We start from the raw sequence: 69,908 nt of genomic DNA, 5'->3' as shown, positions 1-69,908 counted from the left end.
AAGAAATCTTCACGTACCCCTGCTGATTCCATGTCCTCTTATTCTCTACCACTCACAGCCCTCTGAAGTGTGGTCCAGCTTCGTGCCTCTATTTCCTCACCACCACACTAACCCCTCCATTACCTGCACTTTGGCTGCCCTATGTAGTGTTAGAGATCTGCAAAGCTCGAAGGTCACCAAGAGCTTTGTACTCCTGTTTTCTGTATCAGTTAAGAATGACTTCAACTGCAGTAAACATATGGCCCAGCCAGTGATAGCTTATGTAACACAGATGTATCTCATTATCTCATCGAAAAGAAGACAGAGCTCTGGGTTAGTTTTTCTGATTCCTTTGGCCTTTCATGATGACAATCTGGCTACCATGGCAACTCCAAGCATTATATCCTGATACAACTGCATTTGAAGGCCGGAAGCAGTGAGCAACACAGGACAGAGGTTTTCTGTTTGCATGCTTCCCTCACCAGGGAAGACAATCTTTTCCAAGAGCTCCCCAGCATCTCATTGGCTAGATTCATCTACGTGGCTACCCCTAGCTGCAAAGAAGCTGCTTCCCGGAGGTGGTGGCTTGGGGGTAGGCAACCAGCAGGGAGTATCATACACAATCCCTTCCTGGGAGCTCGCTTTTTCTTTGGCTTCTGAGAGATCTTCCTGCCTTTCCTCTCACTGTTTCTTTGAGTTCTTTTACGGTGTCTCATCCTCTTTTCACTCCCTAAATGTAAATATTCCCAAACTTCTCTCTATAATATGTCGCCTGGGCAATTTTATCTTTTTTCCTAGCTTTAACTATCACCCCTTGGCAAATTACTTGTTTCAGCTTTACAAATTAAACAAAAAACTTGGGCACATACATATTTGTCACCCAACTATTGACAAGACCTGTCCGTTCTTCCTTGGATATTATCTTGGATTTGTCCCTTCCTCTCTGTCTCTAAGAATTCATCATCTTACACCCTCCCACACCCTCCCTCACCCTCCCTTCCTGAAATCTCTTCTGTGATAAAATGCTTCCTATCCACAAAAGGATTGTGAATTTAGAGGTGCCTTCATCACCTTCGGCTTGGGAGTCTGGTGGTAGATGAATAGGCTTAAGTATTTTTGAAAAGTTTCCAAAGAATTAAAGATGGCTCCTTAACGCAGGGCACTGGGAGTCAAGGAGGCAGCTATGGTACGGGAAAGTGTGCCAGAGCAGTTTGTATGGAACTAGAGGGCACATTTAGGAAATTATGGGAGAAAAAGGCCAGATGAGACAAGGGAAAGAGAGGAATCCAGGAAGAGAGAGAACTGAGCTGCATAAAGAAGCATAACAGGAAGTTAAGCTTTAATCCAGGGGCATTAAAGGGTCAACCCAGAGCAGGGTCAGGCCAGAGAGAGAATAGTAACAATAGTGCTGCTTTCTAACAATGAAGTGCCCTGTGTACAATGACAACGATCTTCCCATGACCCTGCAGAGAAGGCTTAGTTTTTTCAGTTAAGGAGAAACCTCTCGATCCCGTTCCTCCTCCAGCTACTGCCTCGTTTCTCTAGTGCCTCATACAGCAAAACGCCTCAGAAGAGCTGTTTATACTCACTGTCTCCAGTTCCTCCCCTCTCATTCCCTCTTGAACCCAATCCAGTTAGGATTTTGACCCCACACCCTAACAATACTTCTCTTCAGGATCCTCAGTGACCTTCACAGTATCACATCCCATGCCTGATTCTCAATTCCCAACTCCCTTGGCTTTTCTGCAGCATTTCACACACTTGGGCACTCTTTCCGCCTTGAAGCCCTTCCTCCACGTGGCTTCCAGGGTGCCACATTCTCTTGGTTCTCCTCCTTACCTCACTGGCTCTTTCTCAGGCTCTTTGGTGGTTCCTCATTTCCCAGGCCCACTCCCTGGACCTCACCTCTTTTCCTACTCTTTGGTGTCCTCATCCGCCCTCATACCTTTAATATCACCTCTGTGCTGACCTCTTGCCTGGACCTCTCCCCTGGAATCCAGACTCCTATGTACAACGGCTCGCACTACACCTCCACTGAGATATCTAATGGGTGCCAGAAACTTAAATACCACCTCCAAAACTAAATCCCCAAAAGCTGCTTCTCCCACAGCCTCCCCCTTTTCAGTTAATGGCAATTCCATCCTATGGTTGCTGTTCAGGCCAAAAAACTTGAGTCATCTTTGACACCCCTCCCATCCTTCACTTCCTATCCATCAGCAAGTGCTTTAAATACAGCTGGGATCCAAGCACTGCTCTGCTCCTACCCTGGGTCCATGCCCGCAGTGGACTATTACAACAGCACACTTACTGCTCACCTTTTCCATCTGTTTTCAACACAGCAATAGCAGTGTTGAAAACATAAGTCAGATCACGTTAGTCCTCTGTGCAAAGCCCTCGTGACCTTCTCTCTTACTCCTGTATTCTCAGATGCCCCACAAGGCGCTGCCCTGTCAGGCCCACAGTTATTTCTCTGAGCTCAACTCTTCCTTTCACTTGCTTGGCCCCAGCCCCACTGGGCTCGTTCCTGTCTTTGAATTTACTGTTTCCTCTACCTGGAATGCTCTTCCCCCAGCCAGCCACACTGATTGCTCACTCACCTTGTTCAGGTCTTTACTCAAATCACGTTCCTGCAGAAGTTTGTCCTCATTCACTCTTATTGACATCTGCAACCCTGCTTTATTTTTCTCCATAGACCATCGCACTATCTATCGTACCATATTTTTTTCTTTTTAGAAACGATTTTATTTGGAACTAAATGCAAGATTACAGAAGAGTTGCAAGAATAAGGACAGTACAAAGAACACCCACGGGTCCCTTACCCAGATTCACCCGTTGTTGACATTTCATCACATTTGCTTCGTTTGCTGCCTTCCCCTGCCTCCCGTGACACACTCACATACACATAACATTTTTTTCCTGAACCATTCGGGAATAAGTTATATACACTGCAGCCCTTTATCCCTGTGTACTTCAGTGTGTATTTCCTAAGGATAGGGATATTCTCTTACATAACCACAGTCCAGTTATAAACTAGTAAATTTAACATTGATAACAATACTTCAGTCTACCATCTGTCTCCAATTTTGTCAGTTGACCCAATAATGTTCTTTATAGCATTTTTCTCCCTCTGGTACAGGATTGTGTCTAGCATCGGATATTACATTTGGGTCGTCTTTTTTTTTTTTTTCTCTTTTCATCTGAAGCATTTCCACAGCTTTTTTTTGTCTTATGACATTGACTTTTTGAAGATATAGTGCCCCCCACCACATCCAGTTTAATTTAATAGAGGGTCGTCTGATGTTTCGTTATGATTAGATTCAGGTTATGCATTCCTGGCTGGGATATTATGTATGAGATATGTCCTTCTCAGGGTGTCCTATTTGAGCTACATGATGTCCTTCTGCCCCTCACTGGTGATGTTAATTTTCTTTTTTTTCTTTTTTTTCCTTTTTGGTGATGTTAATTTTGATCTCCTGGTAAGGCATTGTTGGATTTTGCCATGTATCATGTTATGGTTTGAATGTGTCCCATCCCAAATTCAGGTGATGAAACTTAATGGCCAATGTGGTAGCATTAAGAGGTGGGGCCTGTAATAGGTGATCATACCATGAGGGCTCTTCCCTCATAAATGGGATTAAGACCCTTATAAAAGAGGCTTCACACAGAGTTTGGTTCTCTTGCCCTTCTGCCATGTGAGGACACAGCAAGAGGGTGGCATCTATTAGAAAGTGGGCCTATACCAGATACTAAATCTGCTGGCACCTTGATCTTGGACTTGCCAGCCTTTAGAACCATGAGAAATAAATTTCTGCTTTTTATAGGGTTGTTGTTATAGTAGCCCAAACAGACTAAGACATATTGTTTGTTATTTTTTCCCCTTGTATTTAATAAGCAGTCTGTAGGTAGATACCTGAAGACCATACAAGTATCCTGCCCCTCATCAAACTCTCACCCTAGATTTTGCAACTAATGATGATTCTTACCTGAATTAATCATTACTATGATGGTTGCAAAATGATGTTTTTGAAACTCCTGTACTCCTTCTACATCTACCAGTTGTGTTCAGAACTCTTCTGTAAGCAAGAACCCTCCCTTCTCATCCATCCATCCACTCACTTACTATCTGTGTGCACTTGTGCCATTCTTATTTTTTCCAGTGGGTTATACTTATTATTTTAGTGCTTGACTTGTGCCACATTTGGCCAGTGGGAGTCCCTTTAAGCAGGCTTTGTGTCCTTTGACATACTCCATTGCTTTATCGAGCACTTTCTTACTTTCTACATAACAAGCTCTTCCAGACTCATTTTGTACTTATCCTGCTATATCCCTGGGATTTCTCTTAGGAGTCTTGTTTCCTTTTTATTTACAAATCAAGATCTGGGTGCTGGGTATACTTATTGTTCCGGACTTTCTTTGCTTCTAGGCCTTTTGGGCAGGAAAACATATGCATGCAAATATATACATACATACATATACTTACAAAAATACATATACACCTACATAAATATACATACACAAAGCATCCCATATAGTTTACTTATTTATTTTATTGTTTCTCCATACACTAAAATGTAAATTCTATGAGAGAAGAAATTTTTCTGTTTTATTTGCTGCTGATTTTCTAGTGCATAGCAAGTGGGAAGTGTTCAATAAACAGTGGATTAAAAGAAAAGAAAGAAATAGCCCTGGTAGGCTAAAAAACTTGTCAAATCGTCACAGCTGACAAACAGCAGAACTCTCTTTTTACCAGTCTTTGAAGATACCAAATAGAAACTAAAGTTTGTCTAGGATGGTAGACGTCTTCACTGTCATTTTCCCACACTAACAATTGATTTTCTGCCCTTTTCTACCTCCAAAATGCTGTAATTTGTATTCTCTCTTTCTACCCTCTGAGATTCAGAACCTCAGGTGGTCAGTAGGTGGAAATTGAAGGCAGAGTCTAGGTGGCTAGGCCTGAGGGTAGGAGAAGAGGACCCTGAGCCCACATTACCTGGCGGTGATGGCTGAGCCCTTTCCCCAGACTGGGGTGTGGTCTAATGTGGGAATGGGTGGTGGTACCTGCGGCCAGCATTGTTACTGCTAGGTAACTGCTCTGTTCTCACTAGCAGCAGCCCTGATGCTACCCAAGGAATGACCACATGGAAGCAGACTGTTGGAGGTAATAGGAGAAAAGACAGACCCAGAGGGAATGGGTGGGGACCCAGCAGAGAGGAAGCCACCCTCTAGGAGCCCTGCCATCATGGAAAGTGGTCCCGCCACTCTGTCTGTCCTTAAATTCTATAAATAGTCAGCTTCGGTATCAGCTATGGCCAGACCAGGCCAGCAGCAGAGACAAACCCTAAGAGGAAATGGATTGGTGGGGGAGGATGGAGAGAGAGAGAGAGAGAGAGAGAGAGAGAGAGAGAGAGAGAGAGAGAGAGAGAGAGAGAGAGAGAGGGAGGGAGGGAGAGAAAGCATGAGTGGAATGAGATGGGGCTAAAGGAAAGCCTTGCCTGTTCCTGACTGCACACTACACCAGATCACCAGCGTTCAGAGCCCTTCCCACCAAATTTCTCAGCCTGTCCATCATCCAATAATGTTGTTACCAGACCATCCCCCGCCCCTCCCACTACCTTGTTCCTTCTATCTCTGCTGTCTGGCATGGTCTTTCTGCATCCATATATGCTCATACTTTTAAAGCTTATCTCAAACTCCACCTCCTCCAAGGAGGCAATCCAAAAGGCCATCCCTGAAGGGATCTAGTCTAGTTGAGTTGCTGACTCTTGGGCTGTGGGTGTCCCTGCTAGTGGAGATCTGGCCCTGGGGACCTTCATGAATTGTGGAACCGAGGGGTCTTCTGGGAAAAGGAACCTCTGGATAACCTCCTGCCCCTCCCTCCCTCTGGGTATAAAGCCTCCAGACCTTGTAGCTCTTCCCCTGCCTCTCCAGCCCAGAGTTTGCCCTGTTCTTTTGTTATTGAGTGATTTTAGGAAAGTCTCTGAATCTCTCTGGGCCTGTTGCAGGCTGGGTTCCCTGGTCCCAGAGACAGTTTACAGTTGCAGGATGTTTATTAAGGTAGGCCCTTGGGCTCAACACCTGCGGGAGGGAGCAGGGAGGAGGATGCAAGATTGGGCAGAAGAAGAGCTGCCAATCAGCCCAACTGCCCCAACTTATCCCACGCAGAGGTCTGGAGCCAAAATGTCTCATCAGAGTTGTCCCATGTTAGCTCAAATGGCCAGCCTTTTACCCCCACCTAGATTAGTCACCCCATGCAGGCAGTCTGGGGAAGGTGTGCCCTTGGCCAAGGCTGCTCTCTGCAGCAGAGGCAGTTCCTGAAGGGGCTAGACACTGAAGGCTGTCCACCTCCCAGCAGCTCGGATGAGTCCTGCCATGAAGGGCGATCTGCGCAGGGCCTCAGTGCCCCAGCCTCCTCCTTCTGAAGAGGGCACCATGATACTTCACTGGGCTTTTGTCATGATAAAATGCAACAATATGTGGAAAGTATCGAGCACATAATCTGACTCATAGTCACTGTTTAGTAAATGAGGACAATGTTTATTATCGGGGTATTGGGCTAGGGCCTGCTGGGTAAACCTAACCCTTAGCCACTTTTCCTCTCTCATGGAGATGGTTAGGGGTGGCTCCATATGAGCTAAAGTCTCAAATTTAGACTTAAAATTTCTCTAGATGGAGCTGTATATAATGCCACAGATATACAATAACAGAAATGAACGATGTTAATGGGACCTTTAAATTCAGGTCCCATTAGCAGATAAATTACATTTTTATTAATTCATTAATTATCTTATGAGCAACACTATTATATTACCTTGTCTTTGTGTCTTAACTTCTTCAATGTAAACATTTAATATGAGCCACCCTATCTATGATCTTAGTTTGGAATTTCTTCTTCTTTTGACATTCAGGGAAGCTTGAGAAAAGCCTCTCTACCTTCGAGAACATTGGTGCCACCTATCCAGGTGGGATGGGAGCCAGGATGCAGGTGGGCGACGTAGCTGTGGACCTTTGGCTTGCCCCTCTTTTCTTTGTCTAGTAGGCACAGGGCGGATCTTGGAGCTGCCAGCTCATCTGTTCACATCCTCACCAGCCCCAAGGGAGCGCCAACCAGGTCTGGTGCCCAGGTGTTATGGCCAGAAGCACCACGGACCATGCTCTGTGCAACCGGAATCTGAGAGATGCCCAATCCCAAGTGGCCACTTCAAGATTTCCCTTGAGCTAGAGCAGGAAGCGGGTGAAAAGAAGAATTGGGAGCCCAATTCTCCGCCCAGTCGTTGGCGCAGCCAGTCGAGGGTCCCGGTCCCGCAGCCAGCTGGCTTGGAGTGGCACTGGGAGGAGCAGCACATGGGGACCCAGCAAAAGAAGTGTAGACCCTAGGAGAAGAGTTGGTACAGGAGGGATAGGACCAGGTGGGCAAAGACGTCTTTGTTTGGTGAACCTCTGAGCTTGGGTTCCGGTTCTTTTTACAGAAAAGAGAAGCAAATCACTAGGATGTCATCTGACCAGGGCACTCTGGAGAGGCAGTTGCACCGGTTTGGGGACTTGGGAGGTGTTGTGTGCGCCCACACTCAGCTATGGTGAGACCAGAGCTTCTGGCTGCTCTCTTGCTGGCTGGGCTGAGCTGGGTCTCACTCAGATCCCAGAGTGGACTCCCAGTCTGGAGTCACATAGCCTTCCTCTCTGTTTCACGATCTCCAGGAATGGGAGCTCTGCAGCTATTCCTGGCTATTCACAAGCAGTATGGCATTGGCCAAGTTACCTGGCAAGTCCAGGGCTTGTCCTGGAGAGTGAATAAGATCATATGTAAAGCCTAGCACAATCCTAGACTCACTGTCTTCAAGAAGTGGGGCTGTTATTCCAGGAAGCAAAGTCTTCACACAGTGGCTCTGGAAGGTCCTGGCCATAGCACTCTGGGTGTGGGTGTTGCCAGCTCTGCAGAGGCCAGACTGGGGGAACCCAGCCAGCAACTCGCTTCCCACCCAGTTCACATTGTAAAACTGGACTGAGAGCTGGAGAGACCCCTTGTCCACCCTGACTCCCTAGACCACTGTTCCTCTGGCCTTTTCCTTTCCACCTTGCCTCCATTTCTTCTGCATTCTCCCTGCCCCCCACGGCAATACCCAGATGTTTAATGGAGGCTGTTTAGGTCAACAAACTTTCACGGAATGCATTATAATAATAATAAGGCAAACTGAAATTCAGAAAGGTTGCTTAAAACCCTTCGTCTAGTACTGGGCAGAAGTCAAGGGTCTGAGGGAAAATACAGACAAGTAGGTGTTTAAGGGAAGAGAAGATTGCTTGTGTTTTGGGGTGAGAGCTGGGTATTTTCTGAGTATATGCTGTGTGCCCAGCTCAGAGCTAGCTGCTGGAGGATGGAAGGGGAGATCAAAAAGACAGACGATGAGGTCCCCATCCTGAGAAAGACTAGCATTTAGTCTCCATCCAAGGAGCTGAGACCGTTTTATTGATGTTCATTTTGAAAGCTTTACATCATTACAGAAAATTATTTTAAAAAATTCTCCCCAATTCCTTCGCCCAATACAAAGCTAGTTTTTGTACTTTCTCCTTTTCATCAATAGGTAGATATAGCTTTTATTTTTTAACACGGTTTACAAATAATTTTGTTCCACTCTTTTCACATACTTTGAAAGCACATTTCCCTGTCTCATAGTCTTCATGATTATTATTTTCATCCCGCATACTATTTCTTCACGTGGCCATACCATATTCAGCTACTTTTCTGTTACTGGTTGATTCCCATTTTTTTGTCTTATAAATAAGGAGGCTAGCGGGAGAGGGGATAGGGAGTAATTGGGTAAGGGACACGAAAAGTAATTATGATTTGTATGATGAACATGCTACTAATATTGATTTGATCATCACATACTGTGCACCAATGCTGATAGTCAACACTGTACCACATAAATATGCATAAATAAAAAAACTCTAGGGCCGGCCGGTGGCTCACTCGGGAGAGTGTGGTGCTGATAACACCAAGGCCCCGGGTTCAGATCCCATATAGGGAGGGATGGCCGGTTCGCTCACTGGCTGAGCGTGGTGCTGACAACACCAAGTCAAGGGTTAAGATCCCCTTACCGGTCATCTTAAAAATAAAAAAAAAAAAAAAAAAAAAACCTCTAAAAAAAATAAATAATGAGGCTATAAATATCTGTGTACATGTAGCTTTTTTTTTTCTTTTAAATTATGTCCTTGGAATCAGTGCCCAGAAAGGAGATGACTGACTGGGTCAAAGCTTTGACTGTTTTATAGCTCTTGCTATGTAGAGCCAGACAACCAAGAACATCTAACAACGGCGCTGTGTAGCCTCGAGCAAGTCTTCTAACGTTGGGCAGACTCAGTTACTTCATCTGTAAAATGGGACTAACTGCCCCAGCTGCCTCATGCAGCACCAAATGAGATCATTCGAAAGCGCTTTTTAAACATCACTATCACTTACCAAAAACAAACGTGAAGATGGTGCTGACCTTAGAGCTGACTTTAGCACTTTTGAACTCGTTTGCCAAAGCGCCCAGCACGTGTTTGTGTCTGCCGCGGTCTGTCGGGACCCGCTTCCCTCTCACCTAGCGCCCGCCGCGGGGCAGGGAGCGGCGGTGCAGTGGCGGGGCGGGCGGCGGTGGCGCGGGGGTCCTGGGCGGAGCTGCTGGGGACCCCGGTCCCCCGATCTGCCCCGGGCTCTGTGGGAGGGCCTCTCGGCCGGGGCCCTCCGCCGGCGCGAAGGGTGGGGAGCGGCTGCGGGCTGCGGGCCGCGGGCGAGAGGGCGGGCGGTGGCAACGCGGCCTGGGCGGAGCAGCCCCCGCCATCGCTCCCGCCCGCCCCAGGCTCCCGGGGCCAGCGCCGCGCGCTCTTTCTCCGACAGCTGCCCGCGGAGCCCAGCGCGCCGCGCCGTGTCCTGGCCGTCTGTCCCGCGGGTCAACACCCGCCGCCGCCGCGCCATGACTACCCAGCAGATAGTCCTCCAGGGCCCGGGACCGTGGGGCTTCCGCCTCGTGGGCGGCAAGGACTTCGAGCAGCCTCTCGCCATTTCCCGGGTAAGAGCAGCCAGGGACGCGCGTGGGAGCCGGCGCGCCCGGTAAGGGAACTGGGGCGGCTGGGGCCCCGCCGGCGCTGTCGGGGAGCGAGCCCGGGCCGCGGCGGGGCGGGGCGCGCCCAGGTGCGCAGGGCGCTGAGCGCTCTCCGCGCGCCGGGGTCCGCCACCCCTTCCCGGCTCTGCGCTCTGGGAGCAGCCGGGCGGCCGGCGGGCGCGCTTCCAGTGTCCGCTAAGAAGAGGGCAGTTTTCGGTCCTTGGCCCGGGAAGCGCGGCCCGGCGTGTGGACGCGCTTTGTCGACCGGCGAGGGTCCCCGCAAATCCCGCGCGCTGGGAGACCCCACTTCCCCCCCCGCTCTTCACAAATCGCAGAGTAGCAGAAAGCCGTATGGAAACAGCCAGAAAGACCTGGAAAGTGAGGTGGAGTGGGTGAGAAGTTTACTAGGGGGATTGAGGGGGATGGAAGGCGAGTGGGGTTAATCTAATCACCACCGAAACAACTAGTTTTCTGCAATTTGCGCTTGATCCTTTGCCGGGTCTCACTTCCCAAATACCTTTCGGAGAAAAGGCGAGATTTTGGAAGGAAGCAAGCAAACCAACCAACCCAAATAGACCCTCTTGGCTCTTCGTCTGTGGGCGGTGGCCAGGCCATCATTCTGCTTGGCTTTCCCAGATTATCCGCTGAGCAGCCCTTTTTCCTCAGCGGAAGAGTGGTTCCTGGGGTGGGGTTCCTAGCCGGTATGTGGTGGAGGTGCTGGTGCTTGAAAACTTAGAGGGGCCTCGTGTCTCTGGAAGGGCCGCGTTCTTTAGGGGGACCCCAGGCCCAAATAACGTGGAACCCCCAGGGAGACCCAGGCTTTGGGCCCAGCACAAGGTCGTTGTCCCAGTGAAAGTCGCCACATTGAGTGCCTGCACCTGGAAGGGGGGGTGTCAATAAAATATCTTTTGATTGAAAGGAGAAGGAGCAAAAGCGCGCTCCCCATGACCACGCCTTGCCTAGAGGCCGCACATTCCATTCTTGGGCCTATCTGCCTGCTGAAGCTCACCTTAAACTTGTCTCCCTAGACTCTAAACATCCTTTTTTTTTTTCTTGCGGGGGGGGGGGGGGGGGATGGAGAGGGAAGGGGAAGACCCTTATGTGTCCTTTTGACTTAAGCCTCTGCCTCCAGCCGCTGAAAGAGTTTGGTGGGAGGTGCAGGAGAAGAATTGGGGGCTTCCTCTTGGCTTCTCACCCAGCCACAGCCCTACCCACACTTTCTTCCAGGTGGGCCTGGTCCAGTGAGGAGGTCTTCTCTGACCATCCCACTCCCAGAAGGAGCAGGCAGCCCAGTTGTCAGGCCCTGTCTTCCACCTGCCTGCCTTTTCCCACAGAGACCTCTTGAATTATTCCCAAAGTTACACCCCCCCCCCCCTGGTCTGTCCAGCCACCAGCCGAGTTCCTTAAGCTTAGGAACTCTGCCTTCCTCAAATCCGGACCACTGCCCCCAATCCTGGCAGAGAGCTGCACCTGGCTGTTCTGGGTAAATCCTTGCAGGATTATTAATAAATGCTTGTTCAGGGAGGGCATTGCCTCCACACATTCAGACTCACTTACCTCATAGTCCATTTGTCCTTGCTCTTTGTGTCTATAATTAACCTGTCAGCCCTCTCCACTTCTAAGATTTATATATGACGTGGAACCTTTTTCAATCAGTGGAGGATGTATGGGCAATCTGTTAAAAGGGCAGTTACTGCCTGTCATTTTAACTACTTTTAAAACTCAATGCAAGTGGCACTGTGCAGGAATGATAGAATGGGGCGGAAAAACACCACACTGTGAATTCATTAGTTTGTACTTTCATATATTTATTTATTTATTATTAATGTGTACATGTTTAATGACCACATATCATATCCAGAAACTGCAAACTCCTCAGAAATGAGAGAGCTCCATTCTCAAGGTGTTCATGGTCTTGTGAGGGAAGCTAATCTTTATAATGCCCTTGGCAGACGCTTTAATTGAAAAGTGAAAGTGACTCAGGAGGTGACATTGTCATGCTGACAGTGATATACTTGTTTCTTCATCCCATTATTCCACATGGAAAAAATGTGAGCCTGTTCATCTCTTGGGAATGGGAAAACCATTGTTATAAAGGGATCCTGGGGTGGTAATCTGAAAATTGGTCCTGGTCTGGTGTCTGTTCCTTACTTGAGCTGTACCTGGGGTGAGCCTTCTATTGTCCGAGGCTGTCTTTTTATCTCTGCAATGGGGATTTGGCTGTGAGTTAAGGTATGGAAAAGTACCCCGTAAACGGTGAATAATAGTGTGGAGATATGAGCATTGACAAAGAGTTATATACACCTTCTGGTTGGTAGGTGTGCTACATTTATCATCCTGGGCAGATGGTTTGCTAGTATAGTTTTGTAAATGTAGACTTTGAGTCTCCACACAGAAGCCAACCATAAAATTAGACTGGGAGGGGAGTGCCTTTTATTCAAACAACCATGTTTGTTTTCTCTTGCATGAATTATTCTGGTATTGGCTCCAATCTTTTGTTAAACTGCTAATGCTTCTAAGTATAACTTTATAATCTTATGTACTTGAAATATTTTTCTTTGTCTTTTTTAACTTATTTATTGTGATGTAAAAACTTCATAAAATATAAATACATAGCAAATGATGATGATGATTATTTATTTATTTATTTTTTAAAGATGACCGGTAAGGGGATCTCAACCCTTGACTTGGTGTTGTCAGCACCACGCTCTCCGCAGTGAGCAACCGGCCATCCCTATATAGGATCCGAACCCGTGGCCTTGGTGTTATCAGCACCGCACTCTCCCGAGTGAGCCACGGGCCGGCCCTCATAGCAAATGATTATAAAGCAAACACCTATATAATCACCACTCAGGTCAAGAAATACAACATTACCACCACCCAGGAGCTCACTAAATGTAACCCCGTCCTGACTTAGGTAGTCACTTCCTTGCTTTTCTTCATAGTTTTACCACCTAAATATGCATCCTGCACATCATTGCTTAATTTTGCCTGTTTTTGAACAGATTCATACAGAACACATTTTTTTGTGTGCGGATAGCTTCTTTCACTCTTTCATGTTTTCATCTATGTTATGTGATACACTTAAAATTTCAGTACAGATTTCCAACTTGAAATAGGTATAAACTAGCTTTTTTTTTTTTTTTTAAAACATAGTTTCTCATTTAAGTCCTTGGGCTCCCTGATGATCCAGCCACACATTTGCCACTGTTCCCAGAGATTTCTGTCAGTTCCTGCTCCAAACCTACAGTTGTTCATCTCCTTTTTTTTGTTTTTTGGGTTTTTTTCCATGTCAATTTCTTACTTCCTCTAGTTGCTTTCAAGGGAAGCCTTTGAGAATCCACACCCAGGCCAAAATTGCTGCTCAGTTTATGGTGACTGTTTTTCTCTCCCAGCAACTGACAAAAGACAGGAAGGGGTGGGGCCAGAGATAAGGGGATGCTCTTAGTTGGAGGAACCGATCTTTTGCCTCTGAGTCCTGGAGAACCCTTTGCTGAGAGCTGCATGTTTATGGTGAATGCTTGTGCCCTTTGCTGAAGTATACCAAGGGGTGCTTAATAGTGAATACTCTAGCCAGAGGGTGGTTTCTGATTTTTAAGAGTGTTTTTTTCCAGATTCAAGTAGATTTTACATCATGTCCTAAAGGTCAAAAGAGTAGGACTTGTCTATCAGATGGTGAAAAGCAAGAAATGTCCAAAAAGGCTCATTGTGTATTAACGGCTTTTGTGCTTTACTTCCTCATTCTGTGGAATTGATCACCTGGGAAATGTTAGCCGCTCCAGCGGATCACAGCTGACCTAAGGAGAGAGAAGGGAGAGGTTGAATCAAAGGGAATGGTATGTAAGTGAATGCTTGAGCCCTCTGGCATGAAATTTTACCCGGCCATGCTATCATCATCTGACCAGATACCTTTCCCTGCCCAGCCTCCTGGATCCCAACCTTGTTATTTTTTCTCTGAGGAGGAGACAGGAGAGAAGAATGGCACATGACTGAGAGGAGAGTGTCATCTGACCACTGGGGTCACACTGTCCTAGGCTGATCAGGACTGGGCAAAGTACCAATGAATTGCCCTGTGCTAGGACCAGGCTGGGACTGGCTTCCAAGCTGTGCACATTCCCTTGACCATGCTTCACTGTTGCTTCATAGAGGAGGGGACAGCTGGTATGCTGTGCCTTTTACAGGTGGGGAAGCTCAAGTGCTCACAGGTTAGGTAATTAGTTTGAATTTACATCAATTTTCATTGACCTACTTAACTTCCTTGTGAAGAAGAGGGTAGCGACTGGTAAAAAATGAGCAAAAGTGTTTGTGTCAGCCTACTAACTTTTAAAGGATGATTTGACTTCCAGGAGGTCTCAGGGGAAAGACTGGAGGAAGCTGCCAGGACTTCTGTATGATGCCTGGTAAAATGTCCAGGGCAGAGACTCAAGCTGAACTCTGTTCCTGGGCACCTCACTGGGTGGCCCTGGGCAAGTTTCATGACTTCTCTAGTGATTAATTCTCTGTAAAGATAAAATAAAATAATAAGCAAGCAATTGCAGTGGTTTTCTTTGAATATGAGAGCCCACATTTTTATTGTTAAAATGTCCCAGCCTCTCATGGCATTAGTTGTACCTTCAACCAAAAGTTGATTGAGAAAACATACTATGAATTCAGAAATACTTTCAGATGAATTTGTGTTGTTAATGACAAGAGCATCTATTTACACTTGAAAGATTTGTTTGAGAAATATTTATTGGATCTGCTTGTAATAATAACCCTAGTTAAAACATATATAGGAATAAAAGGAGGGGGGGCTAGACTGTTTGCTGGTGGGAGAGCATGGTGCTGATAAAACCGAGGTCAAGGGTTCCGATCCCTGCACCAGACAACTGTCAAAAAACAAAAATGTATATAGGACTTTTTATATGCCAGGAACTATGTTAAGTGTTTAACATATTCTTTCTGTGATCCTCACAAATATCTTGTGAGGTACAGTTAAGATCTCTATTTTACAGATGAGGGAACTGAGGCATGGAAACATTAAGTGCTTTGCCTGCGTCATACAGCAGGGAGTGGTAGAGCTAGAATTTGGCTGAGCAGTGTGGCTTCAGTGCCTGCAGTCTTAAGCTCTATGCCATAATAATATTTTAATAGCAGCTAACATTTTTTGAGTGCCTGCTCTGTGCTAAGCATGCACTTGCATTATCTTCCGTACTCCCCAAAGCCCACGATGGAGGGACACAGGACACAAAGTTAGTACACTGCAGAGCTGGCATGTGAAGCCCGGACTGACTCCCGGGCCACCTTTAGCCACTATATTCTGCCTTCTAATAAACCATAGCTATCAATATTTTATTGCTAACAATATTACCCAGCACACAGCTCTGAAAAGTGCTAGGTGTTGCAGGCATCAGCTCCTCATGCCAGGGCCTCTTGCACCCCTGAGGGTTGGCTGGCAACCAACCAGTTGCCTTGTGGCCTCAGCTCAGAGCATCCTAGACAGCAGTACCTCTCCTCCCTGTCCTTCTTGAAAAGCCAGGAGCCATGGCCCCACTTGGGAGAATTTACAGTTCACTTATAGGATTCTGTGCCCAAGTGGACAGTGAAGAACAGAAGAGTAGAGGAGTTGAAGGATTGGCTGGAGAAAGGCCTGCTTGGGTGTCTAGGAGGAGATCTGGAGACAATTTGTAGTAAATGAAAGTGACCAGGGGGCCGAGCCCGTGGTGCACTTGGTAGAGTGCTGCGCTGGGAGCGCGGCGACGCTCCCGCCGCGGGTTCGGATCCTATATAGGACTGACCGGTGCACTCACTGGCTGAGTGCCGGTCACGAAAAAACGACAAAAAAAAAAAAAAAAGAAAGTGACCAGGTACTGAACAGGTTTACCTTGTGGCAGCCAAGTCAAGTCCAAAACAAAATATACTCCAAAAACCTAAGACAAAAAAGGTAATTCTTAAGTGGCTTTTAGCACCCTGTGTGACAATCGAGATTGTTATTAGCCTCATCATGTGTGAATTGGAATGCTCATTCATAGCTGAGGTCTGTGGTGTACTTTCCCACTTGTAATACACTGCCTCCTTGGTAAATATCATAAACATTAAAAATGCTTTTCTAAAGAGCACAGTAGTTTTATAGAAGGCCATGTTCCTGACCAAGGACTCAGCCTAATTTTATAGATATGACCACTCCTATAATATCAAGTAAGACAATGAAGTCATAGGTATGACCTGCATAAGGTAAAGATGTCAAGGGCTGGTTGGTTCCAGTGTGGTGCTGATAACACCAAGCTCCGGGGTTTGATCCCTGTACCAGCCAGCTGCAAAAAAAAAAAAAAAAAAAGAAAGAAAAGATGTCTAAAATATGTACAGATAGGTTAAATTCAGATGATGCAGTGACAATTAGCATCTATTTCTTTTTAAAAAATTATAAAAATATTCATGCTTCTAAGGCTGAACATACCCATACCCTATAACCCAACAGTTCTAATTAAATACTCTATAGAAATGTGTCCACATGAGCACCAGAGGACATGTTTGAGAATTTTATGAATTTTCTCAATAGTCACACATGATAGCCCCATTTTGAAATGATTCGAATGTCTAGCAACAATAGAATGGATAAATAAATGGTGGTGTAGTTATATGATATAAAATACCACAGCAGTGAGAATAAAGGAACTACAGCTACACACAGTGACATGGATCTCTCTCTCTCTCTCTCTCACACACACACACACACACACACACACACACACACACACACACACACACACACACACACACACACACACACACACACACACACACACACACACACGATGTTGAGATAAAGAAGCCAGACATAAAGAAGTATAAATACTGTGTAATTCCAACTGTGTAAAATTAATGAGGAAAAATTAATCTACAGAATTAAAAGTCAGGATCATGGCAAACCTTTGCGAGGAGGTTTCTAAAAGAAAGGATGCAAAAAGGGGGCTTAGAAGTTCAGGTGCTGTTAACATGGGTGCTGTTAACATGGGTGTGCTGTTATCTGGTGCTGTTAACGTGGGTGTGCTCTCTTTGTGAGAATTCATTCAGCTGTGTAGTTATGACGTGCATTTTTCTGTATGTGTGTTATATGTTAATAAAAAGCTTACATAGAAACCCTTGTGCTTGTTCTAAAAGATCAAAAGATATAATGGAAAGCAAAAGGTAAAAGCCTTCCCCACTCTTACTTCCCAGAGATTAACACTGTTAACAGTTGGCTGCAAAACATTCCAGACTTTTTTCTATTCACATAGGATTTTTAAAACCAAATTACCATATCATGGTAATGACTATTAGACTATTAGACAATTTGGACTTCATTGATTTATGCTCACTGCCTTATTTTTACTGCAACAAATCAAGAATTAAAGACATCTTGATGATGTTGGAAAATGCATTTTTGGTATCAGCTGGATTGGGGTTCAAACCCTATCTTGTCCCTTTATAAGCATGTGTGTCCTTTGGCAGATTAGCTCCTGAAAGCAGTATCCTCATTTGTAAAGTGGTAATAATAGTATTTGTCTTCAGAGGTTGTGGCAAAGATGAAGATGATGTGTAAAGAGAGCCTAGTACTACAGTAACACATACAAAGCATCAGGATACAGTGGTACTATTAAAAAAATATATTAATGGTAGTAGCTACTATTTATTGAGTACTTATTGTATGCTAGACATTGTTTTAAACTCTTTACAAATGTAATCTCATTTAATCCTTCCAACAAGCTAATGAGGCTGATACCATTATAAATGTCATTTGATAAATGAAGAAACTGAGTCATAGAGAGTAACTTCCTCAAGGTTTAGTAAATGTTTAGGCTTTTGGTTGTGGGTGGTAGTTGGAGCTATTTATTTAAAAGCATCTGTGGTTCAAAGGGGCTTGTTTGAGAAACTCGATGACTTTTTGAGAAATTGGTCAGGGTATTCTGTTTTGATTCCTGCTTTATTATATTTCTATCTGAGAAATGAGCAATAAATCTCTTTGAATGGCCACCCTTTAGCACTAATAACTTGCACTGGGCGTGAAGTGAAGCTGGATTAAGGCCCAACTCATCTACAAGCACATACCCTACTTTATTGCCTCATTTCCCTGAGAAAATGGTTATAGACTAACCAGAACATTTTGAAACAGTCCTGGAGTTTTCAAGCCAACCTGTATAAGCTCATACAGCTTCTGTGGCTATAATGTGGCTTCAGAGTCTGTGCCATAGCTTGGGCCCACAAACAAAGTGAGTCAGAAGAGTGTGACTGAAAGAGAGTTCAAATTCCACATCTTAATGGCATATTGCAGGGCTGGGTCCTGCTTTGTCCCCCAGCTTAGAATCTATTAAATTTATACCTGAATATGTTGACACAGCCATTAGATCAACAGAGGTTGTGCATAAAGGCACATGGCATTGAGATTTAACTTGAATTTCACATTTCTTTATTCCAGTCATGTTTTGTATAAATGCTGAATTATAACTGTCAATATTTATGCTTTCTTTCTCACTTACTTGTAGATTTAAGGTGCTTTGCAATACAAAAACATATTTATAATATTTAAAACACAACATTTTAATATAGAAGAGGAAAGAGAGAGATGTGCCAGGAACTTTAAATCAGTTGGTTTCTGTAATCACTTACTACATTTAGCTGTGAGTTTTCTGGCCAAGGCAAAATAAGAACCATGTTGAGTTATTTAGACATCTGGATTGAAATTACTTCTATAATGTTCCATTTGCAGAGCACCTTTATGGACATGATCAACATTATAGGGGCTGTATTTTTTTTTTTTTAACTCTATTTTGGCAAGAGATAGAGAAGTATTATTCTAATGGACATTTCTTTCAAGGGCCTTCTATATACTTTAGTAAGAGTATTACCCCTTGATATTGTTTTTGAAGGAATGGAGATTTTTAAGGTTTAAGTATTTTTTGTCTACCTGGTGACTTAACTTTGTATCTCCTTGATGTTTCCAAACCTGGTGAGCATTAGAAATTTCTGGAAAGCTTTAAAAAATATAGATTCCTGGGTTCCACTGTGTAGACTTTCTTTGGTAGATATGAGGTGGGCTGTGGAGCTCTATCTACCTTTTTAACCGTCTCCCTCCAGGGATCTGATGACTAACTGGGAACAATTGCCTCACCTTTGCAGATATCACAGTTCTTCCCTGAATTATCGGTGAGCTGAATTGATTTTTGGACTGAGGGTTAGATGCCAACTCCAGAGGCAAGATTAACAATGTTCTGTGAACATTCGGAAAATTGACCTGTGGTCCTGTCCGCAAGTAAAAGTCATAGAACCTTCTGAATAAAGACAGTTTTTCCCTTAGGAAAACGAAAACAAAACCTCTGCATCAGAACTGTTTAAACTATTTGACAAATATTTGGTTAAAACCCCTATCTCTCTGAAAAGGGCAAGAATACAATTTCTCATCCAGGCTAGAACACTTTTGAGAATGAAATGAAGAAATTTTGATAGTTAACCTGGGAAAATATGTTACTGTCTTGGGCAAACCAAACTGTCTGATAATCCTAATCATAATGTGTTTCTGTATATAATTGTGCTTTACATAACTTTTATTTATTTATTTTTGTGACCGGTAAGGGGATCGCAACCCTTGGCTTGGTGTCGTCCGCACCACGCTCAGCCAGTGAGCACACTGGCCAGTCCTATATCGGATCCGAACCCGCGGCCCTGGCGCTCCTAGCGCCGCACTCTCCTGACTGAGCCACGGGGCCGGCCCTACATAACTTAAATTAAGCCACTGGTGACAAAATCATTTATATGAAGGGGCCAGGAGGAACATAAATGAGTTTTCACTCAGGGGTGAGGCAGTAAGAAAGTGAATGGCTGCAAGGATGATGATAAATGGCAACAGATACTGGGGGTCTGTGCTGGGGCAGTAGCGCATGGTGGCGCCTGGGGCCAAGTGGAGAGCATATGCCTCATCTAGAAGGGCAGAGGCTTCTCAGTTGGTGCTGATTGTTCCCATATGGAAATCTAGGCCCAGAACTGGCGGATTTTCTGATTTTTCACGAGAAGCTGAGAATCTAGGGGTTTGTGTAAAATTTACCAATATATATAAATATTGGCAAGTAATTTAAATTAAAAAAAAAAAGATTGTGGGCTGGATTCATTTTATGGGCCTCCAGTTTTCAATCTTGAGCCTGGGAGTTAAGGAACCCCATCTAGCTGTCAATAGAACATGTGATTTTTATTTTTATTTTTATTTTTGTGATGACCGGTAATGGGATCTTAACCCTTGACCGCACCACACTCTCCCAAGTGAGCTAACCGGCCATCCCTATATAGGGATCCGAACCCATGGCCTCGGTGTTATCAGCACCACACTCTCTTCCAAGTGAGCCACGGGCCAGCCTAGAACATGTGATTTTAAGTAGGACTGCTTTCTAAAAGGTCCACTAGGGGAAGCCAGCCTCAGACTGGCTGGTGTAGAGGCTTAATGGGCAATGCTTTGAATGGATCTGCTTCTCTGAACTGCCATTAGAGAATATTTGTCAAATGTAGTTCCCTTAATCTCAGCTGAGCTAAGGATCAGTGGTTGTTTCTTGGCAATAACTGGGCAGTTGATGTTTGATGCTGTGTTTAAATATTTAAATTCCTTTGTTGGTTCCCATCATTTTCCAGATAAAGTTCAATCTTCTTAGCAGGAAAAGAGCAAGGCCCTTATAGCCTGGTCTGTGTTTACATCTCCAGCCTCATCCTCTTCCTCTCCCTTTACTTCCTGTATTTCATCCATCTAGTCCACATACTGTTCCTGTAACTTGAAATTGTGGCTTTGCACAATTTCGATCAGCACCTCCTCCAGGAAGTCTTTCCTGATTCCACCTTTAGGTCCTGTTGCCTTGTTGCTTCTAGCACAACACTCCTCAGCTGTTGTTCATGCCTGTTGATGGCAGGCACCATCATTTTCACAGCTGTATTCCAGTGCCTTGTGTGGTTCTTGGAATCTACAACAATAACTCACATTTTTAGAGCTCTGACAGTGTGCTTTGACTGAAGGGTCTCCTGTAATCCTTACAACAACCTTCTGATGTCAGGACTGTTATTTTCATACCTGTTGTGTAGATGAGAAGAGTGAGGCACATAGAGGTAACATATCTCACCCGAATACACTTAGCTCACTAGTCACAGAGATAGGACTTGAACCCTGACCATCTGACTCCAGAAGCCACATCTTAACCAGCAAGTTACTCTGCCTTTCAGAATGTACCTGAGGATGCCTGATGAGTGAATGAACGAGAGAGAGAGCGGGAACAGGGGAGGGATGAAATAGAAACATGGCATTATCAGGGAGGAGGAGGGTTTTATCTTTTTGTCATAGCCAGTGGGTATGCATCCAGCTCTGTGTAATAGCAATATCATTTAGATGTTTAGTTATTTAGGGCAGGGCCCGTGGCGCACTCGGGAGAGTACGGCTCTGGGAGCGCAGCGACGCTACTGCCACGGGTTCGGATCCCATATAGGACTGGCCGGTACACTCACTGGCTGAGTGCCGGTCACGAAAAAGACAAAAAAAATAAAAAATAGATGTTTAGTTATTTAGATGTAAGTTGAAGAAAAGTGAGAGAGCTACATCATAGTCCTAGTTTGCACCATTTAGAAGTGGAATTAAATTCCTCAAAAATCTTAAGTGCTCAGGACTCTGGCGGTAGTGCACAGGTTTAAAAGGTTTTTACGCTGCATTATGAGCTTGTAGTGTAGAGTGGTTATACAGGTTGGCCTCCAAACAAGTGGTGCCAGCCAGGGGATGGGAGTGGGACGAAGGGTGAAAGAGACATGAGTGAATTCTGCAGAAAATGGCAATTGTTCATTAGTGGAAATCGTTATGCCGAAGCCCATTTATTTATGCCGAAGCCCATTTATTCTTGCAGCAAGAGTTGTGTGATCTAATTTTATGGTCTCTGGAGAAGAAAGTTGGCAGAGGGATTTTGGGGGATGTCTACTGAGTGAACAAGTCTGTTTCTTTGGAGGTGAGTCTGGGATTTATTTATATTTTTTATGAAATTGAAGCTGACTCCATTATAAACTCATTCTGATGGAATTTGATGGTCAGTAGGAAATGCAAATAGACAGTGTGGTCTAGTGAGTTAAGTAGACAGACTCTGGAGCCTGCCATGGCCTGCTGCTCACCAGCTGTGTGAACTCAGGCAAACTACTTAATTCCTCTTCCTCCATTTCCTCATCTGTAATGATGCAAATAACATTGCGTACCTGAAAGCATTACACGAAGATTGGTAAATTAACCCTTGCTAAACACTTAGATTGGGCTTGGCACATAATAAACACTCATTAACTTATATCTGTTTTTATGATTATGATTATGATTATGGTGAATAGTTGGTGTGTGGCAAGTATTGGAATCCACCATTCAAGACAGTAACTACCTAATGTTGGAAGTACAGTTCTTCTCTTGTGTTGCTCTTTTCAGTTCTGTGTTATGATTTGTGTATTTTATAAGGGTTGGGGTTACTGAGCCCCAATTTAGTACAGAGCTGTGGCATGAATGTCCTATGGCAGGGAGTCACCCATCCAGCAGCTGGAGTTTGTGACACTCCAGTTCCTTGTGTAGAAGGCAATGGCAGACGAGTCTCCTTAATTCTGGATTTCTCATCGGCTCCAACAGTTGAGATTGGAGCCTCTGATTGTGGTGTTGTGCTTTAAAAAAAAAAAAAAAAAGCGGAATTTGGAATGAGGGGATCTGGTTTCAAGTTCAGGCTCAAGCCCTTAGCTTTGTGAACTTGAACCAGTCACAGCTTCACTGAGACTCAATTTCCTCATCTGTAAAGTTGTCTAATATGTTGGCGGTGAGGTCATCCTTATTATTATCTCAAATAGGAGATTGTATGTGGGAGGGCTTTGTCAAAGGCAAATCCCATAATTTGTTTAAATTCATTTTTTTTTCCAAAAAGAGATGGTTCAGGAGAGGTTTCAAGATGGCGGCGGCTGCGGCGGCTGGCGCGGAGTAGCTGAGGTGGAAAAGGTGGCCACTGGGCCTCAGGCAGCCGGGAAACTTGTGGACCTTCCCCTGGCCATCTCTTAAGGGAGGACTGCTGCTGCTGGCCGGTCGTGGGGGCTCAACGCCACTTTGCCCCCGGCAGGAGAGGCTGCCTCATTTACAGGCAACAGCTTTGAAGTGTGGAGCAGGAAAAGAACTGATTCTTAGCTGCAAAAGTGAGTCTTGAAACAGGGAACACGGCGCCAGGGCTGCTGTGGATGCAGCCAGGATCCCGGAGACCGGGGCCGCGCTGAAGAAGGCGGCCAGCTGCCCTATTCAGGATTCGAGGTTTCAGGCCGGCATTAAAGAAGATTCCTGGGAGCGCCCGAGCGGCGCCGCGACTGAACAGCCCGAGGCGGCAGCGCCGAGAACACGGAAGGCAACAAACCAGAGACAGAGCGAGCGCCCGACCTGGCACAGCACTGTGAGTGATCCCTGGCACAGCTCTGTTCGGGGGGTGAATGCCCACGCGGCTTCCGCCTGCACCACCAGGCCACTCATTGCCCCGGTGCTGCCTCCATTTTCCCAGGTGCGGGCAGCTCCGCCCTGCTCGGCCATCACTGAGCCCATTTGCTTGGCCTGGCGCGGGGCTTTCCGGACCCTGCGGGCCGACCTCCTCTCCCACTCCCTCCACGGTTCTCTGGCAGGGCTATGGGTGTGGGGCGTCCCGACCAGTTTTGGGAGGGCTAGGAAGTACGGGCAGGCCGACTGTCACTCCACCACACCCTGGACTCCGCCCCGGTAAACTTCCTGTTACTGGGAGGCAGATACCATCTCTGCGACCACCAGTTTGGAAAAAAGCCTAACGAATTTCTGGTGGGGAATAGTGTGGTAGGAGAGTTCCCAGGTCCGCTTGAACCTGCCGGAGAGCAGGCTGCAGGCGGGCACTAGACTCGGTTTATACCGGGGGGATACAAAGGTGAACAAGACCCGAAAAAGATCTACACAGTGCTACAAAGGCACCCAGAGAGACCGGTCATCTGTGCCTAGCAGAAACCTGGTAGACTTCCTGGGCGAGGCGGTGCTGAGCAGGGTCTTGAAGGCCCAGCTGATAGACGAGGGGTGCAGAAGACACGCCCCAGCCCAGCACAGTGTGCACAGAGGGGGGAGACCTGCGGCCAGGGAGGCGGAGACTCGACAGGAACCACACACCCGGTGGGGTCGCCACTGCACGATCTAACAGCCTGGGCCAGAACACACGGAACGGGGAGAAGTCCTGTACAGAAAGTGAAAGCTCAACAGAGATCACACACCCTGTGGTACGTGATCCACCAGCCCAGCAGAGTACAAGCTGACCAGAAAGGTGGCTCCCCGGAGAAGCCCAAGACCCGAGGCAACCACACACACAAGACACTAGAGGCCAACTGAGCAGTCACGGCGGGAGCCATACCAAATTGGCAACCACAGCAACATCCTAGTTAGTCATTAGTCTTAAACCGGTGGACTGTGAAACCCCCTGCCACAATGAATAAACACCAAAAAAAAGACAGCAGAAATACAAAAAATCAAGAAAGTACACCACCAAAAGTTAATAAATCTCATACTCTAGATCCTATAGAACAAGAAGCCCTTGAAATAACTGACAAGGAATTTCGAGTGATAATTCTAAGGAAACTGAATGAGATACAAGAAAACTCAGCTAGACATCATGATGAAATGAGGAAAAGTATACAGGATCTGAAAGAGGAAATATACAAGGAAATCAATTTCCTGAAAAAAAATGTAGCAGAACTTGCTGAACTGAAGAAATTATTCAGCGAAATAAAAAACACAACGGAGAGTTTAACCAGCAGGCTTGTCGAAGTTGAAGAGAGAACCTCTGAACTTGAAGATGGGCTGTTTGAAATAACACAAGCAGACAAAAAGAAAGAGAAAAGAATCAAGGACATGGAAGAAAATCTGAGAGAGATATCAGACAACCTCAAGCGCTCAAATATCCGAGTCATGGGTATTCCAGAAGGGGAGGAAAATGGAGATTCCATTGAAAACATATTCAACAAAATAGTGGCAGAAAACTTCCCAGGTATAGGAAAAATCACTGATCTTCAGATCCAGGAAGCTCAACGATCTCCAAACGTATTCAACCCAAAAAGGCCTTCTCCAAGACATGTCATAGTCAAATTGGCAAAACTCAGAGACAAAGAGAGAATCTTAAAAGCTGCAAGAGAGAAGCGTCAATTCACCTATAAGGGAGCCCCAATCAGGTTAACATCAGACTTTTCATCACAAACCCTAAAAGCTAGAAAGGAATGGGATGATATTTTCAAAATACTAAAAGACAAAGATTGCCAGCCAAGAATACTCTACCCTGCAAGGCTATCCTTCCGAAATGAGGGGCAAATAGTATATTTCTCAGACAAACAAAAACTGCGGGAGTTCACTACCACAAGACCACCCTTACAAGAAATCCTCAAGGGAGTACTGGGTTTGGTTCCTGAAAAATAACTACCACTGCCATAAAAACCCAAGAAAAATCAAAACCCGCTAGTACAATAAAAATGGCATTCATGAAGAGAAAACAAGCTAACAAAAACACTATCTACAACCTAAGGAACCAACAAACAAAGAAACCAAACAGTAAATCAGAAAGCAAGGAACAAAAGACACCTAAGACAACCAAACAACCAATAAAATGCTAGGAATAAATCAACACCTTTCAATAACAACTCTTAATGTTAAAGGCTTAAATTCCCCAATTAAAAGACACAGACTGGCTGACTGGATCAAAAAGCAGGACCCAACTATATGCTGCCTACAAGAGACCCACCTCACCCATAAAGATTCACACAGACTAAGAGTGAAAGGATGGAAAAAGATTTACCATGCAAACAGAAAAGAAAAACGAGCTGGAGTGGCTATTCTTATATCTGACAAAATAGACTTTAAACTAAAAACCATAAAAAGAGACAATGAGGGACACTACTTAATGATAAAAGGACTGATCCATCAAGAAGACATAACAATCATAAATATGTACGCACCCAATGTTGGAGCAGCCAGATTTATAAAACAAACTCTATTAGACCTAAAGAAGGAAATAGACACTAATACCATAATAGCAGGGGACCTGAACACTCCACTGTCAATATTAGACAGATCATCTAGGCAAAGAATCAGTAGAGAAACACAAGATCTAAACAAGACTCTAGACCAATTGGAATTGGCAGATATCTACAGAACATTCCACCCAACAACCTCAGAATATTCATTCTTCTCATCAGCACATGGATCATTCTCCAGGATAGATCACATATTAGGTCACAAATCAAGTCTCAATAAATTCAAAAAAATTGGAATTATCCCATGTATCTTCTCAGACCACAATGGATTAAAACTAGAAATTAATAACAAACAAAACTCTGGAAATTATACAAACACATGGAAATTAAACAGCATTCTACTTAATGACATATGGGTCCAAGAAGAAATCAAGCAGGAAATCAAAAAGTTTATTGAAACTAATGAAAACAATGATACATCATACCAAAACCTGTGGGATACTGCAAAAGCAGTATTGAGGGGAAAATTTATTGCATTAAATGCTCACTTCAGAAGAATGGAAAGATGGCAAGTGAACAACCTAACACTTCACCTTAAAGAACTAGAAAAACAAGAACAATCCAATCCTAAAGTTAGCAGACGGAAAGAAATCATTAAGATCAGAGCAGAACTGAATGAAATTGAAAACCAAAAAACAATTCAAAAGATCAACGAATCAAAAAGTTGGTTTTTTGAAAAGATAAATAAAATTGACAAACCATTAGCTTGGCTAACAAAAAAAAGAAGAGAGAAGACTCAAATAACAAAAATTAGAAATGAAAAAGGCGATATTACAACTGATTCATCTGAAATACAAGGAATCATTCGAGACTACTATAAACAACTATACGCCAACAAATTTGAAAATCTGGAGGAAATGGATAAATTTCTGGACACACACAAGCTCCCAAAACTGAACCGTGAAGACGTAGAAAATTTGAACAGACCAATAACAATAAAGGAGATTGAAGCTGTTATCAGAAGGCTCCCAACAAAGAAAAGCCCAGGACCAGATGGATTCACAGCAGAATTTTACCAAACATTCAAAGAGGAATTGACACCGATTCTTTACAAACTATTCCAAAAGATTGAAACGGACGCAAATCTCCCAAACTCATTCTATGAAGCAAACATCATCCTGATACCAAAACCAGGTAAAGATATAACCAAAAAAGAAAACTACAGGCCGATATCCTTGATGAATATAGATGCAAAAATCCTCACTAAAATACTAGCAATCAGAATACAGCAACACATACGAAAAATTATTCATCACGATCAAGTGGGATTCATCCCAGGGATGCAAGGTTGGTTCAACATACGCAAATCAATAAATGTGATACACCATATTAATAAACTCAAACACAAGGACCATATGATCATCTCTATAGACGCTGAAAAAGCATTTGATAAAGTTCAGCACTCATTCATGACAAAGACCCTCTATAAGTTAGGTATAGAGGGAAAGTATCTCAACATAATTAAAGCCATATATGCCAAACCCACTGCCAATATCATCCTGAATGGGGAAAAGCTGAAAGCTTTTCCTTTAAGAACAGGCACTAGACAAGGATGCCCACTCTCACCACTCCTATTCAACATAGTGTTGGAAGTACTAGCCAGAGCAATCAGAGAAGAGAAGGAAATAAAGGGCATCCAGATTGGAAAAGATGAAGTCAAACTGTCCCTGTTTGCAGATGACATGATCCTATATATCGAACAGCCTAAAACCTCTACAAAAAAACTGTTGGAATTGATAAATGATTTCAGCACAGTAGCAGGATACAAAATCAACACACAAAAATCAGTAGCATTTATTTTCTCCAATAGTGAACATGCAGAAGGAGAAATCAAGAAAGCCTGCCCATTTACAATAGCCACCAAAAAAATAAAATACTTAGGAATTGAGTTAACCAAGGAGGTGAAAAATCTCTATAATGAGAACTACAAACCACTGCTGAGAGAAATTAGAGAGGATACAAGAAGATGGAAAGATATTCCATGCTCTTGGATTGGAAGAATCAACATAGTGAAAATGTCCATACTACCCAAAGTGATATACAAATTCAATGCAATCCCCATCAAAATTCCAAAGACATTTTTCTCAGAAATGGAAAAAACTATTCAGACATTTATATGGAACAATAAAAGACCACGAATAGCCAAAGCAATGCTCAGCAAAAAAAATAAAGCTGGAGGCATAACACTACCTGACTTTAAGCTATACTACAAAGCTATAATAACCAAAACAGTATGGTACTGGCATAAAAACAGACACACTGACCAATGGAATAGAATAGAGAATCCAGAAATCAACCCACACACTTACTGCCATCTGATCTTTGACAAAGGCACCAAGCCTATTCACTGGGGAAGGGACTGCCTCTTCAGCAAGTGGTGCTGGGAAAACTGGATATCGATATGCAGGAGAATGAAACTAGATCCATACCTCTCACCGTATACTAAAATCAACTCAAAATGGATTAAGGATTTAAATATACACCCTGAGACAATAAAACTTCTTAAAGAAAACATAGGGGAAACACTTCAGGAAATAGGACTGGGCACAGACTTCATGAATACGACCCCAAAAGCACGGGCAACCAAAGGAAAAATAAACAAATGGGATTATATCAAACTAAAAAGCTTCTGCACAGCAAAAGAAACAATTAAAAGAGTTAAAAGACAACCAACAGAGTGGGAGAAAATATTTGCAAAATATACATCTGACAAAGGATTAATATCCAGAATATATAAGGAACTCAAACAACTTTACAAGAAGAAAACAAGCAACCCAATTAAAAAATGGGCAAAAGAGCTAAGTAGGCATTTCTTTAAGGAAGATATCCAAATGGCCAACAGACATATGAAAAGATGCTCAACATCACTCAGCATCCGGGAAATGCAAATAAAAACCACATTGAGATACCATCTAACCCCAGTTAGGATGGCTAAAATCCAAAAGACTATGAACGATAAATGCTGGCGAGGCTGCGGAGAAAAAGGAACTCTCATACATTGTTGGTGGGACTGCAAAATGGTACAGCCTCTATGGAAAATGGTATGGAGGTTCCTTAAACAATTGCAAATAGATCTACCATACGACCCAGCCATCCCACTGCTGGGAATATACCCAGAGGAATGGAAATCATCAAGTCGAAGGTATACCTGTTCCCCAATGTTCATCGCAGCACTCTTTACAATAGCCAAGAGTTGGAACCAGCCCAAATGCCCATCATCAGATGAGTGGATACGGAAAATGTGGTACATCTACACAATGGAATACTACTCAGCTATAAAAACGAATGAAATACTGCCATTTGCAACAACATGGATGGACCTTGAGAGAATTATATTAAGTGAAACAAGTCAGGCACAGAAAGAGAAACACCACATGTTCTCACTTATTGGAGGGAGCTAAAAATTAATATATAAATTCACACACACACACATACACACACACACACACAAACTGGGGGGGGGGGAAGAAGATATAACAACAACAATTATTTGAAGTTGATACAACAAGCAAACAGAAAGGACATTGTTGGGGGGGAGGGGGGAGGGAGAAGGGAGGGAGGTTTTGGTGATGGGGAGCATTAATCAGCTACAATGTATATCGACAAAATAAAATTTAAAAAAAAAAAAAAAAAAAAAAAAAGAGATGGTTCATAAAAGAATGTGAACTTAATCTGTTTATGTGTGATTCCATCCAAGTCCCATCTGATGATGATGTCTTCTGACTTTCTGGGATTTCCGTTGGCTTCCCATCAGCTTGGCTAAAAAAAAAAAAAAAGAAAAGAAAAAACGAAAGAAATCAAAATGAAAGATAGGCTGGCTGGGCCTCAGTTACTTAGAGTCTTAAGACTGGTTCTAGCGTGTCTAGGACATGTTGGGATATACTTAGCAGAACTGCCTCTCCCACAAGACAGTTTGAACCAAATGCTGGCAATTCCAAACTTCTTAGCAGTTGAACATGAGAAAGTTAAAAGAAACTTCTATTTTATCTTCTCAACCCCCAACTGCCCTAATCTCATTGTTTGAGTTTTGTGAATGGTCATGTTACAGGATAACGATGTTGAGGGAAATCATTATTTGATTTTTAAAATAAAAATATTTTTGATGTTTTTGAATTATTAATTATAAAGCATGAAATGAAGCAACCTGATTACATGTTTAACAATGCTAGATAGTTTAGATTCAATCAGTCATTTGACATTTTTATTGTGCACCCGCTATGTGCCAGTCACTGTGCCAGTCACTGGGGATACCATGGCACCAAAGACAGACAAAGTCCTGCCCTCACACACCTTACCGTTTAGTAGGCCTTTAGACATTAAACAAGGAAATCTACAAAATAGATTGACAAACATAATGTGACCAGTGCCATGAAGAAGAACAGAGTGTATTAAAAGGATGACAGGGAGATATAGCTTAGATCGAAGGTCAGGGAAGGCCTCTCTGAGAAGGGTCATTTAAACTGAGATCTGAAAGATGAGAAGTTAATCAGGTAAAAGCAGGTGCTAAGGTCCTGAGGTAGAAATGAACTAAGGGAGGCTCTATAGCTAGAGCTTAGGGGAAGTGGCGTGATGAGGGTGGGGAGGGAGGCACCGGCTTTAGGGCCCTTGTTAAGGATTATGGATTTTGTCCTAAGGGGACTGCTCTTTAACACTGGTTATGATAAATGAGTTCGATTAGACATTATCCTCCTTGATTCAGGCTGCTCCCCTTAGAGTTTGCTAATCTAGCACCATTGTCAATCCCAAATATAATAATGCCATTTAAAAAAATGAGCCTGCATTGTCCCTTAGAAAAAGCGAAATATATGTGAACACACAGCAGATCAGCCTTCTTGAGAAGATGGATTTGAAAACAAGAGGAATTTGTTTTACTCCGTGTGCTGGGTGACTCAGAAGCCAACTCCCCAGTGTTGACCGAAATGAGAGCAGCCTGTGCTTGCCCGTATAAAATGTCTTGTCCTGGTGGCTGGATGAGAAGAAGGTCTGAACCTTGGACTGGGGGTTTTCATTTTCTAAAAGCTAGATCTCTGGTAAACAGAAGATGGGAAAGCCAGAAAGGAAGGTTAGGAGGTCAGGATCTTTGTACTGGTTTCCACATCCTGCCACATTCCTGGAGAGTTTTGCATGATAAAGTCATAGCATGTTCAAGCTGGAAGAGACCTCAAGGATCAACTCATCCATCACTCATCTTATGGGGTCGGTGCTGATGGGGGGCGGTGGGCCACGACAGCGGCACTAACCCCAGCCACCCTGCAAGGGTTCGTGTTTTCAGTTTGGTGAGGGCTGATTGGAAACTGGCTGCTGAAAACTGCATCAGATATGGAGGCTTAGGGCCTAACTCACATGTCCTGGTTTGGGGCCTTGAAGGACCTCTTACCTGTAGTTCAGACTTATGGAGATACACAGGTGTTCACAAGATCTTACTCAATTAGAGCCCAGGAGTCATGGGCCTTCTGCAAGGGGAGGCCAGAGCCCTGTGGACACTGGGAGTCTGGGGGTGTTAGCACCATCCTGCTCCTGGTGGGCTTAGAATTCCCATCCAGGAAGGTCTTTTAATGTGGAAAAAAGTCATGAGCTTACCCTGGGATGATGATAGAAATATTGTTAGCATACCTTAATTTAGAAAATACCTAATAGCAAAAAGTTACTCTGAGGTTAGTACTACTTCAAAATGAGTTTGCACTTCATCGTAACAGCATTTGTATTCACTTGAAAAATAGTTGTACATCTGTGTGGGAGACATGATATTTATCCAGCCCACATGTAATGCTCAGTAGACAGATGATTTGGGAACCTGTTGCAGTAATTGGCTTCCCCCAAGCATCGGTGGTGTGTAAATTTGCAACCATACTACTATGCTTTAAAATATTCTTTATTGCGTTTTTTGATTACAAAAGTAATCCAAGCTCAATGTAAAAAGCAAATACACTACAGAAATGTATAACTATGAACAATTTAGTGTGCAGTGTTCCAGTTTTCTTCTGTGCATATGACATATTATTAAGGTTTTTACAGAAATAGAATGTTATTGTACATATTGTTCTCTAAATGTATGTGTATTTTTTTTTTTTTAATGTAATTGACGACTTATTTTTGCAGCAAGATTCAGTGGGAAGAACACTAGGTCTGGTCCAGGATTAGTGTCGTGGCTCTGTGATATACTAGTTGGATGGCTAGTAATATAATAATATACTAGTTGTGTGCTCCTGGGTAAGTCACAGATCTAAGCTTCAGTTTCCTGGTCCCTAAAATGGGGACTGATGTTTGCTCTTCTTTCTCACGAGGTTGTTGTAAAGATCCAGTAAGATCATACATAGACAAGGACTCGTTGTAAACGATAATGTATTACACAGATATGAAGGATTATTATATAAACTTATGATTTCAGCCCTCTTTCCTTTTTAAATGGTATGATCCATATCAGTGAATACTTAACCTGGTGGTAACTTACTCAGTGGTTTCCTTGGATGCAAATAGTAACTAGCCTGCCCTCCCCTTTTTTTCTAGGTCACTCCTGGAAGCAAGGCTGCTTTAGCGAATTTATGTATTGGAGATATAATCACAGCCATTGATGGGGAAAATACTAGCAGTATGACACACCTGGAGGCTCAGAACAAAATTAAGGGCTGCACAGACAACATGACTCTCACGGTCACCAGGTGAGGCCCATGGAAATGTCTGTTCATTTCTGATCGGTGAGAAGGTGCTTGTGGGCGGGATTGCCTTCCCTATCTTAGAATCCCACCCCCAGCTCACTGCCATACCAAAAGGTCTGTGCAATTGGAATTTCAGGTTACTTATTTTCCTGTCTAATTTTCTCAGTGCTTTCTTGTAGTGTGGGCTTCTTTCTCTCAGATATCTACATTTTCACTCGATCCAGCACAATTAACCAAAATTTCAAGGAAGTAAACTCTGTTCAATATTGTCCAGTAAAATTTAATGAAAAGTTCTTCCTGGGAACCACTGAGAATCTGCTTCGGATGCTGCTCCCACCGCACTATGCTGAGCAGTGGGCATCATGCCAGGAGAATACAATAACTGAGAAAGACTTCAGCACGTTAGACAAAGTGCTGAGTATAACTTTAAGTACACTACAAGAGAGGAAAGCTGGGGTTGAATGGAAGAGGGAAGAGAGTGGCCTGGGAGGTGTAATTAGGGTAGAATTTCCATTATTCCTTTGTGTAGTCTTGGAAGGGGTACTGCAAGGGAATGATTTCAAGAGTGATTTGGTTCAGTCTTCAATGGCTCCCTGTTTCCTGTCAGATCAAGTTCAGATTCTTCATTCTGATCATCTGTCAACCTGCCCTTTAATGTCTCGCTAACCTTAACTTCCACAGCTCTTCGTCACAAACCCTTTACTCAGGTTCCCATCTCTGAAGTAGGTTTATCACTTTCTCCTACCTTGTGACACAGGATTGGCAGGAGAACCAAGTATTGGAGAACATGTCCAAATACTATATGCACTTCAGAGCCCTACCTAATGGGAGGTGCACCATTTTATTACTACCCCCTCAAAAGCACATTTACCTCTCTTTCTCATCTCTGTTTCTATCTCAACCCGAATCCTCTCCTTCAAGCTCTCATTCAAGACATTCATTCATTCACTGATTTTTGATTCACTTACCAGTAAATTGAACAGGTACATTTTGTATATGTCTGGCACTGTGCTAGGCACTCTGACAAATACAAAGATAAGTATGAATATTCTCTACCTGCAAAAGAGGAAAAAGCTACCGTAATGAAAACTGAGACTATACTAAATCATTGCTGTGTGATTGGTACAAAGAAAATCCTTTGCAAGCTCAGAAAAGGAGGCATCACTTTCATTTGGGCAAGCAAGCTTCATGGATAAGCTGCTTGTTTGGTCTGGACCAAGAACACTGGGCCGAGATAGAGGAGAAGCCTGTTCCATCTTGAACAGAGTTGGGACAGCATGTGGCACCCTCAGGAACATGGGGGAGGCCCTATGGCTGGTGTTAAGTATCCAGAGTGAGGATGAGGCTGGATGAAGCCAGGGCAGCTTGGGAAGCCATCCAACATGGACACCATCGGGATTTTTGAAAGATCACACTGGTTGCAAATGGAGGGTAAGGCACGGTGCTAGTTCAGAGGCTAGTAGTCTAGGCAAGAGGGGACATTTTTCCAATCTGTTTTTAGTATATATTATTTACTTAGCATGAATGAAATAACAGTTTTGTTAATCTGTTGCAGATCTGAACATAAAATCTGGTCTCCTCTGGTTGTGGAGGAAGGCAAGCGTCATCCATACAAAATGAATTTAGCCTCTGAACCCCAAGTAAGTATTTGTTCATCCTTGCCACTCCTCAGCACCGAGCCCCGGAAAACCCTCTGATGCCCCTCAGCACATTCCTATTGTTCCTGCCCTGGAGGCCTCCACTGTCACTGCTGGGCTCTGGCTCTTGTTCAGTTCTTCCCGTAAGGGAACTATGGAGGAAAAGGCTGGAAAACCCCAGGGCAGTGATGCTGAGGCCCAGGCTGGAAGTAGGGGATAGGAAGGCGATAAGGGAAGCGGGTGGAAGCCTTCCTGTGAGAAATAGGGTTGGCAGGACCATAGTAAAAACAAAGAGCTGACTGCGCTCATTATGGGTTTCAGATGCAGATGAATCATGCCAAGGATGAAAATAAGTTTAGGTCCCGAGGCCTAGAGCCTAGAAGAAATAAGGGGAAATTTAATTGTAAGCCCTGCTTCCCCCACCTCTACACCCCTATCTGGTTTTCATGAGGCCTGGGGTGGAAATCTCTATTTTTGTTACAGTGAGACTTCAAAATTACTAAAATAAAGTGGAAATTAATATGAACTTATTAATAGTCTACTCTCTTAAGATCCCATATTTGTAAATAAATCTCTCAGTAATTAGATTGTAGGTGATTTTATTTCTTCCTTTTTTGCACCTTCTAAATGATCTACAATGAATGAATATTTTTGAAAGAAGAGAAAAAGATGTTTATAACATCTTTGTAAATATCTTCATGCCTAACATGCTACGTTTCACAAAGTATGTATCTGTTGGTTAAATGAATGACTTATTAATGATAAATTGATAAGTAAGTTGAAAATGGCTTTTGGAAATTTTAGACTGGGTTGTGATTATTATACATTTAGTCCCAGTGGAAGATTTGAAATTTAAGTTTTTTTCTGAATTTGGGACACTTCAGTTTTTATGGTGAATTGAGATGTAATTGAGATAACATATAGCTACTATTTTTTATACATATAACAGAAATTGAACTCACATGGTATATTAATGTGTGTAAATTGAGTGGTTGGATATAAACCATATTTTCTCAAATGGCTACCATTAAAATTTAAGAAATGTAATTACACAGAATTTTTTCCATTAATATGATCAAAATCATATTTAAAAATCCCAAAAGTCACTTAAAGGATAATTTTGCATTTGCCATTTCAAAACTGACATGAACATATTCTGTTAAACTCTTGTAAGGAGAGTTCATAAAATGGCACTCAGTCTATAAACTGGCAGTTGTGCAAACTAATTTAAAACATGACACAATTAAAATCAGTTTCCCCGGGAGTGCTCAGCCACTTCATTAAATTTACTATATATGTTAAATTTTAATGTTGGGTTTTCATATATTTTATAACACATAAAGAATTATTTTGTTTTAATTTGGTCTGTCTGAAATTCTGGTTTTCACATAATTAAGGTAGTCATTTAAATTTCAGTTATAGTTTTTATTTGTATTATGCTTGAATTTTCATTTTAAACCTGTAATTCAGTTACCTGTATTAATCTTTTGAAGGTAGTTCTCTTCAGATTAAAAAGATCCTCAAGTATTTTAAAATCTAACCTGAGTATATATATTTTTTGATTCCAGTAATTCTTTATTCATGTGAAAAACTTCCCAGCCCTGATTTTCCCCAAATCTTCCACTTCCAGTCATTCTAAAGTAGAGGATGAATGAGTAAGAGCAGAGTTCATCTATAATGAAAAGATCTGTTAGTTCGTGTAATACAAACCAACACCCCAGCTTATCTGAGGTCAGCATAGTTACACACCTAGTTTGTTTCCTCATTATTGAGTTTCCTTGGAGACTGATAAATACAAAGCCCAAACAATTACATCATCCCTTCCAAAAGGCAAGCCCCGAATCTGCCTGCCTTCTGGAAAGACCAGTATTCATGTGAGGGTAGAGATATTCCTTTTATGTGCAAACCAGATATGTTGAAAGATTCTCTGTAAAGTGAAAATCAGAATTTCCTGCCGAATTTTCCATTGACTTCCTTTCTAATTGGAAATGTTTTTCTATGGAGGGAGAAGGGTTTGGACCCTGGTTGAGTATCTGCCATGTGCCACGCCCTGTGCTTGCTGCGCTAATTTGTCACACTAAATCCTATGAAGGCTTTGTTTTCTTCATTTTAAAGATGAGAGATGGGCTCAGAGAGGCATAAGTTGCCCACGGCCAAACAGGAAGTAACAGAGAAAAATTTAGCCAATACAGGATAAAAAGGGCTCTTCTGGGGTGCTCAGCATCCTGTGCTGCTCCTAGGCATTGCTGTGGAGATGACAGAGAAAGAAAGGTGGCCGTCCTGCCTGCAGCCATGTGTCTGCCCATAGTGCTGTAGTATATGTGGGTGGGAGTCTCAGGCTGTCTGTCTGTAATTCTGTTGCACTCTTTATGTCCACAGCCTTTAATAACTACATATGATTCCTTTGAGTAATTGTGTCATAAAATTTACTTTACTCTTCTTGGATTACTCCTGACACTTTTTTCTTAACTAGTTATACTTCTCCTTTTGTGATTATCTGTGCAAACTTAGCTTTTTTCTAATGCAGACAATGTCAACTAAATGTAATTTATACAGTAAAACCTCACTGATTCTGACTTGTTGAAGAGGAAGCCTGTCTGAAGAGTGAAAAAGAAATCTTAATCATAATAATATTTCCATGTTGTATTTTATTTTTAATTAGGTACACAATGGATTAAGCTGTTAGTTTTCATGCATAATATATTCTAAGAAAGCATGAAAGACTTGAAGAATTAACAAAAAGAGAAAAATATTAGAGAAACAGAGGACAGGAGCTGTTTTGGGGGCAGCTGTTCTGGGCCTGGGTGTAAGAAAGAGACCAGGGTTCAGGAAGATTTTCTGAGGAACCCAGAACATACAACCCATGTTGAGGTTAGCAGGCTGCACAGAGCATGTCTTGCCTGGATGCCATGGGTTGGTCCAAAACACTCATGCAGAAAGCACTTTGCTAATTGAGTCATCATAAAAGTAGTGATTTTTTAAAAAAGGAATGTTAGTTTAAAAAGTGTTTTGGGGTGTTTGTAAAGAGTCTCTGAGATATTGTACCTGGAGTAGTTATTCACCAGGCTCCTGGCAGGTCCAGGGTGGGGGTGGAGCGTGCTTCCTAAAATTACAGCAAGAGGGGAATGACAACAGGAGAAACTCAAAGTCCTTTTTTGCAGTTCCTCTGGGTACTGCCCCCACAGTAGGTATCCTCTGACCTTCTATCTAATTAGCTAATCTTTCTCCCACAAGAAACAATAGATCTTAATTCCCTTTACCCTCCTTCTGAGGACTGAGACAGTCTCTGCCTAGTGAGCAGCTGCTTCCCCCATGGCTCCACAACCCTCTTATCTTGCTGGTCTAACTTGCTCACTTCTGGGGAATTTATCTCCACCTTTTATCATCTCCTGCTCTGCACTGACTGGAGTGTCGGCATGTTCCCCTCTGCCTGATACCTTAATCCCTCTGGAATGTGTCCTGAAAGGGTGTTTCAGCTCTGACAGCCCAAGGCATCAAGGTGGGTCCTGTCCAGAGGTACCCAGAGGAGATCAGGCTTTGCTGGGCCTCAGGGAAGAATCAGAAGACAGGGCTGGTTCAGAGGGTGTGAGCCTGCACAGGTGTCTATCCTGTGAGACTTCCCCATGGTTGCCCATGTGTCTCAGTGTGTCGGTCATAGTGCCTCAGCTAGTTTGGTGTTGGACCAGGGCCATTGTAGCTCAGCTGGAACACTTCTCCCTGGCACTCAGCCTGCACCACCCATCGTGGAGTGCACGTTGGATACCCCCTTGATTTCTTCCCTGATCCCTGCTTGCAGGAGGTCCTGCACATAGGAAGCGCCCACAACCGAAGTGCCATGCCCTTTACTGCCTCGCCTGCCTCCAGCACTGCCCCCAGAGTCATCACGAACCAGTACAACAACCCAGCTGGCCTCTACTCTTCTGAAAACATCTCTAACTTCAACAACGCCTTGGAATCAAAGACTGCGGCCAGCGTGGAGGAGGCGAATGGCAGACCGTAAGTAGGCCTGTGAGATCTCCTCTAGGCCAGTCCTGGACAAGGGTTTTAATACCAGAACCAGTTTTGTTCAGGCAGGTGAAAGAAGGTTGAGCTACTATCCCAGGGAGCAAATGTCTGCATCAGCAGAGTACTTTCTGTATTCATTTTCCATATCTATAAAAAGAGGACAGTACCTCCTGCCATGTAGGGTTGTTGTAAAAATAAGAAGTAGTGTGTAACATGACATGCCCAGCACCGTATCAGGCATTAACAAGTCATTTAACCGTCAGAACTGTTGTTATCATTGTCCTGATCTCTGTGGTCATTATCATCTCCTAATTGACCATAGCCCCTCCTTGACAGTCCTGTTGCTTCTGAGCAGTTCTTTGGTATTTCTGGTTGGGGAGTATTTGAGAGAATCGAGTGCAGTTTGTGTTTGCGTTCACCATCTGATCTGAGCAGAGGAGAATTACTTCATGATGAACAGTTTTGTTGAAGCAGTGCTTGCTTCTCCCCCAGCATGGACCATAAATTGTAGAATGAAGAGACGTTTACAAGGCTATAAATGCTTGTCTGTAGGGATAGGTTCTGATCTGGAGACAGAGGTGGGCTTTACTGGGTATGTGGGGAGGCTGCAGGTGGAAAGGGCAGAGGAGGGAATGTCTTGCTGGGGAGCAGTGAGGCATGTCCCCTTCTGTCACACACCGTTTGTCTGCAGCTGCATTTGAGTCTTAATCAAAAGTCTCTTGGACCTTCCCAGCAGAGGGGGCCCAGTGTCTGTTCCATCCCAAACTCTTTAAGGATGAATCCAGAAACACTGGGAATACCAGTGGCCTGTGGCAAAAGAATTGGGTTAGAGGATAGAGATTAAGAGTTGGAAGGACCAGTTCTCTGGGTGAAAAGGGGATGGATTAGATTGGAAGTTGCCACCTCAAATGCCCAAAGGTGGCAGACTGGATAAGGAAACAAAGGCAGGCCTCTGCGTTGATGCAGAGTGGCTGGTGGCAGCTGGACAGTACATGCTTCATCCAGAAGGGGCAGTGCTCCTCAGCTCTGTCCGGAGCTGCATGCAGGCCTCTGATTCCCATTTCTGCCGATTATGTTTATTAAAACAGAAGCAGGAAGGTCTCTTTTTATCTGAAATTTTCTGATTTTTAAATATTGGTGACATTCAAATTTTGTTGGAAAACACCGTGTGGTCCAAACTTGTCTGAACTCTGAGGATCTTTCCCATTTGGAATCCTCAATTCTGGTATTAACTCTGAAGCCCACTTTGCCATTCAACCTCTCCCCAATTCACCGTTAACAAGATTCTGCCCAACTCATAGAGTAATTAAATGGTAAACCAATTGCTTCAAATGCAGGTTAGGAGAGTTAAGATAAACACAGGTTCCAGATTTCTTAAATGTTTGGAAAGGACCATTTTTTCTTTCTTTTTTTTATTTTCATTTTTATTTTTATTTTTTTAAATTTTATTTTGTCGATATACAATGTGATTGATTATTGTGGCCCATTACCGAAAACTTCCTCCCTACTCCCTCTCCTTCCTCCCACCCAACAATGTCCTTTCTGTTTGCTTGTCGTATCAACTTCAAGGAATTGTGGTTGTTATGTCTTCTCCCCCCACCAGCTTTTTTTTGTGTGTGTGGGTGTGTGAATTTATTTATTTATTTTTAGCTCCCACCAATAAGTGAGAACATGTGGTATTTCTCTTTCTGTGCCTGACTTGTTTCACTTAATATAATTCTCTCAAGGTCCATCCATGTTGTTGCAAATGGCAGTATTTCATTCGTTTTTATAGCTGAGTAGTATTCCATTGTGTAGATGTACCACATTTTCCGTATCCACTCATCCGATGATGGACATTTGGGCTGGTTCCAACTCTTGGCTATTGTAAAGAGTGCTGCGATGAACACTGGGGAACAGGTATCCCTTCGACTTGATGATTTCCATTCCTCTGGGTATATTCCCAACAGTGGGATAGCTGGGTCGTATGGTAGATCTGTCTGCAATTGTTTGAGGAACCTCCATACCATTTTCCAAAGAGGCTGCACCATTTTGCAGTCCCTGGAAAGGACCATTGTAGGAGCCTTTCTCAAGGGCTCATTGGCTTTGTCACGCATATTGTCTCCTCTTCCCCTACAAAAGAAAGACAGACGTTATTGGGTACCCACTGCATGGAGATCCCTGTGCTCAGTATCAAGAAGACACTGATTTCTTTTTAAATTTCTTAGAGTTTAATAGGGTACATTTTTTGCTGTGTGACTCTGGCTTTAGAAGATTTTTTTTTTTTTTTTTTTTTTTTTTAAGATGACCGATAAGGGGATCTTAACCTTTGACTTGGTGTTGTCAGTACCACGCTCTCCCAAGTGAGCTAACTGGCCATCCCTATATAGGGATCCGAACCTGTGGCCTTGGTACTATCAGCACCACACTCTCCCAAGTGAGCCACGGGCCAGCCCTAGGAGATATTAAAGTTTACTGGCACTTACCACATTAACGAAAGCAAAGTGGCCACTACACTTCTTCCCCCAAATTCTGGTTCCTGCAGGGCCTTACTGGTTTGAGATGATGGTGCCGTTAAAGGTGACTGTGGGCGTGTTTGAGGTATCTGAGAAAGAGCACCATGCTGGCCCCCCAAGCTTTCTGCAGACACATCCTGAAGGGAAGCTTCCAAGCAGCTCAGTGAGGAGTGGTGGAAACACAAAAGGCCGGGATCCTTGTTTTTTGCTGCTTTGGTGCTGGGGGAGGCTGAGAACGTGACCCTCTCTTACTGTCCTGGAGTGGAATGTTTTGTGATCTGGATTTAATAACCCAGGAAATGACACATCCTTAATTGAGAGAGCTGCTATGCATTGGGAGAAATATGTGCCTGGGAAGTATTTTTAGTGTGGCCTTGGCTATTCTTCCTTCATTAATGTCTTCTTTCTTCTTCTCTCATGCTCTTTGCTTGCTTCCTCCCCCACAGTCTGAAACAGTGAAGTCTGAAACTGTCTGGAGACTATTCAAGCCTTTCCTCCAGCCCCTGTCCCGTCCTGTCACAGACTCTTTGGCTGCAGTGGCTTCTGAATTTTTATCAAAAGTCTCCTTGCATATTTTCTCAGCAAGAGAGGGCCCCGCTTCTGCTTCATCCCAAATTCTATGAGGATGAATCCAAAAACAGTAGGAATACCAGCAGGCCAAGGCAAGGGAGCTGCCAAACTTTTGTGGGGGTCTATTTTTTTGCTGGTCTATTCCCAGTATATTCTCAGCAAAGAAAGATTCTCCTGTGAACCCAGCAGCCAGGGTAACCTTGCTGGCTCAGTTAGCACATGTCCCAAGTGCTCCTTCACTCCCACTGTTTAGTCTGTGAAATTCACCAAGGTTCCAGAATTGGCTCACTACATACTTTGCATCTGAGGTCATCACACATTCCCTGGGGCTCGCCCTAGGTTTCTTTGTCCCATGCATTTCAGAGCATTGTGGTGTGTGTAGGGCTGTCTGTTTTGTGGGTCTTCACAGAGCTGTGTCCCAGTCAGACCAGAACTGAGTCAGTGCTGCCACCTGGGAGGGCAGGAGAGGCGGTTCCTCCGCTGCCCCTCCTCCCAGAACATGCAAACAGCCAAGGAGGAGGTCGGCAGCAGCCTTTTTTCTCTAGGTCAGTTCAATTTAACAGTCATTTACTGAGTGCCTACTGTGTACCAGGTGGGTGAAGGAAATGTTGCTCAGTTCAGCAGAAAGCTAGCACCTTCCCTCTGTCCTCTTTCAATTGAATTTAGAGGCTCTGGTCAAAATCTGGTAATTCAGAGGCTGGATTTCATTATTTATATGATGCTGCCTGATGCTTCCTAAGGCTTTGTAGATACAGGGGCCTGAGCCTTGAATTCCAGCTCTGACTCTTACTGGCTGTGTGACTTTGGGCAAACCATGTAATTTTCTCTGAAACTTAGTTTCCTGATCTCTAAGGTAGAGCTAATACTAACTACCTCACCACCAGGTTGTTGAGAGAATGCAGTGCGATGTGTAAAAAGCACTCAGCATGGTGCCTGGCCCCTGGCAGGTGCTCAGTAAATGCTAGTTATTACTGATTTCACTGCCCAGGAGGAACTCCATCCCCATCACTTCTGAGTATTAGGGACTCCATATGGGTGGAAGCTTGGAGACAAATGTTATGGAGATTTTGCTACAACTTAAAGTAAACTTTTTTCCCAGCATCATAGCTTAAGTTCAGGCAGCCAGTATAGTTAATTGACTTCCTGGTGGAGTGATGGGCTCTTCATGGTATAATTGGTTGAGCTCCCGTAATCAACACAGTAGTCCCAAGATACTAGCTCTTCCAAATTGTGTTCTCAGGTATTCTCCCCAAATATTCATGAGGCATATTTCTAAGCAAGTGCAGTGGAGATAAAGGGATGTATTGTTCTCTATTCGAATGATATCAGAGGGATTATATTAATCCAGACTCATTCAGAGCTGGAGAAGAAAACCTCTATCATGGAGGTGGCTGTTTGTCCCTCTAGCTTACCTTACAGCCCACAGAGAACTGGCTATGGTGTCTAGGTGTGCCTCTCTCTTCTCCTGGTGCCCTTATTTACTGCTCTGGCTTCTTATCACAGGACCAACATCTAGGCCTCTGAAGACTAAAATTTAGGGAACATTCAAGCCAGGCTCCTCTTCTACAAATGATTACATAGGGTTTCCCAGAAATGAATTTATTTTTAGTGAACATTGGGGTAACAAGGCTGGGGCATCTCAGACCCGGGTTCTCATTTCTTGAGAGATGAGACATGGACAATTTTTCTGAGTTAGCCTACCTCCTTCATCCCCACATACATAAAAAACAGATACTAAAATCTCCTCTTCATTATTTCCAGTTAGCACTTAACTTCCACCATTTGGGGAAAAGATATCTTAAAATTAATTAAACTTTATTTTGAGATAATTGTAGACTCATATGCAGTTTTAGGAAATAATGCAGAGAGATCTCATACTTTCCTTTACCCAGTTTCTGTCAATGGTAACATCTTGAAACTGTAGCGCAATAGTATCAAAACCAGAATGTTGACATGCATACAGTCAAGATATAGAGCATTTCCATCTCCACAAGGGCCCCTGATGTTGCCCTTTTACAGCCACGCCCTCTTCATTCCTATCCCCATAGCCTCCCTAACCCCTGGCAACCGAGTCATCTCCTCTTCAATTCTATACTTTTGTTAATGCAAGAATGTTAAAGTAATGGAATCATAGAATATGTTACCTTCTTGGATTGGCTTTTTTTACGCAGGTTTTTCAGGTTTTTGTATGCATTAATAGTTTTTCTTTTTTTTTTTTCTGTTCTAAGGGTTTGTCTTTTTTTATTGTGGTAAAAAGCATATAATGTAAAATTTACCATCTTGACCATTTTTAAGTATACAGTACAATAGTGTTAACTGTATGTACATTGTCGTGCAACACATCTCTAGCACTTTTTCATCTCACAAAACTGAAACTCTATGCTTATCAAACAACGAGTCACCTTCTCTTCCTCCCCTGAAACCCTGGCAACCACTATCCTACTTTTTGTTCCTAAGAGTTTGGCTATTTTAGATACCCCTTAAAAGTGGAATCATGCGTGTTTGTCTTTTTGTGACTGACATTTCACTTAGCATGTCCTCAAGTTCCATCCATGGTGTGGCATGTGACAGGATTTCCTTCTTTTTCAAGACTGAATAATATTCATTCTTTATTTTCTTTACTTATTCATCTCTTAATGGACATTTAGGCTGCTTCTGCCTTTTGGCTATTGTGAGTAATGCTGCAGTGAACACAGGTGCGCAAATAACTCTTTGAGATTCCTTTTTTAATTCTTTTGTGTGTACCCATAAGTGAGATTTCTGGGTCATATGGCAATTCTGTTTTATGTTTTTTGAGGAACCTCCATACTGTTCTCCAGGAACTGCACCATTTTATGTTTTCACCAACAGTGCACAAGGGTTCCAGTTTCTCCAGATCCTTACCAACACTTGGTATTTTCTGCTTTTTTGACAGTGGCCATTCTAATGCGTATGAGCTAATACCTCATTTTGATTTGCATTTCTCTAATGATTAGTGATGTTGAATATTTTTTCATCTGCTTGTTGAACATTTGTATATTTTCTTTGGGAAAATGCCTATTCAAGTCCTTTGCCTATTTTAAAATTGGGTTATTTGTTTTTTATTGTTGAGTTATAGGAGTTCTTTATATTTTCTGGATATAAACCCCTTATGTTTCCTTTGTGGTGCAGAAGTTTTTATATTTGATGTAGTCTTATTTGTCTATTTTTGGTTTTGTGTTTTTGGTGTCATATCTAAGAAATCATTGCCAAATCCAATGTTATGAAGTTTTCTGCCTATGTTTTCTTCTAGAAGTTTTATAGTTTCAGGTGTTACCATTAGATGTTTAATCCATTTTGAATAAATTTTTGTATATGGTATAAGATAAGGGTCCAACTTTATTCTTTTGCATGTAGATGTCCAGTTTTCCCAGCGCCATTTGTTGAAGAGAGTATCTTTTCCCTGTTTGTGTAGCCTTGGCACTCTTGTCAATCATTTGATCATATACGCAAGGGTTTATTTCTGGGCTTTTTATTATATTCCATTGGTTTATATGTCTGTTTTATGCCAATACCATACTGTTTTGATTACTAGAGCTTTGTAACATGTTTTGAAATCAGAACATGTGAGGCCTGCAGCTTTTGTTTTTCTTTCTCATGATTGTTTTGAGATCCTTTGAGATTCCATATGAATTTTAGGATGGTTTTTTCTATCTGCAGAAAATGCCATTGGGATTTTGATAGGGATTGCATTGAATAGTTGACTTCGAGTAATATGGATATTTTAAGAATTTTAAGTCTTTGAATCCATGAACATGGGATATCTTTTCATTTACTTGTGCCTTCTTTAGTTTCTTTCAACAGTGTTTTGTAGTTTTCAGTGTACAAGTTTTTCACCTTCTTAGTTAAGTTTTTTCCTATTTTATTCTTTTTGATTCTAAGGTAAATGAGATTTTTTTAAAAAAAAATTCCTTTTGGATTATTTATTATTGATATATAGAAACAGAACTGATTTTTGTGTGCTGATTTTGTATCCTGCAACTTTGCTGAATTCATTTATTAGTTCTAACAGTTTTTTTGTGTGGAATCTTAAGTTTTCTATGTAGAACATCATAGCATCTGTGTAAAGAAATAATTTTACTTTTTTCTTTCCATTTTAGACAGTTTTTTTTTTCTTACTTAATAGCTCTGGAAAGGACTTCAAATACTGTGTTGAAGAAGTGGTGGAAATGGGCATCCTTGCCTTGCTCCTGATCTTAGAGGAAAAGCTTTCAGTTTTTCACCATTGAATATGATGTTAGCTGTGGGTTTTTCATATACGATCTTTATTATATTGAAGTAATTTTCTACTATTCCTAGTTTGTTGAATGTTTTTATCAAGAAAGGGTGTTGAATTTTGTCAGATGCTTTTTCTGTATCAATTGAGATGACCATGTGGATTTTGTCCTTCATTCTGTTGATGTGATATATTACATTGATTGATTTTTATATTGTGAACCATCCTTGCATCATTCCAGGAGTAAGTCCCATTTGGTCATGGTGTATAATGCTTTTAATATGCTGTTGAATTTGGTTTGCTAGTATTTTGTTGAGGATTTTTGCATCAGTATTTCATTGGGTATATTGGTCTGCAGTTTTCTTTTCTTGTAATATCTTTGGTTCTTGTATCAAGATAATGCTGGCCTCATAGAGTGAGTTTGTAAGTATTCCCTCCTCTTCAATTTTTTTGAAGAGTTTGAGAAGAATTGCTTTTAATGTTTTCAAAAATATTTGATAGAAATCACCAATGAAGCCATCTGGTCCTGGGCTTTTCTTTGTTGGGATGTTTTTGAATAGTGATTTAATTTCCTTATTAGTTATATTTCTGTTCAGCTTTTTTATTTCTTCATGATTCCATCTTGTTAGGTTGTGTGTTTATGGGAATTTATCCATTTCTTCTAGGTTATCCAATTTGTTAGTGTATAATTGTTCCTAGTAGTCTCATTATCCTTTTTATTTTTGTGGCATCAGTTGTAATGTCTCCTCTTTCATTTCTGACTTTAGTAATTTGAGCCTTTTTGTTTCTTAATCTAGCTAAGGGTTTGACAATTTTGTTGATCTTTTTAAAAAACCAACTTTTAGGTTTGTTGATGTATTCCATCATTTCTATTCTCTATTTTATTTATTTCTGCTCTAATCTTTATTATTTCCTTCCATCTATTACTTTGGGGTGTTTTTTTTTTTCTTCTTTTTCTATTTCCTTGAGGTATAAAGTTAGGTTGTTGATTTGAGTTATGTTTTCTTTTTTAATGTAGGATATTTTCATTGGAGATAGGATTCTGGGCTGGCAGCCAGAATCTTTTCTTTCAGCACTTGAAAATGTCATGCCACTTCCTTCTTGCCTCCATGGATTCTGATGTGAAATTTGCTGTTATTTGAATTGATTTTCTCTTCTAGATAAGGTGTCATTTTTCTCTTGCTGCTTTGAAAATTCTTTAAGTTTTCAGAAATTTACTATGATGTGTTTTAGTGTGAATTTCTTTGAGTTTATCCTGTTTGGTATTTGCCCTGCTTCTTGGATCTGTAGGTTTATGTCTTTTGCCAAATTTTGGACATTTTCAGCCATTACTTCTTCTAGTACTTTTTCAGCTCCACCTTCCAGGGCTCCACTGCTTCACTGACATGATTTTAGATCTTTTATATAGTCCCATAGGTCTCTGAAGTTCTTTTCACTGTTGTTTTTTTTTTTTTTTTTTGGTTCCCCCTGCTTTGGCCTCTGTTTATTTTCTTCTTTGTCTCCGTTGTGCTACTGTTGAGCCCTTCCACTCTATGTTTTATTTTGGTTACTTTATTTTTCAGTTTTAGAATTTCTGTGTGGTTCTTTATATCTTCTGTTTCTCTGCTGAGACTTTTTTCATTTGTTCCAAGTATATTCATAATTGCTTATTGTGACATTTTTGTGAAGACTGCTTTAACATCTTTGACAGATAATCTATTCTAACATTTCTGTCATCCTGGTGTTGGCATCTACATCTGCATCTTTTTTTTTAGTTTGAGACCTTCTTGATTCTTCTAAGACAAGCGATTTTCAATTGAAACCTGGACATTTTTGTTATTATATAGGGGATATTCTGGATCTTATTAAAACATCCTGTTTTTACTGGCTTCCTCTGTGAACACTGTGGCCAGGTGAAGGGTATGGTGGTGCTGCCTTGTTACTATCAGATGGGGGTAGAAGTTGAGTTCCCCCACTCTGCTTGCATTGACACCTGAGGTTACTGGAGACTGCATGCTACAGCTGGACTAGGGTGGGAGTTCTGGCCCCCCACATGGCTTCCACTGACACTACTGGGGGTGAGTAGTGGCCTCATTACTGTGTGGTGGTGAAAGTACTCACTCTCCACAAGACTTTCTTCATTACAGCCAGGTAGGGATGAAATGTGGGTCCTACTGGGTCTTCTCTGACACTACCCAATGGGGTAGTTGGGGCACCTCATTATAGCCTGGTGAGGGAGGAAGTCCAGACTCCCCAGTTGCCTTTTCTGGAGTTTGGCTGGAGTAAAGTGTATTGTTTCAAAGTCTTGTGTCTTGATGTGATGCCCCTTGCTTGGTCATTTGGTCAGGGAGAGAAGACTTCTCTTGGGACTTTTTTGTCTGTGTCTGTTATCCTTTGCAGGTTGCTGCCCTTAGCTCCATGTCTGGGATATCTGAAGCAAAAAGAAAACCCAGGGAACCCACCACTATGTCCCAATTTCCCTAGCTAGTCTGCCTTCTTCTGCCCCCCTCTTAGAGTCTTCTTATGTTTGTTTTATGTATAATCTCCAGGGTTTTTTTTAGATGTATTTGTGGGTGAAAAGGGGAAAAATATGCCTACTTTATCTTTCTGGATAGGAAAAAGATTTTTATGAAGAGACTGTCTTCTCCTGTCTGGATGCTCCTTATAATTCAAGTAATCCCCCTTTCCATCCCAGTCTTTGTCTCACATATAGGCAGTTTTATTAAAGAACCAAATTTACTTACTATCTGAGAAAATGAGCTCTTTAAGGTTGTATCAGCAGTGGGAGTTTTTCTTTCTTGGCTCTTTGGTTTTAGTTATGATTTATACACAAATTAAGTTGCTGCCACAGGTGATGGCTCAAGTTTAAAAAAAAAAAATTAAGTAGCCCCTGTACCCCACCCTGGTCACTTCATTATTCTGATGGAGTACACTTTTATCTCAGGGTTGCTGTGCTGATCCATGTCCCAGGGCCATTAACCTGCTGTTTTCTATCCACCTTGACTTTCCTACCCTCACCCTAACTGTTCTTTTGGCTGGAGCAGGCCTATGTGACTCATGAATTATGCAGGCTCAGCCTCCAAAGTTTTATTCTGGGAGGTGGGCTTAAGGGGAGTTTCTTCGTATGTTCTAGAGACCACTGGGATCCTTAAATGCCTGGCTATGTCGTGCACCTCATCAGGATGAGAGTGGCCTGGCTGTAATATCCCCAAGGAGACAGGCACTGAGGTCAGGTTCTGAAATAGAGGGAGAAAATATTAAACAGTTAGGAAACTGGTGCACATGAGCTCCAACTGTGAATCAGGGAGAAACAGAACTAGGAAACTTTGTGTAAAGTATAGTTACTCCAAAGGAGTTAAATTTTATCAAACTCTTGTATTTTGTTATTAAACTGTAAAGAGTAGGTTCCGAAGAATGTATATACTTCAGTGTCCCACCCTCAAAACTTTTTTCCTGGAGACTCAGTTGGGTGTATCAGGTTTTCTGAAGCTATATTACTGTAGAATTATTTCTTTCATTGCTGTCATTATATATAAAAATGGGAAAATTGTTTTGCTTCATTTCTTATGTCTATTTTTGCCCTAAGTATTTTTTAAGATATTGTGGTATCATGTCAATGTCTTATAGTCTAATATCTAAGACTTAATACTTTGGGTCTTAGAGTATTATTATTATTTTTATTAGCCTTTATTTTTATTATTATCAGTAGGTAGAGGGAATAAGGAGATTACTCTCCTCTCAATCCACAGCTGTGCACAGAAGCAACAGAGAGGGGGTTTTTGCCTTGATAGATGGGTACCAGATTCTCTGGTGAAATACTGAAGACCAGTTATAATATTATTTCTGAATTAGGTGTATCAATGCTTCTAGTAAGGTAGTGGATATTGAAAGTGCTTTATAAATTGTCCAGTGGCATAAAGATATCATCATTACTGAGAATAAATAGAAAGTTGTTTTCCCTCTTTTTTTTCATCATGGAAATACATTACAAGGTTGTTTGTTGGAAGAATATGGGATGGCCCTGTGGTTTGGGTTCTCTCATTTTTAGTGTTTTCTTGGTGGCTTTCAGACATAACATACACGAAAGAAGAGGAAAAATTCTTCCCAAGAACATTCCATAGTCTGATCTTGATTTAAAAATAGTTCTCAGCATAATAGAAAAAATGTTTATGGAAAATAATATAATTTATTTATTAAAGGGCAAGTTCCAAGTTCAATATTCAAAAGAGTTAGGCATATTACTCTAAGAACAGAGTGAAAGATGAGCCAGAGGAAGACCCCTGGCTAAAGCAACTCCTTGAGGTGGGCCCATGGCCTGCCCTGGGGAGGTTCCCCAGGTCCCTGCAGATGGAGAGAGAGAGACTAAGTTAGAGAGTAGCTGGTGTGGAGAGGACAGGCAGAGATGGCTGCTTTCCCTTCCCCCAAGTGCAGCCAGCAAGAGTGACCAGCTGATGAGTCTTTCTACTTAAATGTTGACCTTCTGTGGCAGCAGCAAAGCATATGTCACTCTCTACTGTGAGAACATGGCTGGAGTCAGAGGGAGATACCTGGAGCTTCATTGCTGCCATGGACTCTGCTTCCATCTGGGACCTGAGTACTTATAATGGCCCATGAGGCTGCCCCGGCTGCCCCAGAGGTTGTCTCAGAGAAAGAAGGGAGAAAGAGGAGAGGGAGAGAGAAGGAGAGGTGAGTCACTTAGGGAAAATTACCTAGGGAAAACATATACCTTGATTTTCTTTTTAAAATGGAATGTGAACTAATTACACCATGGGTAGTGGGAAATGAGTGAATGAACATAATTGGTATTCGTTTATAGCTGTAAAAGTGGCTTCAAACCTACAGAGATGCTGGGGAGATTTGCTGAGAACAACCATTCCTGGCCAGGTCCTGCGTCCGTAAAGCTGGGAGGCAGGCTGGTGGACTGGATGGCATATAGCTTTATTAGTCAGGGATGACAACTTGCTTACATACAAACGCGTCCATCTGCACTGATAAATTGCTTCAACAAAAATTCATCTGATATGTGCTCTTTGGTTCCACTTTTTCCTAGTGTCCTTTTTTCTCTTATGGAAAAGCAGCCGAGGCTGAGAGGAGTGAATGGGTCTGGAGCCAGGTTGCTGGGCCGCCCATGTCCCTGGCACAGCCCTTGGAGGCTGGCTTTCCTGGAGGGCCCATGAGCCTGCAGGAGCAGGGAGGGAGAAACACAGAGGGAGGAGGCACTGGATGAACTGGACAGTGTTCATAACTTACCTTATGACAACTGCTGAGTTCAGGCACTGAGCCAGGCCTGGGCATACAGATGGAGAACAAGACAGGCCAAGTTCCTGCTTTCAAGAGGCTTACTTTCCAGGGGGAGACAGACAATATGGAAATAAACGAATACAAGAATAATGCATGGTGAGAGAGTGATACATAACATGGAGAAAGATGCGGTGGAGTGGTGGGGTAGTAAGTGACGGGGATGGAGATGACTGTTTTATGTCAGGGTCAGGAAGCCCTCTCTGAGGACTGCGTCTGCGCAGAGACCTGAGTGAAGCGTGGGAACCGTGGCGCTGTCTGGGAAGAGCATTCCAGGCAGAGAGCGCAGTCAGTGTGGAGGCTTGAGGCTCCGATGCAGGCACAGCATGAGGGCTGGTCCAGCTAGAGTGCAGTGAGCAGGGACAACAGGGGATGGGAGTGCAGGGGGAAGATGGGCCACATCTTTTTGGCCGTTCTCCTTTTTGTAACGAGCATTTACTCTAAAGGAGTTGAGTTTGATTCTACTTGTGTTTCATTATTAAAACTGTAAATACCTGGTTCTAAGTCTGATGAGAGTACATTGAGCCACATGATACAGCCTGATTCATGTGTTTAAAATAACCCTCTGAACTCTGATTGAAGTTAAGACTGTCCTTAGAAAGGCAGCAGAGGGACACGTTACACAGCTCATCAGTCGTGCTGGTGAGCGATGGCAAGGCTCGGACACAAGGAGGTGGGGGTGGTGAGAAGGGGTCAGATTTAGGATAGATTTTACAGGTAATGCTGGTGGGCATCTACCTCCCTTTCCTCTCCTTCTTGAGCCCAGGTAGCAAGGGACCCCTCCCTTTGGTAAATGGAGCCCGGGGGAAAGAGGCCCAACCGCTCTGCCTGTCTCATCCTGTTCTGGGGCACCTGGAATGATAGGAGGAAGGTGTGGGAGGCAAGGCCTGGCTTGCCTAGTCTCTGGGCCTGAGCACTTTACAGTTTACAAAGCATTTGTGTATTTCATACTTGCCACCAGCCCTGTAAACTAGGTAAGGCAGGTACTGTTATGTCTGTGTTATAGGTGAGGAGACCCGAGCTCCTTGCCTGAGAACTATGAGGAGTTTATAGAGACAGGGAGAGCACTCTGAGGTCACTGGGAATGAAGAACACTGTGATTTCTGCTCTAGAGAGGACTGCGTGAGGCCTGTGCAAAGGAGACCCAGCTAAGGTTTTAGTGGTCAGTTTGTTGTTGACATTTCCCTCTTCTAAATTTTCTCTTGACATAATATTGTTTATGTAATTTATTTATTTATTTATTTAATTTATTTTTTAATTTTTATTGAATCAAAATTGATTATACATATTTTGGGGGTTCAATATTGAAATATGTTAATCAAATCAATATTACTAGCATATATATTGTTACAGATCGTAATTATTCTTTATGCCCCTTATCCAATCTCTTCCCATCCCCCTTTCCCTCCCCCTACCCCCTCTAATTACTCTAGATTTCTTTTCTCCTTCTGAAAGAATATTGGTTACTCTGTTGATTTGTTGCCTAGATGATATGTCCAAATCTGAGAGGTGTGATGACGTCCCCCAGTATTATCATAGAGCAGATGTTGCTTCTGTCACTCTGAAATGGGCTTTGTGGAGAGAGACATCCTCTTCTTTTCTTTGTCTCTGCTGGTGACTCTCCTTGTGTCAGTGCACTCCACTGGCTGGCGGACCATCTGCGTGGTGGTTGTGGCATCTAGCCACTTTCATGGCAGCCATGGTCATTGTGGTATCTGTAGTGGTCCACCCACATGGAGGTGATGTTTTCGGCATGCTCCTTGGTGCTGGTGATGTGCCAGGTTGTGGGAGGGGGGTCTGTTTCCCGGCTCCAAGCCTCCAGTCCCTGGAAGGGCCCTGAGGTGCTGGTGCCGTGTGCCTGGTTGTGGGAGGGGTGTCCAATACCTGGCTCTAATCCTCGGGTACCTTGGTGGGCGCTGAGGCACTGGCATGGTGTGCCCGGTTGTGGGAGGGGGGCCCAGTACCCTTCTCCATGCATTGGATCCCTGGGCGGTCCTCAGGCGCTGTCGCAGTGTGCCTGGTTGTGGGAGGGGGATCCGGTCCCTTTCTTCATGCCTCAGATTCCCAGGTGGACCCTGCGGTGCTGGCACGGTGTGCATGGTTGTGGGAGGGGGAATGTGTTTGTCCATGCCTTGGGTCCCTGGGTGGGCCCTGAGGTGCTGGCATGGTGTGCCTGGTTGTGGAGGGGGGTCTGGTCCTTGGCTCTATATCCTGGACCCCCATGTGGGGCCCCGTGGTGCGCTGGTGGTGTGAGTGGTTATGGGCGGGGGTCTGGTCCCTGGCTCCATGCCTCATGTCCCCTGGCATACTCCAAGGTGCTGGTGGTGTGCCTGGGCTGGAACTAATTTTTTGTCCTTTGCTTTCTTCTAAAATGGGGGAACTTCCTGTGGGAACAAGTACTTGAGCTGTGTCGAACTAAATTGCTGCTTTGCTGCTGTTTCCCTAGGGAAGGCTTTCTGTGAAGCTCAGGGTTTAATGGTTGACCTTATAGGTACTTCCAGCTCTCCCAAGAGTCGGTGCACCTGGGTTGTGTAGAAACTCTGATCTGGGCCTCAATGTTTTTATGAAACTGCACCCCATGCAGTTCTGTGTTCCTGACTAGTCTCCTGTGAGTGGTCCTATGCTGATTGGGGGGTGTTTCGGCTGTTCTTGCTCTGTCCCTTTGTTTTCCCGGTGGCCCTGTCTCCCCCACTGCTCGTGCTCCAGACACTTCCCATGAGGTGGGCCCTGTGCTGGTCCCTTGTGATGACTCACCAGCTTCTGAATGGTTCCCCTTTTTCAGCTGTTCTGGCTCCTCGCTGCTATGTGGGTCCACAGGAACCCTGTTAGTGATCTCATTGTCCTGGAGGCCACCAAGGCCCTCTTCTCCCCTGCCACCTCCAAGTAACTCCATCTGAAGGGCACAGCTGTGGCTTCTGCTGGCTCCTGCTCCATGCACTCAGCAGCTCTGGCCTTAAAGTGGCTGCAGCCCGAAATGCTCATATAAGTTTTTTAGTTCTCTCATTGTGGCTTCTCCTGCCTTCACGAGCTCTGTAGGTCTCTCTTCCTCTTCCCTTGAGCTCCAGTGGCCCCACTGTGGGTGATGTTACATTTTTATAGTTGTAAATTGGTTGATTTGCAGGAGAGAGTGACGCTGAGGACCTTCTATTCTGCCATCTTGACTGGAACTCCTTTTTATGTAATTTAAAAAGAAGTAAAGCATTCCCATTCCATGGAATTAGTCCAAAAAGTAATTGAATTACTGAAACTATTTGGAAAAAGCATCTTTGATTTCATACTCAGAGCTGGCTGCTGCTTCAGTGTAGACGCCTTACCATATTCGGAGTGGGTTCGTCGCTGAGTTAAGAAAAGGCTTTGTCTATTGGGATCATTTCTATCCATCCTTTGAATCAGGGGTGTCTTTACGTGGAGTGGGTGCCTGCTGAAGTTTTTCCTAACTTCTGACATAGCCTAATGAATTTCCAAACATTCTTTACAGCTTAGACCATTCTCAGCCTCCCGGTGGCCTTGTCATCACCCAAGAATCTGAAGTTTACAAGATGCTTCAGGAGAAACAGGAGTTGAATGAGCCTCCAAAACAGTCCACGTCATTCCTAGTTTTGCAGGAAATCCTGGAGTCTGAGGAAAAAGGTAATCATCCCTACCTGTGGTCAGAGGCTCTTGTTGAAGGTCTGGAGTGGGTATTAGGCATTGCTGAAACACAGGTGAGCACAGCCCAGACAAGGTGGAAAGAGCACAGTGTGCTTTGAAAGGCATGGGCTTCTAAAAGGTTAAAACTCATAATGAAAACAGAGATGGAGAGCATGCCCCCCTGACCACACCTTCCTGCCCAGGTCTTTATTTAAGATCCTCCATACCTGGCTGACTGTTCCTGTCACATGTGCATATGGTCAGAGTGAGCTTGACTGTTGTGGGATTCTGTTGGTTTTTGCCTTGGTGATTTTTTTGGTTTGAGCCCACATACCACGCTCCTGTGGTGGGACAACTAAGTGGTGAAGGCCATGGGCGGTGACCAGCAGAATGAAAACTTCCCTTTGGGGCCACATGTTTGTTCTTGCTCTAGGATGGATGGCCTTTGAGGGTCCAAGAGCCCCCAGTGCGGCCCCATCCTCATTCTGTGACGTTAGGTAAATCTCTGAACCTTTCCATGCCTGTCTTCTCATTTGTCCATTGAGGATAATGATTCTTTTCTCTAAGACTGTTGTGCAGACCAAATTACATAAATTTTGCAAAACACCCATCACCATGAGTGGCACATAGTAGGTGCTTCCTAATTATTATGATTTCTGAAACCTCATCCAGAGGCTCCCAGCTCAGCCTTAGCATGTCCGTGGGAGGAGCTCTGATGCCCGAGGCCCTCAGGGCCACCGCAAGTGGTTCTACACGTCTCAGGAGACAATTCTTCTCATCGTAGACATCATATACCATATATCTATTATGATAATGTTCAAGTGGACAGCAGTGACGGTATCTCATTTAATAACAGCAGTGCGTTATGTAATTGGTGACAGGTGGAGGTGTTGAGGAAGGGATGCTTTTTCCTCCTTTTCACAAAGGTGACCTGTGGATCAGCAGCTCACAGGCTCCCCTGCCTCCCAGGGTGTTGTGCATCAGCGTCTCCAGTGACTCTCTTGATCACCTTTTTCTGGAGGGTTGGGTTTTGCACCCTTTCTTCATCCCTATGTGCCCAGCTCTCCCCACTCTGTCCCCTTCACTGAGGCTCAAGCACCTCACTGGAGTCCTGCCTTCTACTGCTCTCTCTTCCTCTTCCCAGTGCACCCACCTGTGAAGAGAGAGTTGTTGCTCCTGCGGGGACCCGTGGGCTTCTCAAAGTGAGACCTGCCTCACCATCAGGGGGCAGCTAGGGAGGGTCAGAGCTGAATGCCCTCTGGAAGAGTGGCCTCCCTCCTCAATGCCATCAGATGGAGATTTGGCTTCCTGGGAGTCCTTCCTGAGTTGAAGTTCTCTACTGAAAACTCCCAACACCTGGGCTTCCTCTCCATGTGCAGGTTCCTTAGCAAGAGTGGTGTAGGAGTGTATGTCAAAATGTTCATGGAGAGATTCATGTTAGCTTTTAACTGTATTTTTCCATGAATTTTTTGAAGTACCCTTGTATACACACATAGGAGCATAGGGGAAAAAAGTGCTTCTTTTACGCTAGAGATATGGTTCTACAAGCAACTTCCCCCTTTGCTTGGAGCACCTGAGGAGTTGGGAAGTAATGAGCCATACTTTGTATTAAATTCCAGCATTAGACCTGACTGACAAATGACCTGGGGCCAAACCTTGAGGAAGACAGCTTTGTCAAATGTGTGAGAAACCACAACTTATTTTACTCTAAGCAGGTGTGAAACCCTTCAATTAAGAGAGGCCAAGTCAGTCCATCCCAGCCCCAACCAGCACACGGACAGATGCTGCACAGCTCACCTGGGCTCACAGAGAAGGACCTGAGCATGGAGCTGGCAGCTCTATGCTCATCAAGATCTGGACTCCTTCCATTCTGTGTTCCGTCAGCCACACCTGTGACTTCCATTCTCAAAGCTGCCTCGTGGTCCTAGTTGGCAGCTGGTTCTCCAGCCATGATGCCCACTTGTAGGCACCTGGGAGGAGAAAGGGGCAAAGCTATCTGGGGAGCCCCCCTTTCAGATGAGCCCACTTTCTCCTTCCCAGAAGTCCCACACTACTATTCCACTTATGTTTTATTGACTAGAATTTTGTCACATGGCCACACCTAGTTGCACAAGAGTCTGGGAATTATAATTTTTTACCCAGTAAGCTGGATGCCTTCTTGCCCCAAAGAAAATCAAGGTTTTGCTTAAAAGGAAGAGGGAGATAATAGATCTTGAAGTCTCTCCCCTATCTTAAATTTTCGCTGAATGCAACAGGTAAATTCCAATCCAAATATCCATCATATGCCTCTGGGGAGGGAACCCAAATGCTGTTTTTATTTGAGATGAAGTGGTCAAAGCTTAAGACAGTGGCTGGTAGAAACAGAAAGCACTCAGTAAGGACTGCTGTCTTTTGGAAAGGCCTCTGTTTCAAAAAGCAGCACTACAGGGTAGAATGCACCGGCATCCCGGATCTGCCTCTGACCTGCTGTGCGGCTCAAGCAGGTGAGTTTCTCTAACCTCTAGCTTCTGCACATGTCCAGTGGGGCGAATAATGAGGACCTCATGGGATGGTATAAAGGGCTAAGAGAAACCACATCTGCAAAGTGCCACAGCACAGTCAGTGAGGCCTTGAAGGAGACGGAATTATGGCTGCAGTAGGGTTTGGAGATAAACCTTGGAAGAGTCAATGCAGGTTGTCTCATTGTGGATGGAATTCAGCTTCTGGACTAGGAGAAGGGGTCCTGGGTTCCTCAAGCTCTATCTTTTTTTTTTTTTTTTTTTAAAAAGATGACCGGTAAGGGGATCTCAACCCTTGGCTTGGTGTTGTCAGCACCACGCTCAGCCAGTGAGCGAACCGGCCATCCCTATACAGGATCCGAACCCGTGGCCTTGGTGTTATCAGCACCACACTCTACCGAGTGAGCCACGGGCCGGCCTCCTCAAGCTCTATCTTGCTTTGGATCAAATTCCAAACTTTGCAGGCAGAATGAGCCTTAATATTTTTAAATATTGTGGGGAAATACATATAACATAAAATTTACCATCTTAACAATTTTTAAGTGTACAGTTCAGAGGCAGTAAGTACAATCATGTTGTTGTGCTACCATCACCACCCATCCATCCACAGAACCCTTTTCGTTTTGCAAAATTGGAACTCTGTACCCATTAAACAATAACTTCCAATTCACCCTGTTCCCCAGCCCATGGAAACCTCCATTCTACTTTCTGTCTATGAATTTGACAGGTACCTCATGTGAGTGGAATCATACAGTATTTGTCCTTTTGTGATGACTTATTTCACTTAGCTTCATGTCCTTGTGTGAGGAGGGGGTTAATGTATAATACCTTCCAAATTGAGAAAGCACTTGGAGACTGAAGAAGGCAGTGGGCAGGTCCATTTGGTAATCAGAGATATTTAAGTATTTATTAATTGGGTGACTTACAGACAAGAAAGCTGGATGCAGTGAAGAATCAGATGTTAGATGAGAGCTCTGATTCTCTGAGGTTAGCCATTATTTATATAGCAAATCCCCTGTTACTAAGAATAACTTTAGGGAAACATCTTAAGAAAAATAAGATAATAACATCATTCACCAGGTACCTTGTGATTAATGAGGGGAGGTGTCTTGTGATGTCTATGCTCTGACCACTGACGCCACCTGCAGTAATAAATTACCCCCGAAACCTATATTCTGTTTACATTTGCTCTAATGTTAAGGTGTACCTGCTCAGTGAAACAAAGGAATAAGTTTAGGCCGGAGTCAACATGCGAGTGGGGCATAAACTGGCATTGGTTCTGTTTTCCCTCTAACAGTCCTCAAGTTTCATCCACGTTGCAGCATTTGTCAGAATTTCCTTCCTTTTTCAGGCTAAATAATATTCCATTGCATGCATACAACACATTTTGTTTGTCCATTCTTCTGCTTATAGAAGGAGACACTAATGATTGGAAATTTGGTGGGAGTCTTGCAGACTGAGAACACACATTGGTGGCCAGCTTCTCTGAGATGAGAAAGCTGGAGACTTGCTCAGCAAGTCTCAAGGCTCATTTTGGCTGGTGCCCAGGGTTTCAGGAGGAATCTTGGATGGTCTGGAGTCTGGTCAAGGGGGACCACCGCATGCTAGGTTAAAGATCATGAGCTTGATTTTGTAGGCAATGTGGAGCCATGGAAGGTTGTTGAGCAGAGAGGCAGATAGAAAGACAGTTGTGATTTATTTAGCTCATTTTCACTTTTTTCCAGAAACATTTGGGAAGAAGAGAAATTTGGAAATTTTTATAGTTTCCTGGAGTCCAAAGGAAGTTAGTATTTTTACTATAAGGTAGTTGAGAAGGAAGAAATATTTCTTGGAATGTAGTGTTGGCTGGATACATAAGAGAAAAAACCTCATGCCAGCAGGTGGCGCTGCAGGGCTGAACTAAAAGCAGTGAGATCTGTGGTATCCAGCAGGCAGCTGCCTCTGGCCCATCGGTGCCCAGTTCTAATTCACATCCCTTCATTCCAGAGAGGGGAGTGGATTCTCCTACCAAGTGGGGATTTCATGTCCCTCCTCACCTTCTCTCATTCTACCCTCTTGCACCCGTCCCCCTTCTTGGTGATTTTTCTGCTGAGCGGGTTATGTGAAAAAGACAGCCCGTGATCACATAGGATAGCCTGACCTCATGAGCTGGTTTCTAGTGCAGTAAGTTTGCTTTCCAAGCTGTGGCGATGCTGCCATTTTCCTTCTTGTCATAGGAGGTAGGCAGCCGAGGTGGCTCCAGCACCATCGGCCAAAAAACGAAGGAGGCTGTTTGGGATGCTTGAGGCATGACACTTGGAGAAGCTGCCCACCCAGGCTCTTCTGAGACTCTCTAGGCAGGGCCTGGACTAGGGTGAGGTGAATGAGGCATTTACTGTGGGTGCAAATTTAAGGAGTCACCAAAAAACTCAATAATCAAGACTAAAATGACATTTTAATGCAATCTTTTTTAAAAATTAAAATTAATAAAAAAAATTATGATGAACAAATTTGGGACTGTGGCCTCCTCCCAGAGGAATGGAGGGAGGCTTGGGAAGGGAAAGAAGGTATTTTGGGCTCAGGGATAACGGAAGCACCAAGGTGATTTCCGTGCTGTGCTTCCTGGTGGGGCAGAACTGAGCCTTCCCCAGGCCCACCTGTGAGCCCACAGTTGAAGACAGTGGAAACCCTGGGGCCTCCTGATGTCTGCCCCATCTCCTGCTGCCAGATGGACATCTGTGTTCATCACTTCCCCAGTGAACGAGGGTCACAGTGCTGGTGGGGATCCTGAGAGACTGCACCACAGACATCCATTGAAGGGATGCTTTCAAATATTCCCCTAAGGCAGCAAAGTACCCCATATTCACTCTCACATTGTATTAGTCAGCAGCAGGTGACTTGTGTGACGTGGGCTCCTGGTCAGCTGTGACTTGCCTGGGCCTGGTACCATAAGTCTTTTCATTCCAGGAGCCCAACGAAGGGAGAAGCACTCTCTGTGACCTGGTGTTCTTGTGGCAGAGGGCAGAAGCTCCATGGAGACAGGGCCACACCACACAAGTGCCCTTAGTGTTTTTGCCCGAACGAGGCTTGAATCTGCTCAGATTCCACCGGACAAAGCCCATAGATGGGAAAGTTGACTCCACTAAGAGCGGGGCTCCTGGGCTGTGGTGCTATTGACATTTTGAACCATATAAGTCCCCATTGTGGGATGGCCCTGTACACTTTGGGATGTTAAGCAGCATCCCTGGCCTCTACCCACTAGATGCTAGTTGCACTCCCCTCCAGTTGTGACAACCACAACTGTTCTCTGGGAGTCAAAGACACCCCAGTAGAGGAGCACTGACCAGAGAGAAGCATAGGAAAGATGGGGAGGGACAGCTGTGGCAAAATACACAGTCAACCACGCCAGCCGGCGGCATTCTAAATGCCCCTTGTTTGAACACGTGTCTCAACTTTTGGTTCAGAGGCACCGGTGAGTATAGGGGACTCATTTTCTAGAAGGACAAGAGAGGATTGCCCAGCATGGCTGCAGTTATGGGATGCCCTCTCCTTAGCCCCTTGCCTTACACAGGAAACTGTTTCTTTGCTTTTGTCCAGTGGCTCTTGGTCCACCGGTTTCTGGACCAGCAACATCAGCAACACTCAGGAACTTGCTAGAAATGTAAGTTCTTAGGCCTTATCCTGGGCCTCTGAATCAGAAACTCTGGGGGTGGGGTCCAGTGATCTATGGTTTAACAAGTCTTCCATGTGACTTTGATGCACAATTAAGTTTGAGAACAGCTACATTAGTCTAAAGAAGTGGGTTTCACCAGAAATGTAGAATAGAATCTTCTGTACTTAGAGATGGGGACCCTACACCTGAAGATGCTCATTCAGCTAGTTTGGGATCGAGCCTGCTCTGTGAATTTTGCAAAATCTCTCCCTGTGACTTGGATGGTCCTGGTACCTGTTTAGAATCACCACTGGTTCTCTAGCTCCTTGGGCCTAAGCATGTTGGGCCACATAAAGACCATCATGCATTTGCTATGGCATTTCGTTGATTTCCTCATACTTATTAAGCCTCTATTATTTGCTAAGCCGCATGCTAGGCTCTGTGGGGTATTGAAAAGTGTATAAAACAAGATTCCTATACTCAAGTAATTGGCAGCCCAGGAAGAGAGACACGTGTTAATAGCTGACGAACATAACAGTGCTGCTAAGCCACATCACAGTAAAAAGAGTAGTGATGTGGAAGCACAGCCAGCCAAATGTATAGTAATAATAGTAACATGAACAGCTTAGCACTGCTAATAGCTACCACGATACAAGGCTTTGTTACTTAAGACATTCTGCATCCAGTAACTAGGGGCCTGCTGTAATCGTGTATGCACCAAGCTGACTGCAGAGAGGCTGCTTAGTCTGCTCTGTGGTAGGTGATTGCCATCCAGCTGCAGTAGCATGCTGTACTGTAATGATTTTTTTTTCCGTAGAATATTTGGGTAAAATGTACATAACAGGAAATTTGCCATTTTAACCATTTTAAGTGTACATTTCAGTAGCATTAAGCACATTAACATTGTTGCTCAGCTACCACCACCTTCCATATTGAGAACATTTTCTCATCTTCTGAAACTTCCCATTAAGCAATAACTCCTCATTTCCCCTCCTCCCAGCCCCTGGCGACCACAGTTCTCCTCCCATAGAATACACTTTTGGGACACACATCCAACCGATTGATGTATTGTGCTGGCCTCTTTTAACATGGTTGTGATTTAAAGTTTTTACTTTAATTACCTTTTATATTTTTAAAATTTAGTCACCTATCAGAATCTTTTTTTTATTGTGATAAAACATATACAGCCTAGAGATTGCCATTTTAAGCATTTTAGAACACACAATTGTGTGGAATTAATTATGTTCACAATGCTGTGTGACCACTGCTTCTGTTTCCAAAATTTTCTTGTCATCCTGAACATAAACTCTTGTACTATAATGATTTGTTCTTTTTGTGATGTGGGTTTCTTTTCTACATATAAGTACACTGTCTTTTGGTTCTCGGATAATTTTTTTTTAGTTATTTATTATGTCCGTGTAAGATATTAAAGTTACCATATCAGTGTTTGCATGTATTTAATCAGAACATTACATAATTTGTGTTGTGCAAGTTGGGCACATGCTAGGTACTGTAGGACAGCTGTATGTGTGTGTATTTACCATTTTGTGCAGCAGTTAAAGGAAAAATTATCTCCTGTTTCATAGAAAAGGAAACTAGCAATCAGAGAAGTTAAGTAACTTGCCCAGGATCACACAGCGGAGTCACATCTGTTTGACTGCAGTGCCCATGGCCTTGCCTGAACATATATACATGGCTCTGGAGAACTAAATGATACTAATGCAATTCTGCCCTTCATGGCCAATGAGAGTGTTTTCCTTGTTTCAGGGGATCTCAACAAGCCCTCAGGATTCAGAAGTGTTAAAGCTCCTGTCACCAAAGTGGCTGCATCGATTGGAAATGCTCAGAAGTTGCCCATGTGTGACAAATGTGGCACGGGCATTGTGTGAGTATCTGCCCCACAGTCTTTGGTGTTGCTGCAGATTGAGTACACCATGAAAGTGTGGAAAGTGATGGATATTGCACATCTTGAGTGTGAAGGAGACAAATCCTGCCTGGAAAAATGGAGAGGCCAGATAGGTCCTGTGTCCCAGAGCCAGGTGGTGAAGGTTTTCCTTTGCTGTGGAATCCTTAGGTAATGAACATGTAAAACCAGAAAAAGCAGGGCTGCTCTGCTGAAGTAGGAGGGGCCTCGAGAGTAATGTCTCTGGACTCCAGGAATGAGAAACTCCTTATGATGGAGGCAGTGGGGGCCTGGTCTGCATTTGGTGGGACTCTGGGGAGGAGCTGCAGGCCCTAGCCCAGGAAGGACAGTGAGGAGCCCCAGTGCCACCTGTAGGTGCTTGTCACTAATGGAGCCCTTTTCCTCCCTTGCTCTCTCAGCGGTGTGTTTGTGAAGCTGCGGGACCGTCACCGCCACCCTGAATGTTACGTGTGCACTGACTGTGGCACCAACCTGAAACAGAAGGGCCATTTCTTTGTGGAGGATAAAATCTACTGTGAAAAACATGCCCGGGAGCGAGTCACACCACCTGAGGGCTATGATGTGGTCACTGTGTTCCCCAAGTGATTCAGCAGATCTGGACTAACCCCTGTTCTTTAACCAAGTTGTCTTCCAAATGGTCTAGTTCTCTCCTCTCTTGAGAGTTCTGTGCTTCCCTTAGTTGTGCTCTGCTCATTAAACACCAAGTCCCCCACTTTTGGCAACTGACTCACACTGGCTGTGTGACGGCTGGCTTTTACGATTCATGGAAAATTGTTTTCGTTCTATGTCACTATGCTAGTATCACTGTGTATTTCCTCACCTCAATTCTTCTCTGCTGCAAATGGACGTCAGGCAGATTTGAACCAAACCAAATTTAGTGAGTCGTATGATTTTGTTTTTACTCAATAAATGTATAGACTCTGAAGCAGTGTGTGGTGTCTGTTATCATTTGGCCATGTCTTGTTTCCTACTCAAGCCTGATGAGATTTCTGAGCCTCTTGTTTGGGTTTCCCACTTCTCTGAGATCTGTAGGCCTTTTCCCCCAGGTGTGAGAAAACTGGCATCTGAACATGCTTTGTTCTTATATTTCTGTGAAGTGTGCTGCAAGTTATTTCTCTGATGCTAATATACTTAGTTGTGTTTTAATGAAACGATGTTTTCTTTACCTCTGGCTGTTATGGGGCTTATCTAAGGAAGTGAATGCTTCCCAAATAATTCAGGGATAGCTTTACCAGTTGGTCTTAAAATATTCCCCCTAATAAGTCCCTGTCCAGGCTGGTTGCTGCCATCACAACCACTCTCCTTTGTGATGGGCAACGAACTCAGGAAAGTGACCACCAGCAGCAGAGAGCTCAGGGAAATGACCAGTGTGCCCTATTCACAGAAGAGACTGGGCACCCTGGCTGCTGGGGGGTCTTGAGTCCAGATCTGAGGTCACCATAGATGATATCCTGGTGACTAATGTCTAATGGAGTCATTTGAGTAAACAGTGGTGCCCCCAGCCTCCAGATGCTGAGACTACATGATTAAGAGAGGTGGACAGGGCACTACAACCAACCCTCCTTCCTCCAGAAGAGGAAATTATCCATCCTTTTTTTTTTCTTTTAGTTCTTTTAAAACAGTTTTCCTGAGGAGAGTCTTTGCTTTATTTATATTCATTAATAAATAAAATATTTGAAACTGTAACTTTGTCTATGACATATTGTACCACTTTCAAAAGTAGTGTTCTTATTTTTTATTTTGTAGAAATCCTATCATTTTCTGATATTTTCTGAGAATTAATAACTATTGAGAAGACTGCTTATGATTTTAAGGGGTTGATTTTCTTTTATTTTTATAATTTTTAAATTTTAAAAAATTTTTTAAATTAATTAATTTTTAATTTAATTTTATTTTGTCACTATACAGTGTGGTTGATTATTGTGGCCCATTACTGAAACCTCCCGCCCTCTTCCTGCTCCCCCTTCCCTCCCAACAACCTCCTATCTGTTCTCTTGTTGTATCAACTTCAAGGAATTATAATTGTTGTGTTTTCTTCCCTCCTTCCCAGTTTATTTGTGTATTTATTTATTTATTTTTAGCTCTCACAAATAAGTGAGAACATGTGATATTTCTCTTTCTGTGCCTGACTCATTTCACTTAATATAATTCTCTCTAGGTCCATCCATGTTGTTGCAAATGGCAGTATTTCATTCTTTTTTATAGCAGAGTAGTATTCCATTGTGTAGATATACCACATTTTCCGTATCCACTCATCTAATGATGGACTTTTGGGCTGGTTCCAACTCTTGGCTATTGTAAAGAGTTCTGCAATGAACATTGGAGAACAGGTATACCTTCGAGTTGATGATTTCCATTCCTCTGGGTATATTCCCAGCATTGGGATAGCTGGGTCATATGGAAGATCTATCTGCAATTGTTTGAGGAACCTCCATACCCTTTTCCATAGTGGCTGCACCATTTTATAGTCTCACCAACAATGTATGAGAGTTCCTTTTTCTGTGCAACCTCGCCAGCATTTATCGTTCAGAGTCTTTTGGATTTTAGATGTTGAGCCTTTTTTCCTATGTCTGTTGGCCATTTGTATATCCTCCTTTGAGAAATGCCTATTTAGCAGTTTTGCCTATTTTATAATTGGGTTACTTGTTTTTATCTTCTAAAATTGTTTCAGTTCCTTGTATATTCTGGATATTAATCCTTTGTCAGATGTATATTTTGCAAATATTTTCTCCCAGTCTGTTGGTGGTCTTTTAACTCTGGTTGTAGATAGTGTTTTTGTTTGATTGTTTTCTCTTCATGAATGCCATTTTTATTATACTAGCAGGTTTAGATTTTTCTTGGGTTTTTTTTTTATGGCAGTGGTAGTTATTTTTCAGGAATCAAACCCAGTACTCCCTTGAGGATTTCTTGTAAGGGTCATCGTGTGGTAGTGAACTCCCGCAGTTTTTGTTTGTCTGAGAAATACACTATTTGCCCTTCATTTCGGAAGGATAGCCTTGCAGGGTAGAGTATTCTTGGCTGGCAATCTTTGTCTTTAAGTATTTTGAATATATCATCCCATTCCTTTCTAGCTTTTAGGGTTTGTGATGAAAAGTCTGATGTTAGCCTGATTGGGGCTCCCTTATAGGTGATTTGATGCTTCTCTCTTGCAGCTTTTAAGATTCTCTCTTTGTCTCTGAGTTTTGCCAATTTGACTATGACATGTCTTGGAGAAGGCCTTTTTGGGTTGAATACGTTTGGAGATCGTTGAGCTTCCTGGATCTGAAGATCTGCGACTTTTCCTATACCTGGGAAGTTTTCTGCCACTATTTTGTTGAATATGTTTTCAATGCAATCTCCTTTTTCCTCCCCTTCTGGAATACCCATGACTCGGATATTTGAGCACTTAAGGTTGTCTTATATCTCTCTCAGATTTTCTTCAATGTCCTTGATTCTTTTTTCTTTCTTTTTGTCTGCTTGTGTTATTTCAAACAGCCCATCTTCAAGTTCAGAGGTTCTCTCTTCAACTTCGACAAGCCTGCTGGTTAAACTCTCCGTTGTGTTTTTTATTTCGCTTAATAACTTCTTCAGTTCAGCAAGTTCTGCTACATTTTTTTTCAGGACATTGATTTCTTTGTACATTTCTTCTTTCAGGTCCTGTATACTTTTCCTCATTTCATCATGATGTCTAGCTGAGTTTTCTTGTATCTCATTCAGTTTCCTTAGAATTATCACTCGAAATTCCTTGTCAGTCATTTCAAGGGCTTTTTGTTCTATAGGATCTAGAGTTTGAGATTTATTAACTTTTGGTGGTGTACTTTCTTGATTTTTTGTATTTCTGGTATCTTTTTTTTGGTGTTTATTCATTGTGGCAGGGGGTTTCACAGTCCACCCGTTTGAGACTAATGACTAACTAGTATGTTGCTGTGGTTGCCAATTTTGTATGGCTACCATCGTGGCTGCTCAGTTGGCCTCTAGTGCCTTGTGTGTGTGGTTGCCTCGGGTCTTGGGCTTCTCCGGGGAGCCACCTTTCTGGTCAGCTTGGACTCTGCTGGGGTGGTGGATCACATACCACAGGGTGTGTGATCGCTGTTGAGCTTTCACTTCCTGTGCAGGACTTCTCCCTGTTCCGTGTGCTCTGGCCCAGGCTGTTGGATCGTGCAGTGGCGACCCCACAGGGTGTGTGGTTTCTGTCGAGTCTCCGCCTCCCTGGCCGCACGTCTCCCCACTTTGTGCGGACTGTGCTGGGCTGGGACGTGTCTTCTGCAACCCTCGTCTATCAGCTGGGCCTTCAAGACCCTGCTCAGCACCACCTCGCCCAGGAAGTCTACTAGGTTTCTGCTAGGCACAGATGACCGTTCGCTCTGGGTGCCTTTGTAGCGCTGTGTAGATCTTTCTCGGGACTTGTTCACCTTTGTATCCCCCCGGTATAAACCGAGTCTAGCGCCCGCCTGCAGCCAGCTCTCCGGCAGGGTCAAGCGGACCTGGGAACTCTCCTACCACACTATTCCCAACCAGAAATTGGTTAGGCTTTTTTCCGAACTGGTGGCCGCAGAGATGGTATCTGCCTCCCAGTAACAGGAAGTTTACCGGGCCGGAGTCCAGGGTGTGGTGGAGTCACAGTCAGCCTGCCCGTACTTCCTGCCCTCCCGACACTGGCCGGGGACACCCCACGCCACCAACCCGCCAGAGAACCGCGGAGGGAGTGGGAGGGGAGGCTGGCCCGCAGGCTCCGGAAAGCCCCGCACCGGGCCAAGCAAGTGGGAAGGCTCAGTGACGGCCGAGCCGGGCGGAGATGCCAGCACCTGGGTAAATGGAGGCAGCCCTGGGTTGGTGAGTGGCCTGGTGATGCAGGCGGGAGCCGGGTGGGTGTCAGCCCCCCAAACAGCTGGGCTAGGGGTCACTCACAAGGTTGTGCCAGGTCGGGCGCTCACTCTCTGCCTCTGGTTTGCCACCTTCCCCGTTCTCGGCCGCTGCCGCCTTGGGCTGTTCAGTCACGGCACGGCTCGGGCGCTCCCAGGAATCTTCTTTAATGCCGGCCTGAAACCTCGAATCCTGAATAGGGCAGCTGGCCTCCTTCAGTGCAGCCCCGGCCTCCGGGATCCTGTCTGCATCCACAGCAGTCCTGGCGCCGTGTTCCCTGTTTCGAGACTCACTTTTGCAGCTAAGAAACAGTTCTTTTCCTGCTCCACACTTCAAAGCTGTTGCCTGTAAATGAGTCAGCCTGTCCTGCCGAGGGCAAAGTGGCGGTCACCCCCCCACGACCGGCCACCAGCAGCGGTCCTCCCTTAAGAGATGGCGAGAGGAAGGTCCACAAGTTTCCCAGCTGCGTGAGGCCCAGTGGCCGCCTTTTCCACCTCAGCTACTCCGCGCCAACCGCCGCATCCACCGCCATCTTGAAATGCCTTTTTCTTCTTTTTGATAATAGCTGGTTTAACTGGGGTGAGATGATGTCTTAATATGGTTTTTTTTTTTTGTCTTTTTCGTGATCGGCACTCAGCCAGTGAGTGCACCGGCCATTCCTATATAGGATCTGAACCCGTGGTGGGAGCATCGCTGCGCTCCCAGCGCTGCCCTCTCCCGAGTGCGCCACGGGCTCGGCTCTTAATATGGTTTTGATTTGCATTTTCCTAATGCTTAGTGATGTTGAGCACTTTTCCATGTGTCCGTTGGCCATTCATATATCTTCTTTTGAGAAATACCTATTCAGCTCATTTGCCCATTTTTAATGGGGTTATTTGTTTTTTACTATTAAGTTGTTTGAGTTCCTTGTATGTTCTGAATATTAATCCTTTGTCAGATGCATGGTTTGCAAATATTTTCTCCAATTCTGTAGGTTGTCTTTTTGCTCTGTTGATTGTTTCTTTTGCTGTGCAGAAGCTTTATAGTTTGGTATAATCCCTTTTGTTTATTTTTCCTTGTTATGCCTGTGCTTTGGAGGTCATATTAATAAGGTCTTTGCCCAGTCCTACTTTGTGAAGTGTTTTCCATGCATTTTGTTTTAGGAGTTTTATAATTTCAGGTATTTAGTCTTTAATCCATTTTGAGTTGATTTTGGCATATAGTGAGAGGTACAGGTCTCGTTTCATTCTTGTACATATGGATGTCCAGTCTTCCCAGCACCATTTATTGAAGAGGCAGGCTTTTCCCCAATGTATGTTCTTGGTACCCTTGTCAAAGACCAGCTGGCTGTAAATTTGTGGGTTGAGTTCTGGGTTCTCTATTCTGTTCCATGGGTCTGTGTTTGTTTTTATGCCAGCACCATACTGTTTTGGTTAGTATAGTTTCATAGTATGGTTTGGAGTCAGGTAGCATTATGCCTCTGGCTTTATTTTTCCTGGGATTTCTCTGGCTATAAATGTTAGGATTGTTTTTTCTATGAATGATAGGAGTGTTTTTTCTATTTCTGTGAAGCGTGTCATTAGTAATTTGAAGGAGATTTCATTGAATCTGTAGATCAGTTTGGGTAGTACAGACATTTTCATAATGTCAGTTTCAATCCAAGAGCAAGGAATATCTTTCTATCTTTTTGTGTCCTCTTTAATTTCTTTCAACAGTGATTTCTGGTTCTCATTGTAGAGATCTTTTACTTCCATGGTTAAATTGATTCCTGGGTACTTTTTTTTTTGTCAGTGACTGTTGTAAATGGGCTAGCTTTCTTGATTTCTTTTTCTTTTAGTTCATTGTTGGAATATAAAAACACTACCAATTTTTGCATGTTGATTTCATATCCTGCCTGCAAGTATACCAAAATGATTTATCAAGTCTAAGAGGTTTTTTGTAGAGATTTTAGGCTGTTTTATGTGTAGGATCATCTCAACAGTATACATAGACAATTTGACTTCATCTTTTCCAGTTTGGTTGCCCTTTATCTTTGTCTTGCCTGATTGCTCTGGCTAGTACTTCCAGTACTATGTTAAATAAGAGTGGTGAGAGTGGGCATTCTATTCTTTCCCCCTTCTCAAGGGAAAAGCTTTTAGCTTTTTCTCATTAAGGATGATATGGCAGAGGGTTTGTCACATATGGCTTTTATCATATTGAGATTCTTTCCTTCTATAGCTAATATGCTGAGAGTCTTTATTATGAACAGATGTTGAATTGTGTCAAGTGCTTTTTCTGTGTCTACTGAAATAATCAGATAGTTTTTGCCCTTGATTTTGTTGATGTGGTGTATCACATTTATTGCTTTGCATATTTTGAACCATCCTTGTGTCCCTGGGGTGAATCCCTGTTAATAGGAGTATATAATTTT

At 43.5% G+C, this 69,908-nt stretch overlaps 1 protein-coding gene across 2 annotated transcripts; it reads left to right on the top strand.

Moving 5' to 3' along the window:
- The first annotated feature begins 9,802 nt into the window (after nt 1-9,802).
- On the top strand, nt 9,803-63,602 carry PDLIM1 (PDZ and LIM domain 1). 2 transcript variants are annotated; one of them, XM_063103308.1, is made up of 7 exons: nt 9,803-10,025; nt 32,628-32,779; nt 34,332-34,416; nt 38,210-38,409; nt 54,473-54,624; nt 62,521-62,638; nt 63,076-63,602. In XM_063103308.1, the coding sequence occupies exons 1-7, from the start codon at nt 9,930-9,932 to the stop codon at nt 63,260-63,262; spliced, it is 990 nt and encodes a 329-aa protein (XP_062959378.1). In that variant the 5' UTR covers nt 9,803-9,929; the 3' UTR covers nt 63,263-63,602. The 2 variants fall into 2 exon arrangements, with proteins under 2 accessions (XP_062959378.1, XP_062959379.1); XM_063103309.1 differs by lacking the exon at nt 9,803-10,025 and adding an exon at nt 12,163-12,290.
- Nucleotides 63,603-69,908: the final 6,306 nt, after the last annotated feature.

Source organism: Cynocephalus volans, chromosome 7 (genome assembly GCF_027409185.1).
Source record: "Cynocephalus volans isolate mCynVol1 chromosome 7, mCynVol1.pri, whole genome shotgun sequence".
Classification (NCBI taxonomy): Eukaryota; Metazoa; Chordata; class Mammalia; order Dermoptera; family Cynocephalidae; genus Cynocephalus; species Cynocephalus volans.
This window is presented reverse-complemented; position numbering and strand designations above follow the sequence as displayed.

What these genes read in the sequence shown, in the direction of transcription:
- PDLIM1 (XM_063103308.1), top strand. Translation starts at nt 9,930, where the DNA reads ATGACTACCCAGCAGATAGTCCTCCAGGGCCCGGGACCGTGGGGCTTC. An exon ending in AGCCTCTCGCCATTTCCCGG is followed by an intron (nt 10,026 to 32,627) that starts GTAAGAGCAGCC and finishes CTTTTTTTCTAG; the next exon opens with GTCACTCCTGGAAGCAAGGC. An exon ending in GAGGAGGCGAATGGCAGACC is followed by an intron (nt 38,410 to 54,472) that starts GTAAGTAGGCCT and finishes CATTCTTTACAG; the next exon opens with CTTAGACCATTCTCAGCCTC.